This window comes from Spea bombifrons, chromosome 1, assembly GCF_027358695.1.
Source record: "Spea bombifrons isolate aSpeBom1 chromosome 1, aSpeBom1.2.pri, whole genome shotgun sequence".
NCBI classification, from domain to species: Eukaryota; Metazoa; Chordata; class Amphibia; order Anura; family Pelobatidae; genus Spea; species Spea bombifrons.
In genome coordinates, this window is record NC_071087.1 from 142,610,505 (window position 1) to 142,668,076 (window position 57,572).

Below are 57,572 nucleotides of genomic sequence, written 5' to 3' on the forward strand. Positions count from 1 at the left end.
GTAAAGAGCAATATACACACAGTATACCCGAATGGCTCCCAAATTCAGCTCTCCCTTTTTCCTCCCCTGTAATCCCTCATAAGAGCTCACAGTGTTTGCTGGGTAAGAGTGTCTCACAAGATTCTAGAGCCATGAAAGACACAACATCATTTCTATGGAATGCGCAGGATATAAATATCAATGAAATATCTGTTTTTTGGCGTTCATTATGTAGGATAGTTATACTATATTGGGGTACGCTCTTATCATGCAAGCCAAAAATGTCCCAAGCCGCAGCCACTACCGTATTCTATGCACACCACAGAAAAGACCCGTGTGGATTTGTTTAGACGGGTGCAAAGATCCCGAAGCATCTCAACACATTAAGCAATGTTTTATTTGCCAATATTGTCCTATGACATTAATGTCTGGCCCGTACATATTTGTCTTTACATGCGCAGCATCTCTGTACTGCATATTGAAACGCTGTATAAAATGATTATTGTCATGAATAGTGAGGCTGTTTTAAAGTGTCTCCCCCTTCTAACTTCTGACACTGGGGTCTATTGGATTAATTACAATATATTAAGAATATCAGGGATCACCGTTTGAGATTAGAGAAGAGCAATAACATTGTCACAGATGCAATGGGTCTTTAGTGTCCAGGTCACCTACTGGAATTTCTTTAAATGTGAGCAGATGGATTAATGCTCTAATTAAAGTTTAAATAGCTTATTAAAAATAATTTTGTATATGAGGCATCTTTGCCGAGCACCCCTACCTTAAATAAATGCGGAAGATCAAAGAGTGATAGAGCATTCTAAATACATTAATAAACATGGGGCCAAAATAAAGAAATTGATTCAGATTTACTAAGCATTGACAGGGGTAAATCCCTGTGGGAGATCATGCTGTCAAATCTCTACCAATTGTCAAGGGACATTCTAAGAATTGTTCCTCGCCCAATGTTTTATTCCTAATTTCTGTTTCAGTTAACGACTGTGTTTCAACCTACATATTAAATTGATGATCATTAGCACCTAATGTTTGTGCGAGTGTACCTAGATGACATTATTCTGTTTCGAAACACCAAATATTTATTTGATTGATGTTTTTCTTCAGTTCATTTTACATTTTGCTAAATGATAAAACATAAACTATTAACATGGCTAAAAACTTCTGCACCGTATGTAAATATTAACTCACATGTAAGCTATTTTTTCATATTTAATAAAAACTATGATTGAGAAAAATGCATTTCTTGTTTCTATTATCTTTTATTTGCTAACCTGCCCCAAGTTATGCCTTATAGCCCCCTATATGCCACTTTGCCCCTCAGACTCCCTGGTGTCTTGTGGGGCAGCTGGTGGACATATGCGTGATGCACGTAGATAACCTCTGCACATAGACAACTTCTAAGACCACCGGAAGGTCATGGCACACTGTCATAAAACCCCAGACGGAAGTGCTGGGCAGCAGCAGAGGTTGTCTACACGCATCGCACAGACGTTCACCGGCTGCAGCGCTGCGGGGGATCTGGATCTTAATCTTATAGCCAGACCTCTACTTGAGGTGTAATTATAAGACGACCTTGATGACCTTTTTTTTGCATTGCAGTTGTTCTGGAAAAAACATTGTCTTTTATTTGAGCAAATACGGTAATAAGCACTCATAAGTATAACAGGTTTGTTTTTTTAGATAATAGTGAGCAGTCTTTGGTCATTCTCAGGCTTTCGTGTATTACTAAACATATAAAAGTGGCCCTTTCAGAACCGGTGGGACTTCCAAGGATCAATGTATGTTGCCTGGCACTTAGCCCTGCAGCTCTCTCACACTGTGAAGCAGCTCATAGCTCCAATGCAACAAGGGATGTAAGCATGTTTCATTCTGCTTTCATCGCTGGTTATTATGCATGTACTCAGAATTGGCTCATAAACTATATGCATTATTCCACCCGTTGAGTAATCTCTATTCTTGAACCTGTTAACACCTGCGGGACGTTCAGTCGTAGGTTAAAATGTGGCAGACTTCGTGAGGCATTCTATGTCAGGAGCAAGTTGGAGGCGCTTTGTTCCCAGCATGATAGGGTTAATTAGTTGGAAGCCAGCCCTTTCACGGTTAAAGTAATGAACCTGTACTGCAATGTTTAAAAGATAGCCTCAGAAGGCCACTTATCAGGGAGAAAGGAAGATGTTTGGTCTGAGATCCCAGAAAAAGAACCCAGCCAACATGCTACAATATGTATACTGGCACCAACTGTATCCAAAATCAAATTGTATGTATCATCATAAGCACAATGAAACACAATGCACATTTTTGTTTTTTATTGAAAATGTAAATATATACAGCATGTTTGAGCACCAGTCTCTAGAAACAAATATTTTTATAAAATTGGCTAGAATGGTCCACTTTGCCTATCTTACAACCAACATATTACACAAAATGAAAAAGCAGATAATGACAGATTACACTATAGTCCTTATAGTGATGTGAACTAATGCAGATTCAGACACTTTGAGACTGGCAACAATCTCAACTACTCCTTTGCTGCATGGATTTCTTTTCGTCAGCTGCTTTCTGTTTCATCTGCATTATCTCCATGTCTCTGCGAAAGAACATTTTACAAGTTAACATCTCAGAAACAGGTCTCTAAACATTCCATTAGCAAATATTGAAGGGCTGGGAAGAAAAATCTAGCTATTCAACTCACCTTTGTTTTCTTTGTGCAGGCGTTAAGCTGTCATCTTTTCTCTTCCCTTTATTTAAATCTTGGTTTTTCTTGAGGTTTTTCTGGCGGGAAAGTTCACGTTGGTTTCCACCTGTTGATAGGAAAGAAAAAAAAACCTGTAAGGGGTAGTGTAAATGGAAAAAAAATAAGCTAATGTGCACATCTGCAGTAAATTGAAAACTCATTGTGGCTCACCCTCATTCACCTTCTCTGAATGTCTCTTTACCTTCTCCCCTGACCACTTTAGTGTTCTGGTGTCCTTTGCTGCACAGCTCTGTTTCTTCTACCTATTCTGTCTTATTTATTTGCCTGCTTCTCTGTGGATAACTGGACATGGCCTACCAGAGACCTTCCGAAAAAAGGGTGGAACGGGCAGGAATAAGCTGTCCTTGAGGCATAAGCAGTCCGCAGAGAAGGCAGGGAGACATTCAGAGACAGCATGCATGTAAGCATGAGAGTGAATGAGGGTGAGTGAAAAAACTCCGAAACAAATTAAAATTCAGAGCTCTTTGGTTACATTTCTTTTGTTGGGGGTCCCACCTCTTTTCAGATATTCATATGAATTGACAAACTTCATTAAAATTGAAATCCACACGAAGCCAAATGCACAATTCTAGCAGCTACATTACTGTGCATAACATATGTGTGGTCTTTCCACTTTCTGCATTTTAAAGCCCTGGTGTTCTAATATTTATTCTCACACTAGTCTTACAAACGCTACCCTTAATCCACAAAACACCTTACCAGGGGAGATGTAACGCTACTCAAGACAGGAAGTTAAGACAGCAAAACCTTTGGCACAGAACCAGATATATTAAATTGCAGTTTAAGAAAAACTATTTGTGCCAAACATTTCGTGCCACTGTGTAAAAAAAAAAAAATACACTTAAGGACCATTGAGAAGTCATACGTAACATGCCTATTTAAGAGGCAGCCCTCATGAATCTGATTGGGGGGGCAGTCATGTGATCGCCAGTCACTTCACACACATGCCCTTACATAAAGTGTCTGTCTTCTAAAACTTGTGTTGCATTTCACAGGTAGATGGTTTGTTGCAATAACAGGTGTGTTAACAGAGTTAGAGTTTGGAAATTAGCGCTGGGGTGCTTAGTACGTGGATAGTTTAATATATGGAATTTAGCGGGTTTTGTGTATGCTATGTTGACAGATGATAGATGCACACACTTTATTTCATGGGGTGCAGAATCTGATGGGGAAGAGTTAGGTGGGGAGAAACATTGTAAACCTTTGCACATCACTGTTTTGTCCCCCAAAGCAGCCATATCACTCTTGGCCCTGTGTATTTACAGTGAGAAACCTATCTATAAGGGATATTTCTGTGCTACAGGATGCCGCTAAATACAAACCTTTCCTCAAACATTTCGAGTAACTTTGACAGGGCAGTTTAGAGTCTCGCGGCTGTTAGTGTTATGGAGCTAGTATACCTAACCACGAGAACTTTGAAGGATAAACATATGATCGTAATATTAGCCTTCGCTGTAAAAATGATATTAAGTCTCCTTGCATAGGACTTCCAAGCTGGGACAAGTAAATGATTATTAAGCAATTTTATTCAGGTTTGTTGGCTGTTATGTATTCACAGAAAAGATGTCCTTTAATGTATCCGTGTGGTTACAGTAAGTTAGAGAGGGGTGATTTTCATTTGTACAAAACAGTCTTTGAGGTACAAAATAACCATGGGAGACCCGGTCATGAAGGGTGACGTAGTCCTGCAGCAGCTGGAGGGCCACAGGTTGGACGCCCCTGGTTTATAGGAACAGTCTGTAATGGTGATGTGAACATTTAGTATCATCCCAGCCTTCAGCAGATAAAGGAATTCTTCAACCACCATCTGCACTTTAATGCATACGATGGTGAGGTCTCTTTACCTTTTCGCTCTCTCCATATTACAAACGCAGGATCATCCCTGTAAGAATTTGACTTGTCTCTTACACGCAATGAGCTACCATTGATTCCAAGCAGCAAGTTGCTTGAAACAAAGCACTACAGGGGAGGTACTGTGCAGTAGCCTTTTTGTGTCATATACATTTAGGTAGACTGCATACAACATATGCATTCATTGCTCAGATGGCTGCCTGGGTCGCTGGAGTGTATAAGCACCATGGGCTTTAATGATTCTAGAATAAAGGCAACTATGAATAAAGCCCCGTCTACTTCATTGATACCATAAAGTGGTCACCAGAGCCCCTTTAATACGCTGGCCCCCAAAAGCCTAAGTACTCGGAGCTGCATTACCATGTGCAGCCAGTGGGGGAGCTAGTCCGCCTACACACCTCAGACTACATTATATCGTCAAGCGCAAGACCAACGGCAACCAGTTATATGCACTGCAACGCCCATAACCCTCAGCCTACCAGAGAGTCCATTAGGATATAGCGCATAAGCTAAAATACACACGCTAGCCGGCCCTATAGATACCGTCTCCAGCAACCGCAGCGAGCTCCGTAATGCACGTTTGTACAGCACATACCGAATGCTCCCCCCCTCGGTAACCCCGTGCCTATAGCCAGTATAACGATCAAACCATAAAGCTGACCGTATACCGGAAGCCCAGCCACGTACAATATCCACCCCATACGGGACCAATTACGCCGCAAACCCACTCAACTAGTTTTATTAGCTATACGTATAGAAAGACAAGATGCCGCCAGTTACACACAGGTAACAATAGGTGGCAGCATACGAGCCCCCAAGCACCCCACCTACCCATGAAAAGAGTAACAGGCCAGTACCCCCGTATATCACCCCAACCCCCGCAACGCAAGGAGATAATACGGACTCTAAAACAGTAGCGCGCAGCCCTGCCTCTGAACCCCGCACAGCGGACACTTACGAGCCATTCCAGGCAACAACCAAAGTGAGCAGATACCACCAAACCCCAGCAATCCGTCCGAAGGACAGAAAGTTCTAGCGAAAAGCGGGCGGGTGCGGCGAATTTATATAATTTACGTCACGAACACGCCCCTTGGGCGGGATTTATGCATGTTTTCGCAACAGCCGCTCCCTCATAGTTAACTCCTTCAATCCCAGGGGTTTTTGGTATCTCAAGTCCCGGAGCAATTTTGCCATTTTTGCGCTATGTCGGTTCAGCGATTATTCTCTTTTCCTGTGAATAGTGTACGCATGTAAACTATATATGGTTTTTTTTTTCAAGGAGAGATAGAGCTTTCTTTTGATACCATAGTTAGATGATTACATTTAGAATGAGAAATTTAGTAAGTTAGTAAGGTAAGGATATGATGGACTGAGCGTGTGAGTGCTAGTGTGTGTGTATATTAGTTACAGGGGTCATCAATCGGCTGTACTTGACCTCTGGGCTGCAAGGTATCAGCCTTCCACTGGCCTAGAAGAACAAACCACATATCCCACATTTGGTGGAATTCACCCTATACAATAATCTGATCCCCGTTTACACAAAAAGCCCTCCCCCCATAACTAAAAATAACACAAAAAAGACAATTATAGAGCCTTTTTTAATGGAATAAAATAGCATATAGGTGGATGTAAACCACAGCTCCCTGCTCCCATGACCCTCGGCTGGAAACACAATGGGCATCTGAGCCCTGACATGAGTGCATGTGAACGCGTATTTTATGCCTTGGCTGTATGCATAATAATTACGGTCTATAAAATTAACCCGTTTTATGTGTCTCCCCTGCACGGTATGTGTGCTGTTACTGCCGGGGTCCTAAATAAAGTAACATGACAATAACGTGAATTCCTTTGACACCAGCTGGCACTCAGTGCCACTATCTAAGAGAGCAGGGTCATTATAGGGAATACGTATATCGATCCCGGAACCAGGACTGTTTTCCCCGCCGGACCAGCCCTTTCACCCTCTCTTCGCCTACCCTTCTCAGTCGCTCTATAATGAATGTCGCTTCGTTTTATACACGCCTGTTGCGACGTCGCGGGAAGATGATGTCATCGTGAGATCCATTCCATTCGTCCTCGCTGCTTCTGTTTCCCATGTGATAGAACCACAGCTCGTGTTGTGCACGGGCTGAGTGAGAGCTCGTTTTTCGGTATGTAGACCGGGAGAGGCGGCTGATCTCACCGTACATTATGATCCGCAGACCGAGGCTCAACTTCAGGCCGAACATCAAGCCGGGAGGTCGAGCACCCGGCCCTTCCACCGGTACTGCGGGAGGAGCGGCACCGGAACGCAATGGACCCGCAGATGCCGCTCCCCTCCCTGACCCAGCAGACTCGGGGAAGGATAATAGTGCAGGAGGCCTGCCAGTTCCGGACACCCCAGCCGGGGAGGTGACAGCAGCTGCCGCGTCTGACAGGGGAGAGCCCCAGGCTCCGCAGGAGAAAGACCCGTAAGTGTCAGCTGCTGGGGCTGGGCCAATACACCCGCGTGTTTCAGGCTATTGCATGGATTTGGCAGGAATGTCATGCAGTCTGCCATGAGTGGAACGGCCTCCCATCAGAAGTGGTAGAGGATAATACATTGAGGGAATTGAAGACGGGCATAAATCCTGGATCAAAGACGAGACCTATGACTGATTAAGGTCTCTACATCAGGAAATAGGGCCAGACCAGGCGGGCCTAATGGTTCTTATCCGCTGTCAAGTTCTATCTTTCTACGTACGGCGGAATTACTCAAGCAGGCTTTGTAGTGACGGTAAATACCGGGTTGCCTTTAGCTGCAGTTTCTATTATCCTCTGAGAATGCAGGAAAATACGGGTTATGAAGTCATTTACTGTCGTATATCGTCTTTTAGTGTAACTTGTTCCACACGCGTTAATAGTGATTTTTTTTTTTCTTCTTCTCCAAATAATCTCTAGATCACGGAATAAAGGCAGTTACCAATAAAATGCAATTGTTTCCAATAAAATAATTGAAATCTAATTTCATCTTAAATGTTAGAGTGATTTATTAACGTGAGATACTGTTGGCGACTCGGCACATTATCCTCAGCCGATGGCATAGAGCTGTCGCTTGCTTTGGTTATGTATAAGTGTATAGCAAGCGCGCTTCCGTTAATCATTAAACTATAAAAAGGCGCTAGCTGGCCATGTTTCGAAAGAACACATCTGGGGCAAAAGGGCCAAAAGTCTGGCCTTGGCCTCTGTGTTGCCATTTCTTCCTTAATTACTATGAAGCTCCCCTTTAAATTGAATAACAGAGAAGGTGCAGAACTTATTCCCTTCCTTTAACTTCTAATACAGTAATGAAATATTTGAAAAAGTTACAAAATACCGTAATTGGGACAGTTGTTATATTTCTATTCCAAATGTTTTAGAATCTTTATCGATGTGTGTCCCGAATAAAATAACTTTTTAAGAGCATGTTAATAAAAAAAGATTAGATTGCCTGAGCAAGGCCCGGCAGACAAGCCATGTAGGTAATAAATAATAACTAATGATAATGATAACTAGTAATAATAATCTCCCGATGGGACTGCTTTTTAGTGCATGCTCTCGGAATTGACCAGATGGGCAGCTGAATAATTGATGGCACTCATTAAAGCTGGGAAAAGAAAAAATGTCGGTGAGCTAAATGTATAATACGAGGTCTACCAAACAGTGTGAGCACGCTGCAAATTCAGTGTATTGGCTGTACAATGTATACAAAAAAACAGAAGCGCAGACCGTTTTTGTTTTTTGTACTCATTGAAGCTGCTCAGATTGCAGAGACCATGAAGCAAACATGTGGTAGGGTCACACCCTTGCGTTGAGTGATTTCTAAATTAGAGGACTTGACTTTTTTTTTTAATTATTATTATTATTATTATTTATTGTAAGAAAGGGTGCAAAAACACGTGGCGGGGTCTCCTGAGCGTTGCATATTAGTGGTTGTAAAACGCCTTGCGTTGAGTGATTTCTAAATTAGAGGATTTGAATTTTTTGTTATTAAATTATTTATTATTATAAGAAAGGGTGCAAAAACATGTGGAAGGGTTTCCTGAGCGTTGCGTATTAGTGGTTGTAAAACGCCTTGCGTTGAGTGATTTATTTATTTATTTATTTATTTTTAAGTTAGAGGATTTGACTTTTTATTATTATAAGTAGGGGTACCGTGCAAACAGAGTTTCTTCTTTCTTTGTTCTCTTGTGGAGTGCTCTGAGTCTGGAGCATCACAAGAATAGAGAGCCGCTTATTTTTTATAGACAATATAAGTATTGACTTGAGTAATGTTACTCTTAATGGGTTTTCTTGAATGAAAACAGCAAAGGTTGAAAGTCTTGTTGTGCTGCCGATTAAGGGATTTTAGTAGATGATCATTAAGATTTAAAACCTCTTTTTGCGTAACACAACCAGTTATTAGATCATCTAATTAAAACCTGAAAAGCAGAAGGAAGAACCGGCACAACCCCAGCACAGTCTCTGTTTAAAACGTTAATGCAACAAATGGGTGAAGGCTGAGGCTGGACCTGGTCCGGAATGGGCCGTTAAGAGTCCCCATATGTGATATCTGTGTTAAAATAAGAGATGTCGGCAGAGACGTATTTGCCCAGCACGGCACCCTCTCCGTATAGTGTAAAATGCCCCTTGGGGGAGATCAGAGATCTCTCTTGTACCTGCAGCAGCGGACCAAGGGGTCTTGATCTCCCAATAGTGCCCCCCATTGGACCTGCCCCTTTAGACCTAGGCAGCCTAGGCCAGAATACTCCACTGGCTGTCACATAAACCAGCTCTATGGGAAAAGTATTAATTCATTTGTGCTTTTGGACAATTTTCCTATGTTTTTTATTTAATTTGTTCTTGATCACCAGGGCTAAAGAGATATCCAATTCCACTAATGAAACCTCATCGAGTAAAACTACCGTTACGCCATATCAGAGAAGAAAGAGAATCTCTACTTTGCCCAACTTGGCAAAACAAAGGGTTTCCAATGCTTCCTCCGTCCCTTCATCACAGAAGGCTTCACCAGTGGATGTCCCTCCATCTCAGCCTATTAATATTGTTCCTCCAAACACTGAGGTTTCTCCTCCAAGTGAAAAAACCAAATTACAGAGCCCTCCGAAATCACCCACTCCTCGAGGACAGCACCAGGCCCTGCCTGAAAAGAGGACTCCGGTACCTCAGGTACCACAGTTTTCCCCTTACAAGAAGCCTGTCCTTAAGCAGCCGGAGGCAACACCTGTTAAAATTATTGAGCCGCTAGCCAAAGAAGAGTTGTGTCCCCTTAAAGAGAGAGCCTCACAGGAGTCTAGTAAATGGGATGGATCTCTGAATACACCAAAGCCCACTCCTGTGAAAAAGAAATTTGGCGATTTGGAGAAAGAAAGAATTAGAAGAGCCCAGAAACTAAGGGAATTACTTCGGGAGGAGCTGAGGAGCGAGAGGGTAAGCAGCTGTCTATTGTGTCTGAGACCTTCTTTTTAACTTTTAAAGGGGACTCTAACTTGTATGTAGTACAATTAAAACCATAGAAAGTAATAAATGATTTAAAATGAGAACAATCTAGAATAAAAACTTTTCACTGTTATGAACATGTATTAATCAGATAAAAAAAAAAACTGTCAATTTTTCATTTATTTAAAATAATTTAATGAACAAACTGGGTGTTAAAAACGAACAGCAGAAGCGGAGTTTGTCTGCGCGCATTGCACAGACGTTTACCGGCTGCCAGAGAGGAGGATTCAGGTCCCCTGCAGCGCTGCGGGGCATCCTCCTCTCTGGCAGCTGGTGAACGTTGCACGATGCGCGCAGACAGGTACTTCCACCGGGGCTTCTATGGTGGAGCACCGGAAGGTCATGTCATGCCGGGGCTCCCTCATAGAAGCCCCGGCGGAAGTGGAGGGCGAAAATCTGTTGACAACAATTTTCATTATCGATTAGTTGTTGCAGTCCTAGTATCATCTCATAAGCAATTGCAGCTCACCCAGCCTGATTCTTTAAATGTTTAATGTTTTTTTTCTGCTTTTGTAGAGAGCATGGAGAGCAAAACATCCTATTCCAGACCCTAATGCAGAGCTGGAACGTTCTAAGATGACAATGAGAGATTTTGTACACATCATCCCGCTAAATAATCCAATGAAGTGAGTAAAAGTGTAGATTTTGTTTACATGCAAATGCATAGAGAGGTTGATCAGAAGCCACTCTGTGCATTTGGTCTGTTTGTCTGTTGTCCAGCTGTTTGCCTTTGTGGGAGATACACCAACAAGCATCTTATTATCCCTATTTGCTATAATCTATTTAGCTGCATGTGGACAGGCCCTAGTGCCGTGGGGCTGTTGCTAGAATTAACTGTTAACTATTTTATTTTAGATCTTCTATTGAAGAAACAAAAACCAGTGAAAAATCAATAACAGGAGAAAGTCAACTCCCCAGGTAAATTATTTCTTGTGTTCGTACTTGTATTTTTTTTTTATTGTTAATTTAAGCGGTGTTTGTATTTATTATAAATCTCCCAGACAATACAATGTTTTCCATAATAAAAAATAGAGCTGCTTCTTTCAGTTTTATTTTAGTGGTTTGCATTTCTATCTTACCAAAAAGCTGCGACAAAAACCCTTTCATTTATAAATAAATCTGTTATGTCTTTTTGTTGTTGTTCTTGTAGTTTGTGTGACCTGGTGTTAAGCATTAGTGAGAGGTTGGAGGTATAAATATATATATATATTATTATGCTTACATTACATTGTTTTTACACTGTTCCTCTTATAATATCATACGTCCTTTTTTTTGTGTGTAATATTTTAGACCAGAAACCAAAAGTGTTCCCAGTGATGAGGACGATGATGCAGACGAGGATGACAGTGGGTTAGTTCCTCGTGTAAAAGTGGCAGAAGATGGATCTATTATTCTTGATGAGGAAAGGTAAATAAATGCCAAAAGAAAAATAAAATAACAGTTTAAATGCTAAAAAAAAAGAAAAAGGTTAAGTAAAATGGAAATGGCTTGGTTGCCAGAGGCATGTATTTCATCCTTGATCATCTGCATGGATAACTTATGCCAGTGTTTGATGTTTCAGTAATTCCGTAGCATCTTCCTGATAATGCTTCATTTACAGCGAGCGTGGCTGCTTTGTACTGGTTATAGAACTATAGACAGAGACCAGTCTTTGGTGTCCACCTTTAACAATTTCTTATTTTCCAGTTTGACAGTGGAAGTGATCAGACCAAAAGCTGCAATCGTTGAAGATAACGACCCGGTTTTTGAGAGAGGTTCCACAACTACATACTCTAGTTTTAGAAAGAACAGTCACACTAAGCCGTGGTCCAACGCAGGTAATATATTTCTGTGTTTTTAATTATAAAATATTAGCGATGCTATTACACGATAATGCTTTTAACCCAACAATTGAGTGTTCTTGGAAAGTGAAAGCAGAAGACCACGTAAAGTCACAGAGGGGGGTCATTGAGTTCCTAACTTTCGCTGGCATTAATATCAGCACAAAAACTGTGCAGTGGGAGCTTCGTGGAATGGGTTTTCCATGGCCGAGCACATCACCAAGTACAATGCCAAGCGTTGGATGGGGGATCAACTACATATTAATGTATTTAGAATGTGATATCAGAAAAGTATAAAAAGTGTATATAATATATATAATCTCCACATGAAGCTGTGTTTTTTTTTTAATACATTGTGTAATGTTTTCTTGCGGATCTTTAACGTGCGACTTTCTTTACTTGTAGAAACAGAAATGTTCTATCTTGCCATTAGCATGGTTGGAACAGACTTTTCTCTGATTGGTCAGCTCTTCCCCCACAGGAAGCGGCTAGAGATCAAGGTACAAACCGCAGTGTCATTTTTAATGTCATTTACTTTAAAATCTGCATGTAGGATAACATGATGCCGCATATGAATAACTGATTGCCACAGCAAGAATAGTGATTTTTAAGCAGGTTTAATGTTAATTATGCAGAAGTTTAAAAAAACAAAACCCATTGTTCTCCCCAGCTATGTTCAACTTAAACTGTCTTAGTCCTCCTGGTAATTTTACTTCCTTCTCCCCCTCGCTTCATGGTAGCTATGCAACATTTTTCGTGGGTACAGATTTTCTTTTATTTCTAGCACGATATTATTAATATTAATAAATACTGCAGTACATTTATGCCTTGGGCATTGTCGCGTAAAGAAACCTTTCTCTAACAACTTGTCTCCCGTGCCCCCAGAACAAATTTAAACGGGAGGAGCGAGCGAATGGATGGCGGATCGACAAAGCGTTTAGTAAGTAACTCCGCTCGTGTTGGTGGGCAGTAGTGTATAGACAAACTGGGTTATTTGTATAAGAGTCTGTTAGTTTAAATGTAATACACATATTTACTGTACTGAGTTCTGCTTTGCAGGAGAAAAGAAAGCATTTGACTTTGAATTTTTTGCAACTCTCCTCAAAAAAGCTTTGGAGAAGAAAAATTCACCAAAAGTTGGAAAAAAGATTAAAAAACCTCGGAAAAGAAAAGGTAACACTACTTTTTCTGTTTTAGTGTTTAGTGTAAAAGATGGCCTGTTTTTTTTTTTTTTTTAATTTTATTTTATATTATTAAAAATAAAGAATACATTATTAAATACTCCAGGAAGCAAACTCTACTATTTCTGGTGAGTTCCCCTGTTTTATTGTAGATCGAAAAAGATATTGTTATCTCGAAAAATAATGTGGTCTCGAAATGTACCAACACCAAGAAGCATATATGTATATATATATATATAAAAACAAGTGGTTTTAACCACATGCAAGGAGGTGCCCAAGCTGGAATAAGTATTTACACTTTTGTCAAATCCTAAATCTTTGTAAGCGTCAACATGCTACTCTATGCTTGTTATGACTTTCATTTTTTGGTTTTGTTTTTGACGATTAATCTCAGAGAAACAGACTGGCGATCAGAGTAACGTCTGCAATGCCGAAACATCTGCTGTATCTGATGGCGAGGGAGCCGATTGCAGGACAGCCGAGAAGGAGAACGAGGAGTCGCAAACTGTCGCTGAAGTGTCGGTTTCTTCTGACTCGGCCCCGGTTAAAAAAAGACGACAGCGAAAAAAAAAGGACAGCGAAGCTTTGGGTTCTAATGAAGAAAAGGTTAAAAAACCCAGAAAAAAAGGTGAGATGGCTACAACTTTTTCCCATTTTGCGTGTATTTTCCAGTCTCTAAAACACACCAACCAATTGTCACAGGAAATAGTTATTGGATTTCTTTGCTACAGCCCACAGTTTTAAATATCTTAAAGGACAACGCTGTACGCTTTCTCTAATTTTGCATAGGTAAATCCAACCAAGGGGGTGAAGAGAAAAGCACGGAAATTGGTGAAGGGGCACAGAACGAAGATAGTTTGGCCACTGAGGAAAACCATGGCGCACACAGCAGTCAAGAGAAAAAGGGGCGAAGACGAAAAAAGAAAGGCGAGCTCAAGAAGCCCGAAGTGGAGCCTCTGTCAGATTCTGGATCTGATATAACACCGTTAACCAAGAAAGCCAAACGCAAGGGCAAAAAAGGTAAATATACATTTTCTTTGGAAAGGTTCAATGCCTAATGTCTAATCTCTCATCTGAATGCAGGAAAAATGCAATACAATATGACTCCTCTTCCTCCTTAGTTTTATTGTTGACCATATATATTTATTTTTTTTGCTTAACATCCCATTATAGCTCAACCAGATCACATGTCAGTTCTTATGTGCTTTTCCTGGAGTGTGTGTGCGTGTGTGTGTGTGTGTGTGTGTGTCCTAGTGTGCCTACTGTTCACATATGAACTGAAGGAGGTATACTTGTATTTAGGAAAAGCTTCCAACCAAGCCATGATACAACACCCTTAAGCTCAAAATAGGACTCGAACCTGACTAATTTACTAGCACTGACCTTTAGAGGCTGCCAGTGTCTGTTATGTCCATTGTAGTTTTCATTGTAAACATGTAATTTTCATTAAATGACTGATTAAAAACACTATTATAAAATGGACAATTTATCCGTCTGACCGCACTAAAATCAACATTATTAAGTCACTCTGAGTTGCAAGCAAAACGACAAAAGAAACTACATGTTTGAATGCATTCTCTACCACTTGATCTGGCATGTGTATGCCATGTTTTCTGTTGTAGCGGTTTCAGTCTGTGGGGAAGCAAGAGAGTTAGTATGCTTATAGACCTAAAGTAATGCTTAATAATGCCTCTCGTTTATGTTCTATGAAGAGGGAAAATACTGAGAAGTAATGCAAACTGCTCTTGTCTTGTTCTTTTTCATGTTCTCACGGATTTGCATTTTACCCTTAGTGATTTGCGAGGAACCAGAGGAGGATGAGTCCGTTGTCCATCATACAGAAGAGACTACTGATGTATGTGGTGCATCGGATGAGACCGCCAAGTCTGGGGATGTAACCATTGACCTCTTCCCTGAGGAAGGTGGGAATTGGTCAGGAAATGAATTTTTATCCAGGTAATAACTGGTTGTACTAAACATTCTTTGAAATAAACCAATTGCAGTCAGGTCCCTGTCCAGTGCGACCTCTGCGCTTGGGACAGAAGCATGGATATATTGGGGAAAACGGCTAATAATAACTAGCACATGGGTCCTGTGTTGGATGGTAACTTTTTTTTTTTTTTTTTTTAAACAAAACTATTTTTCAGCACGCAGAGGGATATCTCAAACGCCCAAAGCCATGATGTGCCTTCGGCTTCAGATGTTTCAGTCATTGATGAAGCCGTTTTGGTGGAAAATCAGAGGGAATCTACTAGTGAGAAAGGGGACCATGCGGTATGTTTTCGCTTTATGAACTTCGAAAGCTGCGTTGGGGACAAAATCTTTTTAAAAAAAAATCACCACTGTCTGCCTGGAATTCTTTAACTGTATAAAAATGTTTTCTCATAGCCCTGTAAGAGTATACTTTGCTTTCTTTTATGTAATTTTTTTATTTATGTAACGGTTTTTATTTGTAATTCCCAGATTTCGGCCAATGAGTTGCTAGATGAACGTGCTGTAAGCCAAGAAGAAGGGGCATTACCCAAGTAAGGATTTAATGTGTCAAACTGTAATCCACCGATGTCTAGGCGCTATTTGCTTATTGGGATTAAAAACACAGTGAAGTGTGTCAGGTTTAATACGTATTGTAGAATACATGTGACAACTTGATATACTGTTGTTATTTTGTGTGTATAAAGGGCGACCACTTCTTGGGTGTTTTTTTCACCCAATCTTTGTACCTTCTTAAAGAGCCAACCCTACAAAAATAAATCAGTTGGTTGTGTATAATGCACAGTTAATGTGGGAAGATTAAATGGTAAACCTGTGGTTTTCTCTGAGCAATAAGTACTGTGTTTAACATAGTGTGGCTAATAGCCAAACATTTACCTTTTGAAGTTGCCAAAAGATATGTTTTGGGAAAATTGGATTTTTTTGTTTGTTTCATGTTGAAATGTCCCAATTTCAATGCAGACCACCCCCCACTAAATCCACACCAGTGCCACGGGGAAGATTTGCAAAACTGAAGCCCGATTTAAGAAAAGCACCTTCTAGAAAGGAAAGCCAAGAAGAAATGGATGTTGAAGGGAAAGATGAGGCTACTATGGACACATCCAGTTTCTCACAATATTCTGAAGAAAACCCACCCATTCTTGGAAACGTGAGCACTTTAGCAAATGTAAGACCAAAAATAATTTAACAAATGCTTAAAAGCAGCTTTTCTTTTCTATCTGCCCAAAATACTGCATTTCATAATCTAGTTAAAATGAACAGGAATATATATAATATATATATATATATATATATATATATATACACACATTATATAATTTCACACACACTCACATGAAGCAGCAGTTTTGGTAAGAACCGAGTGATTGCAGATAGATGAGTTAACCAGCAAGATGAAATGCTAGTTAAAGGCTAGCACTGTTTACGGCATTGAACGCTTTAAAGCATTACTGAGTTAGTAACATCATTCCTAGTGCTGTTGAATGACCAAACCTCATCAGAGATAAATTTTAATTTTTCATACTTTATCAAGGATTGCTTGTCATGAGACACACTTATTGGTTTTTGCTAAAAAAAAATGGAAACACTTCTTAAAAGCATGTATTCTTATGTGTGTAAACTTTCAATCTAAAGAATAAAGTATTGATTTACTGGAGTGTTAAAAAATGAGGGTAAGACAATAAAATTAGCATCAACAGTATCTGTTCAAGTGCTCAATGTAATGCTTCTTTTTGCAGAATAAAGATGAACTAGTGGATGTAAACACGAGCCAAGACATTTCTGCTTCTGTCCCAGTTCTTAGTCCATCGCAGAAGGAATCCGACTCTGTGGTGGGACAGTCACATGATGGGGAACACAATTCTGCCGGAGTTGACTTTGGGCAAGAAGGCTGTCCAATGAAGGAGGCTTCTAAGTAAGTGTCTAAAGTTGTACGGTTATCTTTATAAAATGCCACATTAAGTTCCCTTGTTGTATTAACATTTTCTATCACTTATGGGTGTGATGGGAAAGCTGCTATCTTGTTGCTGCATAAAACATTAAAATGTTTCTCATGTGATAACATTGTTAACAAAAAGACAAACATGTTTTTACATTAGGGAGAAACCTGTAAGAGGACGCTTGGTGAGGCCCAAACCAAATATTGCTAAAGTACCGGTTAGGAGTAAGCCATTGGATCAGCCACATACTAAAGCTTCTGGAAAGGTATTATCGTTTTAAACCATTCCACCATACTGGTAAAATATTTAATGCAGTATTGTTTTATTGGGCTTTATTTGTTATTTATCTATGGTCTGCAACTCAATTCTTAAATATTAGATATTTTGTTCTCCTTTAAGAATTTCAAAGGTCCTTTTTTTTCATGAGCATACATGGTGGCTCTATTATGTTACAACCAGTATGTTGGAATACTATGACCACATGATTATTCAGCTCATTTAGGGCAGGCCTAAGACATTGTTATGCCTGAGACCAAGAATGAAATACTGCCTACCCAACCATCAAAACCAGACCCACGTCTGTTATATTATATCATGATTAACACATTTGCACTCACTCACTTGCGTGCACACACACTTATTAAAGCTCTTAATATCTTCCTACCTTCTCTGCAGACTGGTTCTGTGCCCGTTACCTTTCCTGTAGCTTCGTTTTTGGGGCTCTTGCCCTTTGTTCTTCTGGCAGCTTCTCCCTATGTCTTCTTTGTGAACTTGGCCTCCTGGATCCTATATTTTGGCACTCTTGTGCCCCCCCCAGTAACTCATACACACTGGCACATTTTTACACACTCTATTATGTTTGTACAGACTTAGAACAAAAACATACATGCTTACACTCTTCACATGCTTATGATGGCATATCCTCTTCCACAAATCCATGCTCACACACACTTACACAGATGCATCCGCGCACACACTCATATGAACGCACATTCATGCTTGCACATACACACATTCATTCATGTTCACGTGTGACACCCACACATGCATTCATACTCATGTAACTTGAGGTCGCGCGTTCCTGCCCCCCCCCCCACCAGATTACAGAAACGGGGCTGACAGGCTGTCCCCATGGCTCTGACTTTTTGCAGAACTGCACAAGAAGCCAGGTAGATAGATTCACAAAGAAAGAGATGGTAGGAACAAGTATCCTCCGTGATTCTATCCAGAAACAACTGGGGCCATGTAAGGGCTGGCTCTGTATTTCAGATTGTATTTTTTTCTTCATCTTTTTTTTTTTTTTTGAGCTCTGTAAACTTTGAAGAATACATTTATTTTGCACCATCCATCCTGCCAACACTTCCTGCTTCTTCTTATAACTTCAGTAACTAACAACTTCACACCGACTCCAACATCAATTTCGTTTGGCCTCATGTTTTCTTTTCATATCTGATCTGTTTTAAAGGCTTCTGGTGAACCCAAGGAATTATCTCAACTTGGCGAAGACGAGGAGGAGAAAGCAAAGTAAGACTTTGTGCAGTAAAAAACTGGCTCTGTTTTATTAAGTAAAACCCTTCTTTGTAGAATCCAATCTGCTAATGCTCTAAAAGTGTAAAGTCACCATATTGCTTTGAAGCTCATTTACATGAGTATAAGGAAGTTTGATTTGAAGTTTGATTAGGTTCTCTGCCACCAACCTTGGTGTTTGATGGACGATAACAGAGGGATGATCAATCTAGTGTTCCTACTTTGCTCCTGTCTTAGGACCTTAAATAAATACGTTTTCATAAACCCGCACGCAGTCCAAAATACCATTGCAGTACACCCAACCGCACCTTTTTATTTTCTGATATAAATGTTACAGAATATCTTTGTTTTCCACCTCATTTAGCTGTGAGACTCACATAATTCTGTTTGCATTTCCAGAGCTGAAGAGAAGCCTACACCTAAGGATGCATGCAGGGAACCTCCTATTAAACCAGCAGTGCTGGCAAGAGGCAGATTTCAAAAACCAAGACCTAATATTTTGAAGTCTACTACAGCTAGACGAGACAACAAGGAGGAATGTGATAATAAAACTGGGGTAAACGCCAGCAACGTCCCATTGGGTCCCAAAGACATGGCTGCTTTTGAAAAAGTAAGGCTTATACTTTTTGCTTTCTTGTAACATCTCAACTTTTCCTGGTGTGGAGCTGTCCCATGTGATGCTTTCCATTGAACCCTTCTCTTGCAAGGCAGATAGCTGCAGGGTGGAGCAAGAGACTGTTTTGATGAATCCTCTGCATTTGCATGCAAAAGTGAAAAAGATGACATATAATAAGTTTGAATTCTGTGACATACAGTACACACTGCATTATGCCTCTAAGAATTTAATGGAAACGCTATGTGATTCTTTCAAGAGTGGAAACCAGGCATCCAACATTTCCTGTACGGAGGAAAGCTATGCGCAGAACTCTGCTTCGGTCGTTAATGAGCAATCCCAAAGTGTTTGCTGCCCGGAGTCCGAACTGGCATTGGCAGGAGAGCCCACTGCTGCGAAAGTAGATGTGAAACAAGAACAACCTTCAGATCCTTTGTAAGTGCTAACATATCATTTTATATTGCTATTTAATGAAGTGTGTTAATACAAGAATCCTAATTAAGGATAAATAACTGAGATTTCATCTAAAATAGCTTTGTTAGAATTGTTTAAGAAAAAAAATATTCAAAATGTAACCTCTGATCATCGGTATAAAACTTACTGTGTATCTTGTAGCCGCAAGCTGACGTTGCCAGATCTTCAAACTTTTTATTAAGTTAGATAAAAGCTTATCGATGCTTCTGCATATTTCAAATGTACAATTTTTATCTGCTTTTATTTCTGTTTCTTTTCCATTGTGTCTTTGGAAAGGCAAGAAAAAATCTGTGTACCGCAGATTATTAATGTTCACTATTAATGTGCTTTTGTTTAGAGTGGATGAAGCCACTAAAGAACCCAGCAACATCCCAGCGGGACCCAAGGGACACTCATCAATTTCTGGAAAAGTAAGGCACTCCAACAATGTGTGTGTATTTTTTTTGTCTTTGAAGGTTTTTTTTTGTTTCAAATGTCAAATATTTTATTATGTGCCCCATTAGCATGAAGACCAAGGGAAGAAAACATCCGTGTTGAAAGAAATTTCTGCCCCTGAAAACTCTGATTCTGTTTGTTCCCCGTGTAAGTCTTCACAGCCATTGGAATCCTCGTTATCACAAGCACGGGAAGCTGATTCTGTCTCTGGAACCCTCGTTGAATCGGATGTTGCCTTAAAGGATTCTGTGTAAGATTTTAAATGTCTTTAAAATCAGGTGTCCGTGGCCTGGACTTTTGCTTGTTATCTGTTAATAGAGTAAATCTACACTACTGATGATAAAGAAACATGTAATCAAAATATTGAACACTAACAGGGGGGTACAGTGGGTTTTGCTTCAGGGTGATGTAAATGTCTTTTATTAAGAGCATTAATTAGTTTAAAATTATGACTTATTCACTCATTTTCAGTGCACTATTTTAATGCTGATAATAAAGATCTTGTAATGTTAAGATGTAATAAAATAATTTGGATAGTCCCACTGATGTATTCCCCAAAAAATGAGTTCTTCAATTTTTTATTTATTTTCTTTCCTCCACCCGTAGTGTAATAGGTGCCAAAACATTTGACGTATGCTTTTTTACATTACACCTACGTATTTTTAGGCCTGTCAGTGAAGAGAGACAACCAGACGTCCCGAAACCAGCAGTGTTACCAAGGGGCAGATTGCAAAGACCAAAACCGAACCTTGGCAGAGCAGCATTGCGAAAAAATAAGTGTGCTCCGCAAGAGAGTGCTGTACAAGAGAACACGGGACAAACAGAACAGAGCATGTCAAATGTATGTATTAAACGTACATGTGTATGTACAAAACAAATGTTGCATTACAAAAATATTCCAGTCCCCTTACCGGTTCTCTCAATACTGATTTACAAATAGTACATTGACAGCTTGGTCTGTAAATATTTTATTGGGAACACTGATAAACACTATTTGATAATTGCCGTCCACAAGCGGCAACCAACCTGAACTACCTGGAGCAAATCTGCTAAGAAGAAAAGGCCCCAAAAAACTAGAGCATCCATACCTGAAACACTTTGCTGATATTGCAGCAAAATACTGAATACTTATGAAAGCAATTCAGATTCTTCTTCTTAATATAAGTAAGGCTGTTCCCATCCTAAAATACTTTAGTTGTGCTACTTCTAAACAGCTTACAAAATAAAATTTCAGTGTACTATTTGTGATTTAGTAGTACGGAAGAATTTTTGGAGACGTTTGGAGACCTATGTTGTAGGTCCCTTTAAAATTATGCATTTTGGGGGAATTAAGTAAATGCTGTTTAAGATGTGAAAGTTAATACATTCAGAAAGGAAGCAATGTACTGTTTGGACTACATGTACTGTATTGTAACTCAAAACAAGATTGTTTCTTGTGCTTCACAGGCAACCATGGATGAAAAATCCGAGAGTTCATTAACAAGCATGTTGCGTGAGGCGTCCACAAACGGTACAGACATGTCCATGGGTCAGGAAGTTGATAAGTCGCATACCGAAGACGTCCAAGGGATCCAACAGGAGAATGGCTCCAAAGTCTCTGGCTTGGTCAAGGACCACAAAGAAGATTCTGTTATTGATACCGTGATGTAAGTCAATTTTGGTTGCGTTATTATTAATGCTTTATGTAGAGCTGCATTAGCTTTATAGCCGTGTGTATAAAAAATATCACTTGTAACAACATGAATAACTGCTTCAATATCACATAGGTGGTTGAATGGCAGACTTGGCATTACTTATAGTTCTGTTATCAAAAGCTTTTATGTATTTTTGTTTTCTTTATAATTGTCTAAATTATTTGTGTGTATGTATATGTATGTGTATATATATATATATATATATATATATATATATATATATATATATTATAATTTTAAATTTTTTTTGTAGTGGTAAAGAAACAGTTTCTGCTGCTGGACCCAGCACGCAACCTGCAGTAAAACTTGCAAGAGGTAGACTGAAGCCGAAGCCCAATCTAGCAGCAGCTGGAAGAAAACCAACTGGTATTCTAAACAAAGAAGCTGCTGGATTGCCCCATGACAGGGTAACCACTACATGCATGCTTATTGAGAAATTATTCCTTGCCCATAAGAGTTGTTTTTTGTTAAATCTCAATAATCCCAGGCGATGCAGATGTTCAGGATAACATCACAGCAGAACATTTTCACCGCTACACGTATGCAGTTCAAATATCCTCAAAACATATATACGTGGTATTTTGTTTTATTATTACAAACCAAATTTTTGTGTGTTAAAATTCTGTTTAAAGTAGTGTTTATTTTTTAATTGTATTTTTAGAAATAAACAGATTAAAAATTATTGCTCGTGGTGAGGAGAGAGAGACAAAGGCAGTCGCTCACAAGCACTACCCTTGTCACCTGACTGTATCTATGCATGTGCAAGAATGCAGTCAGCCACATCTGTGACCCTGCTATGGCGACTTTTTTTTTTTTTAACCCATTATTTATTAGGTGCTTCATTGATCCTCTAGGAACATCTTTTTATGATGTACCTTTTACGTCATTGGTCACAAACGGGTTCAAATCACTGCTCATATGTCCTTCCTTTATTTCTATAGGAAAATGAAAGACTTTTGTCCAGTAGTTCAGAGTCTCCTCCTGTCGGTAAAAGGAAAGCTGTCGAGTGTGGCGGGGATGTGTCTCCTAAACGAATACCACGCTGCAACCTTGTACAGGAACTAGAGTGTAGTTCAGGACATGTTTCCATGGGGCACAGAGAGCAGGAGAGTAGTGTAACTGCCATAGGACAACAGAGTAATTCAGACAAAGGAGAGCAAGAAAATAGCCAACGCACAGAGGCAGAGGTGGGTGACACGGAGGAGGACAGAGAGCAGAACACCACGCCCCAGCGGACAAGGTAAGTCTGTATAGAGGCTAAAACAATCATGGATTTTTTAGTGGATCTGTCACTTTTTTATTTATTTTTATTTTTTTTTACATTTTTTCAGCTCTGTACAATAAGGAAAGCAGTTAACTCCTTAAAGATTAAAAAAAGCATTATGTGCATTAAAACCTACCCATGACTTATATCATGGGAAAGATATTTTAACTTCCTTCTCTATTGTTCTGATTAATACTTATCCTTTATTTAGCATCACAAAAATTTGCAGAGCAGTACAATTTAAATGGCGTGGTTAAAAACATACATAACTATACATCTACGCATATGGACGACGGCGTTAAGAACCCGGTCTGTTAGCTTGCCATCCATCCTTGTTCATTGCAAGTTCCTGGCAAAAATGGTGGCTTGAGAGCCCTGTTTGTGAGCTAAAAATCTAAAGGAATTCTAATATAACCCTATCATAAGGGTGAGGAGATGTGAAAACAGGACTGAAAATTGGTTAGCCAAAGCTGGCCCTACCAGAGGTTACCCCTGAGTTTTATTTACACTGACTAACATACAAAACCACAGTCTATAGGCAGTTTTTAATTTAGTCGCATTAAAAGCCATCACATCAAGAGCTCTCCTTTAAATATGAGGGTATCTCGGAGGCTGTCTACGTACGCACAACACTATCTTCAGTTTTAAGATTTGTCTCTTTTGCCTTAAAAGCAGCCAAAATAGAAAAGTGTTAGAATTGGACATTCTAGAGCAAACAAAAATAAAAATCATATTTGTTTTGTATGGTTTTAGATCTGATAGGCTGTTGAAAAGGCCATCATCATCAATACCTGTTCCAGCTAAACTTTCTGATAACCGGGAGAAAGAGAATAACGCACGTAGTGCCAAGCCCAGCAAAAGCAAGCTCCCAAAATCCACACTTAAGCCAACCAAAAGAAAGACCATGTTGGTGAAACTTAGAGCTTCCCAAGAGGAGGAAGATGAAGAAGATGATGCAGATATGGTTTTTGAAGAGGAGGATTATGATCTGGCTCCTCATATGGTGAACCAAGCTCCAGTGTTTGTTCCCTTTAGCTTGAGGTCACCAAAACCTGTCCAAGCTGAGATTGAGGAGACCGTAGAAGAGGTAATGCGCCATGCCTTCTCTTCTAGAGCCTATACTAGGTGGACACCTATCTTTTTCGTCTCTAAACTTGTGTATATATTTTAAGAGATTATATCTGTTTTGTTTAACTTGTGTAAATAATCTCCTTGCTCTGAAACTGTATTTTGAAGAAAGAAAAAACTAATTGGTGTTAATTGGAGTCTTTGAGTTTGACATCTGCCATGTATTTGCATCTACAACCTTACCAGGATTAGTTGTGTATTTGTGTGTTTGGCCAACTGTTGCAGAATGAATACCTCTTGAATTTTATTATACATTTAAGGCAACTGTAACTTCATCCCAGCCCCAAACTGTTATAAGGAAGGGACACCTTAGTGCCAAATTTTGATTTATTTATTTTAAAGGGACAGTTGTAGTGGATTTTGTTAATAAAGTGTATTTTAATTATGTTGGTATAACAAATGCAGCTTGAAATCCCGCTGGATGCTGTAGATGTGGCGAGTATCACAGAGGATGTGTCTGTTCACTCAGATGAGGATGAGGAACCCATGGATTTGTCTTGCACAGGTTCCGGCGATGTATCACAACATGTAAGGACTCCGGAGATAATGGGCTGTGGGATTGGTTTCTGACGTTTATGTGGATAATTTTTACTTTGCCTGTCTTCAGTGTACATTTACATGAGAGGTGCTTTACTTTTTTAAATGATCCCTTCTGGGAACTTAACCTGAACATTCGAGTGTGTAAAATACTCTTTAGTGTGTGACTGATGATGGTTTGATATCTCTAGTAATGCACTGAAGGAAACCCTTAATTAAAGGAATCACTAGTGCTAGTTAAATATTTTTTTTATGGTTTACTGTATTATTTGTATTGGCTTCTGGAATTAGATACCAAAGTTTCTGCTGAAACAGTAAGACTGTCTGTGTATATACCAAAAGGTTACAACGTTCAAATTGAGAGAACATTTTAAAATACCAGCGCTTCTTTACTGAATTACCTCTTGACCTTAAAAGCAAATTTTCTTGTTTTTTTCAGGCATCAATTTCTCAGTCAGAGGTGGACAGTGGAGGTAATTAAAATAACAAAGAAAAAAAGTTTACAATTTCTGTAAAGATTTGGGGTTTTCTGCTTATGGTTATGTAATCCAGGGTAACTTTAATGTAGCTTACTGTCCAGCCTCGATATCTTCCTATCTACATATTTGGTCATTTATGGATCATAAACTTTTAAGCGTGCAGAAGTGTTTTGGAAAAAATATATCCTGATCACAATTTGAACTTGTATAGTGATCATTTTCTTATTTTTTGCTGTTGGTTGCTTTTAGGCACCTGGTCTGACAGTTTTACTACACAATTATTGATAAACATAAAAAATTATCATTTTAATCAACAGGTACGTCCCCAGTTTCTGATCCTGGTATGAAGGACCATCTAATTTCTGTCACCGAGAGTGACATAAAATCAGGCTGTGAAATTCAGTCGGACCGTAGCCATCGAGAGTTTCCCACTGACGGAGAAGCAAATGGATCCACGATACTCAGGTGATTAGCATTACTTTACTTTCTGGAACATACTGTCTATATAGGTGTGTCAACCTTACAATGTTGGTTTGCAGAAAAAAAATGGATTGGTGTCCAATTTTGTGTGGATGTGGAATTTTCAAATATAAATAATTTGTTTAATTAACTCATCTGAGATTCACAAAAGCAACTACATACGTGCATCTGCAAACAGTCTAACTTCCTTCGGTATAATATATATATATGTTTTAATGGTTGAAAATACAATCCCCTGTATCATTAAATTATAATACATATCATTATATAAAATCATCAGTGGTTTTATTTTTTGCTATCATGTTTTTATCATAAAAAAAAAAATAGAAAAAAACCTTATCAGTGCTCCTTAAGTTTAAGAAATATATAAATTATACTTGTTTTTGGTTCAGTGTAGTATCAGAAAAAAACCATTTAGATCCAAAACACATGAGAAGACCACAATACATGTTGTAGGGATCCACAGGATTTTGTGTTGAGCGCCTGTAGTTATAAACTGTAGGGACCGGTATATTATTGGTAAGCATGCGTGTGTTCAATTGCCCTAATTTAGTTATCTTATTCATTTTTAAGTTCTATACCCTGCTCAGTGGATCTGTCAGAAGACAGTGTTTCTATACCCGAGGGTCTAAGTGTATTTGAAGCAACCCAAGAGGATTTTGGTCAGGTGTCCTCTGTTTCTAAACCAGGTGAGCATTGATTAACTTAAATGTGATGAAACAGTGACATTGTCATTTTTGTTGTGACCAAATTAATGTAGTTTATGTTTACACTTTCATTATCTTGTTGACTTTGGAAGGGTTATTTAAAATCTTCTTTGTGGCCACCTAATTAAGATGTGTGTACCCCTAATTAAGCTACTTTGAATTCTGCCATCAGGGGAAAAAATTCCTTCTTGACTCCAAGAGGCAATTGGATTACTCCTTGGATCAAGAAGCTCTAAAATATTAATATTATTCTATTTATATCCCTGTATATCGTGCCTTTCTAAGAAAATATCGAGGCCCCTTTTGAAGGTATCTAATGTATTGGATAACACTACCTCCCTTGGAAGTGAATTCCATACCTTAATTGTCCTCACTGTGAAGAATCCCTTCCTTTGTCGTCTATGAAACCTGCGCTCTTCCAGTCTCAGATGGTGACCTCTTGTTCTTTGTATATTTCTGTGAATGAACAGGTCACTGAAGAGCTCTTTATATTGGCCCTGCATATATTTATATAATGTTATCATATCCCCTCTGAGACGCCGTTTTTCCAGTGTATATAATTTTAACTTTTTTAGTCTCTCTTCATAACTAGTATCTCCCAATCCCCTTATTAATTTCGTAGCCCTCCTTTGCACTTTTTCTAATTCCATAATGTCCTTTTTAAGGACCGGTGCTCAGAATTGTACCGCATATTCAAGGTGAGGTCTTACCAATGACCTGTAAAGAGGCAAGATGACATCCTCCTCCCTTGAATCAATACCTCTTTTTATGCATGCCAAAACCTTATTGGCCCTCGCAGCTGCTTGCTGGCATTGCGCACTGTTGTCGAGTCTGTTGTCAACCGTTATTCCTAAATCCTTCTCATATCCTTCTCATAAACTGTTCTAGTTGGAAAAATGTCATTCCTGGTTTAAAAATTGTCACCTGCCCCATTAAAGCTAGAAAAGTATAAAAATGAAAATGAGTCCCTTTGTGTGTCTAGCATTTCTTACAAGGGAAAAGGTTACCATAGACATCCTCAAGTGTATCTTATAGACTGAAAGAAGAGTCATGCAACGTTTTCCTTTTACATTGAAATATAAATTCTGGATTTTCGTGTGATACTTAAGATGCCACTATGAGTTGTAATGTCTGTGTTTTGCTCTTGACAGACTTTAAAGTAGAAAATGTGTCCCCTGCTGAGGAAACCACCTTTATTTTGACACTGGTGGAAATACCGATAAACCCTGAATACCCATATTCATGCGAAACAAGTCCTACCGAGTCTCTTCCAGCTCCTGTGGTGATCAGCACAGGACCTTCACAATCCACCCCACCACTGAAAAGTGAAAGGTGAGAAGGACGCACTACACTTCACCTTGATGCACACGGCCATTCTGCAATCTGGCAATATTAACAAATAATCCAAGCAAATGTTAAAGCACTTGGTTGTCAAAGTGAAGGAACAAGCTGAGTATAATACACTAATCTCATTTTTGTAGAATGTACCATGCAGTTTAGTTATGCGATCCATTGCTTGTGAGAGCAACAATTAGGAAATCAATGATATGTGTTCTGCTGAGGTGTATGTGCATGTGTAATATTCATTATACACCCATAACCTGGTCTGTTTTGTGTACAATTCACAGCATAGAGGTTCCTGTGTCTTCAGTTCCTGTGTCATGTGACCCATGTTTCACCCCAGATGTTGAGAATCCAGAGTTCCTCCAAGGTCAGACTTCAAGGAAAAGAACCACAAGTAACTCGAATGGAAATGAGGTGGCACCTCCTGCAAAGAAACCGCTGCTGAAGGAGAGGGTCCAGGTAAGAAGCAATTATTAAATGCTATTTTTGTTGATCTCTTGCCTCCTTTCGCACCACATCCACTTACATTACGTTGTACATTATAACTTTAGACCATGGGCTAGCCTTTATTTATTTAGTAGTGAGACTACTTTCTAATGTTGTTTTTTTACTTGTAGAATGAAAAGGAACTGAAATTTAAAGAAACCGCAGGTAAGTTATGTTCTAGTGTGTCCTGGTATGTTGTCTGGCCAATTGGCCACATTTAGTGTTGTCATTAGCCATTGGAACCAGTTAAAGTAGATCTTTAATGATGAAGGGCAGCTTTTCCTCCAGTGTCTGTGTGCAAAAAAATAAATAAAAAGCAACCATATGTATTTATTTATTACCAGAATCCTCTGGAGAAGGCAAAATAAAATCGCTCGTGGACTCTCCTCCGAGACGAGGAGGGGAAACGCTGCCTGATGCACAGCAATCTGATGTGCCTGTCGCCCTCACAGCCCAACAACCCAGTGGAAACCTGGCTCCTAGAACATCTTTAAAGAGGTAATGTAATAATCCACTCAGGAAACAATGATTTAAATCTAACTGCAGCACTGTGTCAGTATTTAGGAGCCCATCATAGCGATCATAACCCCCCCCCAAAAAAAAACCCCACTATGTAATAAACCCACTTTGATTACTTCAAGGCTAAAGTTGTCATCTTGTTCTCAAAGACATGCTCTCCTAGCTTACATTTGCATATAAGATAATCAACAAAAGTGCCTTTAGCCCTGAGCATATAGATTTATAAGAGTTACCATAAAAATCACTGACGTTTCCTCCTTGTCTGCAGATTTTCTGATCCAACATAATGTTTTGTTATGGTGTCACCAACCAAACTCTAGAGAGAACACAATTCGAAATATTTGCAACTCAAAAGGAAGACTAGTAATGGTTTAACATTTGAGGCTTCAGGTCTGTGAGGCCAATAATAATAATATATTATGTATTCAGTAACCTTAAATGCTGGAATCGAGAAGCAGTATGACCAATGTAACTGCCTACCAAGTGTAGTGACACATCGTTATCTGTTCGGTTAAATGGTGGAGTAGTTCTCTTTTTGTTATTGGCAGCTTTCAATTTTGTGCGACTTCTTTTGGTGAGGCAGAAGATGCTTATAAGCCAGCATCTGATCGCTCTACAGGAGGTAATATCAGTGGCGTATTCTGGCCTAGTGCATCAGGTTTTGAGGGTAGCCCTGGACAAAGCCTAGGGCACCACCGAATATTAATACTACCTAAGTTGACAACAGCTGCAGACCTATGTGTTAAATACATATGTTGACCCTTCTTTAGATGGTTTACTGGAAACAACAGTAATACCTTGATGTTACGTTTCTCTAGTGCTTGTGTGATAGGTGCAAACACCTTTCATCTTTGTTGGAAAAGTGTTGGAAAAGAAAGGTCATTAAAAATAAAATTACATTTCTCTTGTATTGTTTTCTTCCTAACATTGGGACACCCTTGAAACAGCCCCTGAGTGTACTCCTTGGGGATTGAACAAATCCTGACTATTTTTTCAATCCTGAGGGTCCATCATCTTAGCTTTTAAAACTTCCAACTCTTTGGATCTCCTCTTGGTGATCAGCCAATGAATTCCATGCTGTATGAATGCCATTTTGGATTTAGTATGTGATGTGCATGTTCCTAGGTCATGCAGATCTCTAGTTATTGTAGATATTTCCTGAATATCAAGAAATCCACGTCGACTGCTGTGGGGTTAGTAGTGAGTCTTCTCGACTCTTATAGGGCTGTGTTATCTAAATTGGGGCTTCTTTTTCTGATTCATCATAATCTCAGTCTTCCTCCTCTACTTATTCTGGCGCCATGGCTTGGCGGACATGAGCTTGGCTTCATTAAGCTGGAAGATCTATTTTTGCAGTCAGATAATGCAATTAACCGCAGAGCTCTCCACATAAGCAGCCATTTCACTCTGCGTGCAGAACATACCCCACAAGGGTAATATTTGCAAGGGTATTTATATGTAGTTAATGGTAATTTTATTTTTCCAGACCTGGAAGAAGACCATTGGGGTTTTTAGGTTTGGTTTGTACAGAAAAGCAGAAAACTGCTGTTAAGAACAAGAAGAAAATCCTGCCCAAACCACCAAGTAAAAAGCCATCCACACGTGCACAGAAATCCCAGACACCAGCCCCTGTTCCAAGCCAGGACAGTGCCGCAGATAACAAAGTGCCTTCAATTGCTAGTAGCCCTGTGACTACTGTTAGTGTGGCTCCCAAGTGTGAAGAGGACAGCATGCGGGTTTCTCAAGTAAGTGGTTAAAGCTCTTTAAAACTAAGTCAAGATTAAGTGTGCAAGCTTAAGGCTTTAGGAGCCTCTTGAGGGAGTACTAAAATATGGGGTTAGAATCCTCTAGCCATGCTTTGGAATTTGGCTACCCACCAGTCAAGACATCGCAACTTATCTGCACTTTAAGGCTTCGTAATTTTATGTATAATCAGCATTTTATTCACCCCTCCATGTTTCTATCATTTAGGACTCTGATAACGACGACGAGCAACAAGCAGTATTGTCCACTTCCCATGACGTGGTTTTTGAAGAAGAGGCATCAACAGTGTCTGAATATTTCTTCGATGATATCTTTATGCCAGTTGACGATGAGTGAAGTCCAGAAAGAATAGAACAAATCACAAGGAATGACTTTCCTTACTTTGCTAAGAGATTAGAAAAAAAAAATCTTTAAAACAAAATGTTGCCTTGGTACCCTCTTCTAGAGTGCTTACGTCTTCTGTGCCTTGTCCTAAAGTGTATATTTTTTCCATAATGAGGCATGCTTTGTATATGCTTTATAAATAGATTTATTTAGAGCCCGCCTTATATCCGTTGTGTACAGTCAACTAATACAGATTGGTATATTTATTTATTTAAAGTTAATTTATTGGCTCCTGCAGAACAGGACAGGAAGGCAGCTGCGTTATTACTGTGCACTTTAAAGTAGAAACCTGACCGTTGGTGTGTAAATACTGTATTAAGATAGCATTTCATAACTCAATGATGGATCTGTATTTTTTTTTTCTTTCCAACATGTTCCTCTAAATCAGACTGTTGTTTCTTTAATGAATTTTATTTTCTTCAGAAATGTGACATTTCCTCATATTCTTACCAGCCGCTCACATTACCAGTTGGGAAAATAAGATCGCAGAATGAAAATACAATGAACTGTTAAAAAAAATGAAAAAATGCTTTTTTTCTTTTCTTCATGTGACTATAACATTTAGCGCTGTAGGATGGCGTTCCATTTTTTATTTTAAATTATGAGGTAGAATATTTTTTATAGGCTACCAAGCCTTTTCTAGATCTTAACCTGGATGAGTCTATAGATAAACTCTTAGTATGTCACATGTTGAGTTGAATTTTAAAGAATCAGGAGAAAACTGTACGATAGAAAAATTGTGAAAGTCAGTCTAATCCTCTTAAAACAAATATATATAGAATGCAATTTGAAAGATTTAAATAAGCGTTAAATATATATTTAAACAGATGGACAGGAACTAACTTTTAACAGATAGAAAAATAGCAGAGGGAAGAAACCAGAATTCAGAAGTTACCAGATGACCAGTATGGAACCAATTCAAACAGATGCTCTACCAAATCCAGATGTAACCACTCTCCTCCACTTTCATGTCGTCCCCTCCTTTTCCTTTATATACCACTTTCTTCTTCTGTATGTGTTCGTGTTTTCCCCTGTTTTTTTCCTAAATCCACAGGTATTTCAGTATTCATATTAGGACCTTAAGCTTATCTGCATCTTGTTATCTTTTGTGTATATATAAAAAATAGTTAAAAAAATATAGGTAAGGTTAGAGGCAATTTCCTTTGAATTTGTAATTTATTTTGTGTGATTTATACATGTAAAAATAAAAGTTTTTTTTTGTCATTTAACACACATATCCTTCATTACAACAATAAATGTAACAATAGGGTGGTTTAAAATATTACCAATGAGTGTCATGTGTCCTCCTCCTTTCAGGTAAATCCTCGTTCTCTCTTGCAATTTCCAATTGTGTCTTAGTTTGTTCTTAGTAGTATGACCTCCACCCATTTGGAGGCTGGCAGAGAGGAAGGTTAATGTGGCAATAAGTTGTTTCAATGTTACGTATTCGTTTAACTTGGGGTCAGATTTGAGGGTGTTTTAAGGCCAATGGCGATAGAGATTCTTCCATGATTGTTTGGACCAGCTGGTCCTCACCAACGCTAGCCAGATACCACCTGAGGATTGAGTGTTTATCTTTCCTAATCTGTGGGCTCCATTTGCTATGTTGGTGGGGTTCCTGATGGAGAGGCAATGAATGGTGGACTTGTTGATCATGGATTTAGTTATGGGTATTATTATCTTCTTTATATTGAATCCTGGGCTGAATAGGGACAAAGGAGCTTGGTGAATAAGCAAAATTTGTAGGAGACCACAGACAACTTTTGTAACGCCTCCTGTATCCTTACAGCAAATTTTTCTGTCAAATGGAAGCCTTGTAGCCAAGCCTCCTGGTCTAGCTTTTTTCAGAAAGATAAATAAGGCTCCAGGCACTCAAGGGTTCCAGCATCAGGCATTTATCTTTTTGATTTACTGGGGAGCTGGCCCTTCCTGGCACAGTTAAGCACCCGAGTTCCTTTGGAGTGTGCAGATTCCTTATTCTAGCTTTTTTCAGAGACATATCTCATGTCTTTCTTCCAACAGCTAGTGTGCTTCTTCAGAGTCCAATTGTTGATTCAGAGAAGCACCTGTTTCCCCAGCTTGTAACTTGTTGGTGGCAAAAAAAAAAATAAAAAAAAATTGCAGAATGAATTAACATTTCCTTACTTGCCCTAACATAAACACGTGCTTTCTCCCCATACTCATTAAAACTCCCCTTTCTCTTAATCTATCTTATCTCTCCCCTTTCTCACTATTATCTCTTTTTCTTCCTTCTTCAATCCTGTGGTGATAGTGCAAGTTCTGTTTCTTCAGACTTCTGCTTCAGTGCTTCCTTCTGGTGAGCGTGGCTTCAGTGCTGAGTGCCCAGATATGATGCCGTGTCCCAGAGGTCTCAAGGGACAGACCTGGTGCTCCCTTAAGTTTTCCCTTAGTGCTCCCTTAAGGAAGATCCGTGATCTCCCCAACCAGGCCTGCGCCCCGGCCAGTGGGCACCATCTTAGTTAAGGCACCCTAGGTGCCTGATATTGAGACCAACCCTTGTGGTGCCTGGGTGCAGTGCACCCTTTTCCATCCCCCTTAGGACGGCCCTGCTGACACCCGCAACTGCCGATTTCCCAGGACACAAAGTACTGAGACAAGCTCCCAAATCCTGGTGATGACACAGGAAAGTTGGCAACTATGCATTCAGATTGCTTCTGCTCCAAACACCCGCTGAGCTGTTTGGCCCTGTACTTACTGGCTTACAGTCACTAGGCGGCTGTTTCGTAAATATGGCCAAATATCACTAAGTATTGGAGGATACAGGCAATGTGGCAGAGGAGAGGGAGAGCAAGGGAGTGTGAGTGTATGATGTAAGCATGTGTTTATAGATAAGGTGCATAACGTTACCTTGAGTGTGTGTTTGACCATTTGGTGTTAGAAAGCATATGTGGATGGGTGTAATGTATTGTTTTTAAAGATTCTACTGCTGGTTCTAGAGCAACAAATAAGACCAAGACAAGACTATAGCAAAGTGAGGAAATACCAACAAATTGATTTCTGTCCCCAAGAAGAGTTGTACTCTGCTTGTTCCCGCAATAATTTGGTTAGTGTGTCGAAAGGTAAATTGTCCACTCGGTATGCCTATCCACATGTGTACGGGGTTAGAATAAATGTGTGTGGGGACAACAGTGTACATTATCTGTCCGACTGTGTGTCAGCATGTAGAGGGTAGAGGGAAGAGCAAATATGTTATATTCTTCACTGTTCCATCTTGCTAGGCTTTAGAAATATTGCCACCTATGTAAAAGAAGGGGGGGTCTTGCCTGGGGTGCCACTTATGTTTAGAATTGTTATTGCAAGTGTTTGAGTGTGTGCATGTTAGTGTGTTTGGATATGTAGGTGTTGGTATGTGTGTGTGTTAGTGATTGGATATGAGTGTGTGTGTTGTAGTGTGAGTGTTTGGGTGTGTGTGGTAGTGTGAGTGCTCCTACCCAGGTCAGGCTCTGGATCTGTCCATGTCTGCGTCACGTAATGTCTTGTGACTGCAAGCTTGGCGTGTCAGGCGTCTTAGACGGTGCATTCGATACCTTGTAGTAGGATCTGTAGTTCCTCTGTGTCTGTAGGCTGATGTTGCTGATGGAATTATTTAAGTTACTTATTTTTTTCTTTAGGATAGAGCCATTCTTATTGTAATATTTAATGTATTACTTTAATTTGTGATGTGCTGGGATTTAATGTTCTGGTAATGCCCCTAACTAATTTCCAGGTAATTCTAGGTTATTATTTGGAAGTGCCCTCGCACATTGCGTTTATATGGTTCATTTATTGTCATTTATGTTTTTTTCTAGCTTATCAGAAACCATTTTTAATGTATTATGTTAATATAGATATTGGGTATATAAGGAAGAGAGCTAGCCTAGGAAAATGAATCTATTTAAACGTTTCCCATGGAGTGCCTTGAAAAGTCAGTCGGTCACAAAATATCCCTGGAATGCTGTATTCCCGGAGATGTTCAACAGCTAAAGGGAAGAAGCTGAGTTTCTGAATATGTTTACATCAAAGAAGGGCATGAGTAAAGGGAAATGGTTTGCTTCCCTCAGGGAAGAGTTTGGATTACTCCCCCTTTAATATGATCTGAATCAATCTCTGTCATCAACCCATTTCAAACCATCCCAATACAAATAAGTGGTTTCTACCTTATTAATGCGTGGGGCAAATCACATGTTTCTCCAGCCCATGCCATCCTTATATGTGGTAATGTCTTACACAGATCTGGGGCCCCTCTACTCTCTCCTCTTTCTTTCCATCTCCATCCTCCATCTTTGTTCTGTCCTTTTATCTTTAAGCATTGCGATCCCATAATGATTTTAGGATTGTTAGCATACCTGTATACACCCTGTATTACTACAATCAGCAATGGGCAAATCAGGGTGTGGGGCACAGTCTGTATAACACGTTTGTGTCCCCTGTCACCATGATTTAATGTACAGGAGGTCCAGGTGTGACTGCTCCCATTTTATATGACCACACACAGTATACAGTGTGACTGCTCCTATTCTATCTGCCCACACACCGCATATAATGTGACTGCTCCTATTCTATGTGACCACACAGTATACAGTGTGACTGCTCCTATTCTATCTGCCCACACACCGCATATAATGTGACTGCTCCTATTCTATGTGACCACACAGTATACAGTATGACTGCTCCTATTTTATCTGCCCACACACCACATACAATGCGACTGCTCCTATTTTATCTGCCCACACACTGCATACAATGTGACTGCTCCTATTCTATATGACCACACACTGCATACAATGTGACTGCTCCTATTCTATCTGCCCACATCCAGTATACAGTGTGACTGCTTTTATTGTATCTGCCCACAGAGTATACAGTGTGACTGCTCCTAATTCTATCTGCCCACATCCAGTATACAGTGTGACTGCTCCTATTCTATATGCCCACATCCAGTATACAGTGTGACTGCTCCTATTCCATATGCCCACATCCAGTATACAGTGTGACTGCTCCTATTCCATATGCCCACATCCAGTATACAGTGTGACTGCTCCTATTCTATCTGCCCACATCCAGTATACAGTTTTACGGGACATACTAAAACGAATGACAAAATGGAATGCCCATAGACTTTAATGGGGAGGAATGCCCATAGACTATAATGGGGAGGAATGCCCATAGACTATAATGGGGAGGAATGCCCATAGACTATAATGGAAGGTAAAAGAATAATTGATTTTGAATTTAAAACATATCATTTAGATCTTTGGCACACATTCTCCCCTAGCACAGACACAGGATCTAAAACTCATATTTTGTGGGATTATAGCTACTTTCTATGGAATGACAGGTGAATGACAGTTTTGAGTGAATGCCCATAGGATATAATGGGAGAAAAATTAAACTTGTTTTTTAGAGAAAACCATCTTAAATATCATATAGAACTTTGTCATGTATACTCCCCTAGTACAGTTATAGGTTCTAAACCTCATATTAAGTGGAATTATAGCTGTGTTCTATGGAATGACAGGTGAATGACAGTATTGATGGAATGCCCATAGGATAATGTTATCTCTATGTTTAATGCTGTGACGGAACCCTCCATCACTGGGACCACTGGAGAAGCCTGACTGCCAGCCTCCTCCCTATTGACTATGGGCCCTGTGTTTGTAAAGACTTTTGTGGCTACCCCCAGCAGTATCATCTCATCACTTGCTGAGGGGATTATCTCCAGCAGACAGCCAGGATCTGCAACCAGGGAGTGACTGCCATTGTTTCAGTTTAATGTTGTATAAATCAGTCTCCCCCCCATTGTATTGTTAATCTCGTTACTGCCCCTGTTGTCTCTGGGAGGCAGATTAAGGGGGGCGGTTTGTGTCCCAATATCTTATTTTATGTAAATGTGTGTTTTGATGGATATATCCAGCCCTGTGTGTCCAAAATAAATCAGTCTTCGTTTGGTTTTACCCTACACTGAGTCTCGGCTAGTGACTGGGGAACTGGGGAAAGTGTTGTCCCAGGCTAAGGCAGCGGAGGCAGTCGGTCGGACTAGCCAGCCCCGTGACATTGGTGGCAAGCGGCGGGATTGCTTCTTAGTCTGAGGGACACTTACTTTCTACCGGGATTAACCGACAGGACAACAGACTTCGGTCGCCTTGACGAACACATGGATGTGGTATCAGAATTCCAGGGGCTGCTGCGGGTCATCCTCTCCTGCTACACCACTACTCTGCCTACAGAACAATACCAGAATCTGAGGCAACTGGTTCGACGGTCACTATGGCAGAGGGCTGTTATATGCCGGGGTCAGTGTCTTCCAAGCTCCGAACAAAAGATTAGAGACCAGCGGGAACTACGGATGTCATTCCCTTAGTGCAGAGAATTACATCACATGCCGTTTCCAGTATCTTAAATTCTATTAAGGTTTGGGGACCAGGGCATTTTTATTTTTTTAACGGTTATAAGTTGCACCTGCAACCTGTAGCTTTCCTATCAACTGCTCGCAATAATATATTTCTTTCCCCAGGTAACTAGAGTTAATAAATAATAGTTCCTTTTTTACACTTGAAGTATAACATTGCATAGCCTATATTGGTGTTAATACAGGTATTTTATTTTTGTATCTCTCATGTGGTACATAGTTGGAATTAAAATTAATACTACTAAAATAGACTGTCCCAAACATGACATGTCGGAATGGAAATGTAGGTGTATTTTGGCTTTTATGAAATGTTTTGTGCATCTTGCTATAAACTTGTGCACCGAAAAATGCACCTGCCCCTTATGCCCGCCGCAACTGCGACCGGGTCCGCCACTCAAAGGGGCCGGGAAGCCCCCGCCAGGGCCGGCCTTACAGGTGTGCGTCCGCACAGGGTTTAAATTAAAACATCGGGGGGGGGGTTGTTTTTTTTTTTTTACTTTATTTAACATCCTTCATGTTAAATAAAGTTTTTTTCTTAAGAGGATGTTAAATAAAGTTAAAACAAAAAAAAACGGTGTTTTAATTTAAGTCCCGGGTCGCTCGTGAAGTTTTCAGCGACCGCTTGGCGCCCTTCACTCTCCGAGACTCCGTCGGGGTGCCGGCGTTTCATGCTGAGCGCTGGAATTATGCCACACCGCGGCAGAGCGGGAAGACGGCTCCCATCGCAGGACTCCGGCAACAAGTTAAGTAAGGATAGGGAGAGGGGGGTAGATAGTGAAAAGGGGCAGAGGGGGGAAGGCAGTGAGAAGGGGCAGAGGGGGGAGATTTTTTTCCTTTCTTTTTTTGGGAATGGGGGGCGCCAGAGGAGTAGTCCGCACAGGGCGCCAGAACACTTAAGGCCGGCTCTGTCTCTGTGTGTAGTGCTATGTCCGTGTGTAATGTTATCTCCTTGCGTAATGCTGTGTCCATGTGCAATGCTATGCCCATGTGTAATGCTATGCCCATGCTTAATGCTATTTCCATTTTTAACGCTATCTCCATGTGTAATGCTATCTCCATGTTTAATGCTATGTCCATGATTAATGCTATCAACATGTTTAATGCTATCTGCTATACACAAAACAAAGCAAGAATTCAGCGCATACCCAGTAAATATCATTCAAATAACCTAAAGAATATATATTGGGGATTTCTTTATACTATATGGCTATATCTAAGGCTGGTTAGACAGACACGTCCAACTCAGGGTATTTTGATGTAGTGGCAACTGAGCGTTATATAGCCATATAGTGTGATGCAACCCCCAATACTTACTCCTCAGATCAGTGATTGATATATTCAGTGATATTCGCTGAATATGCGCGGAATTCTTCTATTGTTTTATGTTAGTGTGTGTGCAGGCATGTTATGACTGTGTGTGCAGGCATGTTATTACTGTGTGTGTCTGGGTATGATAGCATGCATTTGTGCTAGTTTAAGTGTCTGTGCATGTGTGTTAATGTATGGGCCTTGTTGTGTTAGTGTGAGTGTCTGTGTGTGTATTAGTGCTGATTGTCTGGTTGTGTTAGTGTCAGGGTGTGTGTTAATGTATGGGTCTGGTTGTGTTAGTGTGAGTGTCTGTGTGTGTATTAGTGCTGATTGTCTGGTTGTGTTAGTGTCAGGGTGTCAGGACCCTGGTAAGCAGGTCGGGTAGGAGCCCAGTAGCAGGGGATACAAGGGGTTCTGTTTGTACCCCACGATGCATGATGGTAAGTGGTGTGGTACAGACAGGCGCAATAACACACAGCACGACAGAATATGAGGAAAGGTACTGTATTGGTATAGGTGATATCACAGCAAGTAAAAGGCAGTAGTCTCTATGCAGGATGCCCACTGGCAGGGCTGACGGTTATGGAGGCCCACTGGGTGGGCTGACGGGTACGGAGGCCCACTGGGTGAGCTGACGGCAGGAAGCCCACTGGCAGGGCTGACGGGTACGGAGGCCCACTGGGTGGGCTGACGGCAGGAAGCCCACTGGCAGGGCTGACTGGTCCGGAGGCCCACTGGGTGGGCTGACGGCAGGAAGCCACTGGCAGGGCTGACTGGTCCGGAGGCCCACTGGGTGGGCTGACGGCAGGAAGCCCACTGGCAGGGCTGACTGGTACGCAGGCCCACTGGGTGGGCTGACTGCAGGAAGCCACTGGCAGGGCTGACTGGTCCGGAGGCCCACTGGGTGGGCTGACGGCAGGAAGCCCACTGGCAGGGCTGACTGGTACGCAGGCCCACTGGGTGGGCTGACTGCAGGAAGCCACTATCAGGGCTGACTGGTCCGGAGGCCCACTGGGTGGGCTGACGGCAGGAAGCCCACTGGCAGGGCTGACTGGTACGCAGGCCCACTGGGTGGGCTGACTGCAGGAAGCCACTATCAGGGCTGACTGGTCCGGAGGCCCACTGGGTGGGCTGACGGCAGGAAGCCCACTGGCAGGGCTGACTGGTACGCAGGCCCACTGGGTGGGCTGACTGCAGGAAGCCACTGGCAGGGCTGACAGGTCCGGAGGCCCACTGGGTGGGCTGACGGCAGGAAGCCCACTGGCAGGGCTGACTGGTCCGGAGGCCCACTGGGTGGGCTGGCGGTTAGCTCAGGTACAGGCAGGTAGCTCAGGAACAAGACACGGGTAGCTCACAGTACAGGGCCAAAGCAGAGCGGTCCATGCACTTCAATGCAAAGGCCCTGACTACAGGGCAGGTTAATAAAGACAGGGCTTCACTCAGGTGATCAGACTCAGCTGACCTGGTAATCTGACCCTGAGCACTCCAGAGGGAGGGGAGGGTGGCCACTAGTGGAAGCAGCAGGACATTACAGCAAAATAAATTATCCATGGTCCGGGCTAGTAGGGTGGAACCCTGACATATCCCCACCGCTAGGAGCAACCTCTGGGTGCTCGTAGAACTGCATATGGCAGTAGTGTCAACGTCTGTGGCGGGACAACCTAGTTCTGGCACGTAGCGCTTCCTCAAACACATGCTGATCTTCACGGCGTATGACAGTTCCATTGGAAGCCACTACACGGTCTGGTGGCAGCGCCTCAGGTGTGCTGGCCTGGGTGTTCCGGACCTTAGCCACTGGTGGCACAGATGCGAACGTCGTGGTAAGTACAGTAGTCGGACCAGGCAAGCATTCGCCAGGGGATAGGAATACCCCCTGTACACTGTATCCCTCTGAGTGGTGTTGACTAATACCGGGACTGGACTGTGTGGAGGCAGGAATGGAGGAACGCCTACCAGCTGTTTGATCACGAAGATGTTGCTCATAATATTTCAGCTCCTTTCTGTGCACAATTGTCCCATTGGTTGCTAGGACATAACCAGGAGCCCCAAGGGAGTGTCTTGCGGTTTGGAGTCTCCCGTTCTTACTCCTGTGAGTGATGGGAGTTGTGGTCCCAACCGCACCAACAGCCATGGTGTTCTCGTTCTCAGGTTTGTCCGCTATAGCAGCCTCAGAAGAAGCATCGTCCATGTCAGACCAGTCAGGGTCGTCAGACATGGTCTGGAGGTCATCTGACATGACTTCAGACGACGTAGGTAGTTCAGGTTCCGGGAGTTGGTTAACTCTTGGATCGCCATTCTGGGGAAGCGACAGGGTGTGCTCCAGCTTTGCTGCATTCTCTCTACAGGCAGGTTCCCGGGCACGGGGTTTGTCTGAATGGGTTGCAGATGGTTTGGCTGGTTTCAACGGACAATACGTAATCCTATGACCAGCCTCTCCACAATAATAGCATAGGTTGTCCTCTCGTCTTTTCTGTTTTTCCTCCTTGGTAAGTGGCTCACGCTTGAAGCTCTTTTTTGGAGCTTTCTTACCTGTGGTCACAGTCTTTGGCTTTGGTTTGGTGCTATCACATTCTAACACAGTCCGTACAGATTTACAGATCTGGAGAAGACACTCCGCCAGTACTTCCAGAACTGCGGTAATCCCCGCGGACTCCTTGGTATGGCCTTTTGCATTCTGTCAGGACCCTGGTAAGCAGGTCGGGTAGGAGCCCAGTAGCAGGGGATACAAGGGGTTCTGTTTGTACCCCACGATGCATGATGGTAAGTGGTGTGGTACAGACAGGCGCAATAACACACAGCACGACAGAATATGAGGAAAGGTACTGTATTGGTATAGGTGATATCACAGCAAGTAAAAGGCAGTAGTCTCTATGCAGGATGCCCACTGGCAGGGCTGACGGTTATGGAGGCCCACTGGGTGGGCTGACGGGTACGGAGGCCCACTGGGTGAGCTGACGGCAGGAAGCCCACTGGCAGGGCTGACGGGTACGGAGGCCCACTGGGTGGGCTGACGGCAGGAAGCCCACTGGCAGGGCTGACTGGTCCGGAGGCCCACTGGGTGGGCTGACGGCAGGAAGCCACTGGCAGGGCTGACTGGTCCGGAGGCCCACTGGGTGGGCTGACGGCAGGAAGCCCACTGGCAGGGCTGACTGGTACGCAGGCCCACTGGGTGGGCTGACTGCAGGAAGCCACTGGCAGGGCTGACTGGTCCGGAGGCCCACTGGGTGGGCTGACGGCAGGAAGCCCACTGGCAGGGCTGACTGGTACGCAGGCCCACTGGGTGGGCTGACTGCAGGAAGCCACTATCAGGGCTGACTGGTCCGGAGGCCCACTGGGTGGGCTGACGGCAGGAAGCCCACTGGCAGGGCTGACTGGTACGCAGGCCCACTGGGTGGGCTGACTGCAGGAAGCCACTGGCAGGGCTGACAGGTCCGGAGGCCCACTGGGTGGGCTGACGGCAGGAAGCCCACTGGCAGGGCTGACTGGTCCGGAGGCCCACTGGGTGGGCTGGCGGTTAGCTCAGGTACAGGCAGGTAGCTCAGGAACAAGACACGGGTAGCTCACAGTACAGGGCCAAAGCAGAGCGGTCCATGCACTTCAATGCAAAGGCCCTGACTACAGGGCAGGTTAATAAAGACAGGGCTTCACTCAGGTGATCAGACTCAGCTGACCTGGTAATCTAACCCTGAGCACTCCAGAGGGAGGGGAGGGTGGCCACTAGTGGAAGCAGCAGGACATTACAGCAAAATAAATTATCCATGGTCCGGGCTAGTAGGGTGGAACCCTGACACAGGGTGTGTGTTAATGTATGGGTCTGGTTGTGTTAGTGTGAATGTCTGGGTGTGTGTATTAGTGCTGATTGTCTGGTTGTGTTAGTGTCTGGGTGTGTGTTAATGTATGGGTCTGGTTGTGTTAGTGTGAATGTCTGGGTGTGTGTATTAGTGCTGATTGTCTGGTTGTGTTTGTGTCTGGGTGTGTGTTAATGTATAGGTCTGGTTGTGTTAGTGTGAATGTCTGGGTGTGTGTATTAGTGCTGATTGTCTGGTTGTGTTAGTGTCAGGGTGTGTGTTAATGTATGGGTCTGGTTGTGTTAGTGTGAGTGTCTGTGTGTATTAGTGCTGATTGGTTGTGTTAGTGTCAGGGTGTGTGTTAATGTATGGGTCTTGTTGTGTTAGTGTGAATGTCTGGGTGTGTGTATTAGTGCTGATTGTCTGGTTGTGTTAGTGTCTGGGTGTGTGTTAATGTATGGGTCTGGTTGTGTTAGTGTGAATGTCTGGGTGTGTGTATTAGTGCTGATTGTCTGGTTGTGTTAGTGTCTGGGTGTGTGTTAATGTATGGGTCTGGTTGTGTTAGTGTGAATGTCTGGGTGTGTGTGTATTAGTGGTGATTGTCTGGTTGTGTTAGTGTGAGTCCCTGGGTGTGTGTGCTTTAGTAAAAAGATTGTGAGGAGAACCGGTGTGCCCCAAAAATAGTGTGTGCTAAATAAGTAAATCTCTTAAAAATACTTCCCTTTTGTTTACTCACAGCTGCCTCCTTAAAAACAACTCTCTCCAGGTGTTGTAAAGTATAGGTTCAATTTCAATAGGGGGCGCTCATGTAAGAAAAACAAACAAAACAACAATAGTGTAGACTGTTCAGACGATACGGTGTTAATTATATTGCGTTAGTTGCACTCACAATAGTGCTGAAGATTTGTGTCTGTTTCTCATTCCCCTCTCATAGCAGCTTGTGAAAAAGGTAGTAAATGGTTGCACTCACGGGATCCAATGCACATAAAATTATGTGCAAGGTGCGCTCAGGGAGGGGGGTAGGGGAAGCCCACGGTGTCCAGGATCTCTTCTCCAAATGTCGTGGAATTTCAGGTCCAATCCCCCGAACGCTGTGATACAGTGTGGCAACTTCTTCCAGCCAGGGAGCGGGAAAACCACCCCCAGAGAATAAACAACTGCTGCTTATATTTAAAAATATAGGTTTATTATGGGAATATGCCTTTAAAATAATTTTATTTAAATTTAAAAAAAAAGTAATTTAAGATATATAAAATATAAATATGTAAAAGTCAAACGATTAAGTGAAATAAAAAGTCTTTCCTCAACGCGTTTCGGCTTTAATGGCTTCCTCAGGAAAAAAGTATTTGATCGCTTCTTCCACTCTTTTTGTGTGTTAATTCGTTGTACTTTCTTCTATATACGCTAGATGGCGGTGTAACGTTGTTTCCCAGAACATGAGGACGTGTTGTACGCACATGTACACTAGGTGGCGCTGTTACGTCATTCCACAATACGTGAGGACGTATTGGAGGCTGGATGTGCGTACTGCCGTCATTCTGTTTATACGCGTCCCCATAGAAACGGCTTCTCCTTCTCCGTAGGGCTGTCTCTTTTCTTGGTGTTGCATCAGGTCCTACTGTCCTGCTGTGCTGTGAAGTGCAGATGTTAAGAAATGACATTTGAAGACGGATTAACATGAACGCTAAGTATAAACGCTATAGGATGTAAACGTTCAAGGATGTGATTGCATTAAACGTGGATATATGAACTATAACTAAACATACTATGGGTTTTGTTTATACATAAATGTCTATATGAATCCACAGAAAAGAGAGCAATAAGGGTGGAAAAGTGCCAAACAATAATACAAAATATGAAATATTGGAATTGTGTATAGTAAAAAGTAATATTGAAGAACCCATGAATGAATAAGTAGTCTGTGTCTATTTATTTCAAATGGGGGTTAGGATCCCTTAGGTGAAAGCGTGAATATCCAAGTTTATGTTCAAGGCTCCTTTTTTTATATGTTCCTAATTTAAAGATCCACTTAGTTTCCTTTCTTGAAATGTTTTCTGCACTATTCCCTCCTCTCCAATTTGGGGGTACAATGTCTATTCCCATGATTCAAAATTGATTAATTGAGAAAACAGGACATGAATTACATTATTGTGGGACACCGTGTTTAATGCTTGAATTCATAATGTTCCCAAGATGTTCCTAAATTCTTCCTTTAAGTGGTCTGGTTGTTCTTCCCCCATACTGTGCACCACATGGACATTGTAATAAATAAATTACAGATTTGGTGGTGCAGGTGATGAATTTCTTAATTTCGTATGTAGTCCCTGTCCTATTACTGATAAAACTGTTTGTTTTCCTTGGTAGGTAGGTGCACATCTTGCACCTACCGCATGGGCAAAAAACAATGGGTTTCTTGCCCAGAAAGGTATTAAAATTAATTTCTGTTTTCTTTGTTGGGAGGAAAATGTTTTTCAAATTATTTGTTTTTTTTGTATATGATTTGAGGTTTTTCCGGTAAGAGGGGACCTAAAATGTCATCGCTTTTCAGGACATGCCAGTGTTTCCGCAATATCTTTTTAATGTGGTGAGCCTTAGTATTATATTCCTTAATGAATGAAAAACTGAAATCTTTCTTGTTCATATTATGTTTGGGCTTTCCTTTTAGTAGATGAGATCTGTCCATTTGTTCCACTTTCTGTTGACTTCTCGCTAATAACTCTATTGGATAGTGTTTCTCCCTAAATTTACTTTTAATATCTGTGGTGTGTTTAATAAAGTCCTGGTCCCGTGTACAGTTCCTCCTTATTCTCATCATCTGTCCCGTGGGGATGTTATCTAACCATGCTGGGTGATGACAGCTTGTGTAATCAATGAAACCATTGGCATCGGTAGCATTTTTATAATTTCTGGAGCATTGCCTTCTGTGAATAGTTCCACATCCAAGAATTCAACACTTTGCTTTAGTATGTTGAAAGTAAATTTTAGGTTGTATTGGTTCTGGTTGATGTATTCTATAAATTGATGTAATTTATCCAGTGTTCCCCTCCATATAATTAACACATCATCGATATTTCGGCTACGAAAAGGTTGGCGTAACTCGGCACGAACCTGGCACCCATGGCTGTCCCACATAGATGACGGTAAAACTGGTGTTCAAACAAGAAATAGTTATATTTCAAAATAAAATCCTTCCGATGTGTTGCATGTTATCTCCATGTTTAATGCTATCTCAATGAGTAGTGTTATGTCCATGTTTAATGCTATGTCCATATTTAATGTTATCTCTATGTGTAATGTGTGACAGTGTAAACCCCAGGGAGATGCTTAGTGTTGCATTTGGGTACAGGTGCTATCCAGATCGTAAATATGGGTCCCTAGGATGGAGCAATTGGAGAGCAGGGTGGGCTAATGCTCCGTTTCCCCATGCTGTGGAAATTCCATGCAGAGTTTTCCAGGAGGCAAGAAATCTGCAGGATCCGGTCCGGGATGCCAATGGGGCCGGCGTCAGGCACAGGTGCTGGACATTAAAAACCCCTGGAGCTTGATACTCAGAGAGACTGTTGGGGGAAGAGGAAGTTCCCTGTGCTCCCAGGGCAAGGAGAGGCCCTGAAGAAGACAATCCCTGAGCCAACTGAGCTGGACGTTTTGTGTGTTGTCTGGGGGAGGTTTTCCAGAGCCTGGCGTAGCTGGGTCTGGCTGGGAGGTTGAGGTAGTTGGTGATTAGGCTGGTCAGTCTGCACCAGCATAGTTCAGTTAGAGAGGGCTCCAATTGGGAGCTAGATTTTCTTTTGCAGGTTTCACAGATATGCAATACTTTTATCCAGCAAAAAGAAACTTCACGTCCGGATCATCAATAAGTCGTCACAAACACATCAAGGCCATCCTCCATAAGCATATGTATTTCAGCCAGCAATACACAAGGGCACATACCATGCAACAGTCAAACAGTGGTTTTTGGGGTTTAAGCGGTTAAAATAAGGAGGAAAAAAAAAAGAAAAAAAAATGAGCTGCTGTTCCTGGCTCTAATTGCCCTGGAGGACTTAGGTGCTTAGGACCCCTAAAAGTGACATGTATGGCCCTCATGCTATAGGGTTTGTCACATATGGTGGAGAATGCGGGCAAAGCACTGCTATGGTCTGTGGGCAGAAAGCAGGAACCAAAAAAAAAAAAAAAAAAAAATGAGCTGCTGTTCCTGGCTCTAATTGCCCTAGAGGACTTAGGTGCTTAGGACCCCTAAAAGTGACATGTATGGCCCTCATGCTATAGGGTTTGTCACATATGGTGGAGGATGCGGGCAAAGCACTGCTATGGTCTGTGGGCAGAAAGCAGGAACCAAAAAAAAAAAAAAAAAAAAAAAAAAAAGAGAAAAAAATAAATTCGCTTTATTTTAACCGCTTAAACCCCAAAAACCACTGTTTGACTGTTGCATGGTATGTGCCCTTGTGTATTGCTGGCTGAAATACATATGCTTATGGAGGATGGCCTTGATGTGTTTGTGACGACTTATTGATGATCCGGACGTGAAGTTTCTTTTTGCTGGATAAAAGTATTGCATATCTGTGAAACCTGCAAAAGAAAACCTAGCTCCCAATTGGAGCCCTCTCTAACTGAACTATGCTGGTGCAGACTGACCAGCCTAATCACCCACTACCTCAACCTCCCAGCCAGACCCAGCTACGCCAGGCTCTGGAAAACCTCCCCCAGACAACACACAAAACGTCCAGGCAGGTATTGCCTCACTTGGCTCAGGGATTGTCTTCTTCAGGGCCTCTCCTTGCCCTAGGAGCACAGGGAACTTCCTCTTCCCCCAACAGTCTCTCTGAGTATCAAGCTCCAGGGGCTTTTAATGTCCAGCACCTGTGCCTGATGCCGGCCCCATAGGAATCCCGGACCGGATCCTGCAGATTTCTTGCCTCCTGGAAAACTCGGCATGGAATTTCCACAGCATGGGGAAACTGAGCATTGGCCCACCCTGCTCTCCAATTGCTCCACCCCAGGGACCCATATTTACGATCTGGATAGCACCTGTACCCAAATGCCACACTAAGCATCTCCCTGGGGTTTACACTGTCACAAATACTATGTCCATGTTTAATGCTTTATCCATGTGTAAGGCAGTGTCAGTGTTTAATGCTATCTCCATGTTTAATGTTATCTCTATGTGCAATGCTATGTCCATGTTTAATGCTATTGTCAGGAACCACTTTTTCGCTGCCTGAACCATGGCTTTTTTTATACCTGTGGTGTTTAAATCTGCTACCACTAGTGGCCGCCCTCTGGAGCACTCAGAACTCAGGTGTGCCTTGTTACCTGGGTTGAGCCCTAGCCAATACATCCAGCTGGCCCTTGTTACCTGTGATTACCCTGCCTTTATGAACCTGCCCTGCCCTTCAGTCAGGGCCTTTGTATTGAAGTCTATGGATCTTCCTGCTGTGGTTCGGCACCTGTACTGTTCCTGGTTCCCTGCTTTGTGTCCTGATCAAGCGGACTCCCTGCTTTGTGTCCTGATCAATTGGACTCGCTGCTTTGTGTCCTGATCAAGCGGACTCGCTGCTTTGTGTCCTGATCAAGCGGACTCGCTGCTTTGTGTCCTGATCAAGCGGACTCCCTGCTTTGTGTCCTGATCTTCCCCCATACTGTGCACCACATGGACATTGTAATAAATAAATTACAGATTTGGTGGTGCAGGTGATGAATTTCTTAATTTCGTATGTAGTCCCTGTCCTATTACTGATAAAACTGTTTGTTTTCCTTGGTAGGTAGGTGCACATCTTGCACCTACCGCATGGGCAAAAAACAATGGGTTTCTTGCCCAGAAAGGTATTAAAATTAATTTCTGTTTTCTTTGTTGGGAGGAAAATGTTTTTCAAATTATTTGTTTTTTTTTGTATATGATTTGAGGTTTTTCCGGTAAGAGGGGACCTAAAATGTCATCGCTTTTCAGGACATGCCAGTGTTTCCGCAATATCTTTTTAATGTGGTGAGCCTTAGTATTATATTCCTTAATGAATGAAAAACTGAAATCTTTCTTGTTCATATTATGTTTGGGCTTTCCTTTTAGTAGATGAGATCTGTCCATTTGTTCCACTTTCTGTTGACTTCTCGCTAATAACTCTATTGGATAGTGTTTCTCCCTAAATTTACTTTTAATATCTGTGGTGTGTTTAATAAAGTCCTGGTCCCGTGTACAGTTCCTCCTTATTCTCATCATCTGTCCCGTGGGGATGTTATCTAACCATGCTGGGTGATGACAGCTTGTGTAATCAATGAAACCATTGGCATCGGTAGCATTTTTATAATTTCTGGAGCATTGCCTTCTGTGAATAGTTCCACATCCAAGAATTCAACACTTTGCTTTAGTATGTTGAAAGTAAATTTTAGGTTGTATTGGTTCTGGTTGATGTATTCTATAAATTGATGTAATTTATCCAGTGTTCCCCTCCATATAATTAACACATCATCGATATTTCGGCTACGAAAAGGTTGGCGTAACTCGGCACGAACCTGGCACCCATGGCTGTCCCACATAGATGACGGTAAAACTGGTGTTCAAACAAGAAATAGTTATATTTCAAAATAAAATCCTTCCGATGTGTTGCATGTTATCTCCATGTTTAATGCTATCTCAATGAGTAGTGTTATGTACATGTTTAATGCTATGTCCATATTTAATGTTATCTCTATGTGTAATGTGTGACAGTGTAAATCCCAGGGAGATGCTTAGTGTTGCATTTGGGTACAGGTACTATCCAGATCGTAAATATGGGTCCCTAGGATGGAGCAATTGGAGAGCAGGGTGGGCTAATGCTCCGTTTCCCCATGCTGTGGAAATTCCATGCAGAGTTTTCCAGGAGGCAAGAAATCTGCAGGATCCGGTCCGGGATGCCAATGGGGCCGGCGTCAGGCACAGGTGCTGGACATTAAAAACCCCTGGAGCTTGATACTCAGAGAGACTGTTGGGGGAAGAGGAAGTTCCCTGTGCTCCCAGGGCAAGGAGAGGCCCTGAAGAAGACAATCCCTGAGCCAACTGAGCTGGACGTTTTGTGTGTTGTCTGGGGGAGGTTTTCCAGAGCCTGGCGTAGCTGGGTCTGGCTGGGAGGTTGAGGTAGTGGGTGATTAGGCTGGTCAGTCTGCACCAGCATAGTTCAGTTAGAGAGGGCTCCAATTGGGAGCTAGGTTTTCTTTTGCAGGTTTCACAGATATGCAATACTTTTATCCAGCAAAAAGAAACTTCACGTCCGGATCATCAATAAGTCGTCACAAACACATCAAGGCCATCCTCCATAAGCATATGTATTTCAGCCAGCAATACACAAGGGCACATACCATGCAACAGTCAAACAGTGGTTTTTGGGGTTTAAGCGGTTAAAATAAGGAGGAAAAAAAAAAGAAAAAAAAACAAACAAAAAAATGAGCTGTTGTTCCTGGCTCTAATTGCCCTAGAGGACTTAGGTGCTTAGGACCCCTAAAAGTGACATGTATGGCCCTCATGCTATAGGGTTTGTCACATATGGTGGAGAATGCGGGCAAAGCACTGCTATGGTCTGTGGGCAGAAAGCAGGAACCAAAAAAAAAAAATAAAAAATAAAAAAAATGAGCTGCTGTTCCTGGCTCTAATTGCCCTAGAGGACTTAGGTGCTTAGGACCCCTAAAAGTGACATGTATGGCCCTCATGCTATAGGGTTTGTCACATATGGTGGAGGATGCGGGCAAAGCACTGCTATGGTCTGTGGGCAGAAAGCAGGAACCAAAAAAAAAAAGAGAAAAAAATAAATTCGCTTTATTTTAACCGCTTAAACCCCAAAAACCACTGTTTGACTGTTGCATGGTATGTGCCCTTGTGTATTGCTGGCTGAAATACATATGCTTATGGAGGATGGCCTTGATGTGTTTGTGACGACTTATTGATGATCCGGACGTGAAGTTTCTTTTTGCTGGATAAAAGTATTGCATATCTGTGAAACCTGCAAAAGAAAACCTAGCTCCCAATTGGAGCCCTCTCTAACTGAACTATGCTGGTGCAGACTGACCAGCCTAATCACCCACTACCTCAACCTCCCAGCCAGACCCAGCTACGCCAGGCTCTGGAAAACCTCCCCCAGACAACACACAAAACGTCCAGGCAGGTATTGCCTCACTTGGCTCAGGGATTGTCTTCTTCAGGGCCTCTCCTTGCCCTACGAGCACAGGGAACTTCCTCTTCCCCCAACAGTCTCTCTGAGTATCAAGCTCCAGGGGCTTTTAATGTCCAGCACCTGTGCCTGATGCCGGCCCCATAGGAATCCCGGACCGGATCCTGCAGATTTCTTGCCTCCTGGAAAACTCGGCATGGAATTTCCACAGCATGGGGAAGCTGAGCATTGGCCCACCCTGCTCTCCAATTGCTCCACCCCAGGGACCCATATTTATGATCTGGATAGCACCTGTACCCAAATGCCACACTAAGCATCTCCCTGGGGTTTACACTGTCACAAATACTATGTCCATGTTTAATGCTTTATCCATGTGTAAGGCAGTGTCAGTGTTTAATGCTATCTCCATGTTTAATGTTATCTCTATGTGCAATGCTATCTCCATGTTTAATGCTATTGTCAGGAACCACTTTTTCGCTGCCTGAACCATGGCTTTTTTTATACCTGTGGTGTTTAAATCTGCTACCACTAGTGGCCGCCCTCTGGAGCACTCAGAACTCAGGTGTGCCTTGTTACCTGGGTTGAGCCCTAGCCAATACATCCAGCTGGCCCTTGTCACCTGTGATTACCCTGCCTTTATGAACCTGCCCTGCCCTGCCCTTCAGTCAGGGCTTTTGTATTGAAGTCTATGGATCTTCCTGCTGTGGTTCGGTACCTGTACTGTTCCTGGTTCCCTGCTTTGTGTCCTGATCAAGCGGACTCCCTGCTTTGTGTCCTGATCAATTGGACTCGCTGCTTTGTGTCCTGATCAAGCGGACTCGCTGCTTTGTGTCCTGATCAAGCGGACTCGCTGCTTTGTGTCCTGACCTTCCATCAGTGCTTCCCATACCAAGTCTGCTTCTCCTGTTTTGAACCAGTGCAGTTCTGGTACTTAATGTTATCTCTATGTGTAATGTGTGACAGTGTAAATCCCAGGGAGATGCTTAGTGTTGCATTTGGGTACAGGTACTATCCAGATCGTAAATATGGGTCCCTAGGATGGAGCAATTGGAGAGCAGGGTGGGCTAATGCTCCGTTTCCCCATGCTGTGGAAATTCCATGCAGAGTTTTCCAGGAGGCAAGAAATCTGCAGGATCCGGTCCGGGATGCCAATGGGGCCGGCGTCAGGCACAGGTGCTGGACATTAAAAACCCCTGGAGCTTGATACTCAGAGAGACTGTTGGGGGAAGAGGAAGTTCCCTGTGCTCCCAGGGCAAGGAGAGGCCCTGAAGAAGACAATCCCTGAGCCAACTGAGCTGGACGTTTTGTGTGTTGTCTGGGGGAGGTTTTCCAGAGCCTGGCGTAGCTGGGTCTGGCTGGGAGGTTGAGGTAGTGGGTGATTAGGCTGGTCAGTCTGCACCAGCATAGTTCAGTTAGAGAGGGCTCCAATTGGGAGCTAGGTTTTCTTTTGCAGGTTTCACAGATATGCAATACTTTTATCCAGCAAAAAGAAACTTCACGTCCGGATCATCAATAAGTCGTCACAAACACATCAAGGCCATCCTCCATAAGCATATGTATTTCAGCCAGCAATACACAAGGGCACATACCATGCAACAGTCAAACAGTGGTTTTTGGGGTTTAAGCGGTTAAAATAAGGAGGGAAAAAAAAACAAACAAAAAAATGAGCTGTTGTTCCTGGCTCTAATTGCCCTAGAGGACTTAGGTGCTTAGGACCCCTAAAAGTGACATGTATGGCCCTCATGCTATAGGGTTTGTCACATATGGTGGAGAATGCGGGCAAAGCACTGCTATGGTCTGTGGGCAGAAAGCAGGAACCAACAAAAAAAAATTAAAAATAAAAAAAATGAGCTGCTGTTCCTGGCTCTAATTGCCCTAGAGGACTTAGGTGCTTAGGACCCCTAAAAGTGACATGTATGGCCCTCATGCTATAGGGTTTGTCACATATGGTGGAGGATGCGGGCAAAGCACTGCTATGGTCTGTGGGCAGAAAGCAGGAACCAAAAAAAAAAAGAGAGAAAAAAAAAATTCGCTTTATTTTAACCGCTTAAACCCCAAAAACCACTGTTTGACTGTTGCATGGTATGTGCCCTTGTGTATTGCTGGCTGAAATACATATGCTTATGGAGGATGGCCTTGATGTGTTTGTGACGACTTATTGATGATCCGGACGTGAAGTTTCTTTTTGCTGGATAAAAGTATTGCATATCTGTGAAACCTGCAAAAGAAAACCTAGCTCCCAATTGGAGCCCTCTCTAACTGAACTATGCTGGTGCAGACTGACCAGCCTAATCACCCACTACCTCAACCTCCCAGCCAGACCCAGCTACGCCAGGCTCTGGAAAACCTCCCCCAGACAACACACAAAACGTCCAGGCAGGTATTGCCTCACTTGGCTCAGGGATTGTCTTCTTCAGGGCCTCTCCTTGCCCTAGGAGCACAGGGAACTTCCTCTTCCCCCAACAGTCTCTCTGAGTATCAAGCTCCAGGGGCTTTTAATGTCCAGCACCTGTGCCTGATGCCGGCCCCATAGGAATCCCGGACCGGATCCTGCAGATTTCTTGCCTCCTGGAAAACTCGGCATGGAATTTCCACAGCATGGGGAAGCTGAGCATTGGCCCACCCTGCTCTCCAATTGCTCCACCCCAGGGACCCATATTTATGATCTGGATAGCACCTGTACCCAAATGCCACACTAAGCATCTCCCTAGGGTTTACACTGTCACAAATACTATGTCCATGTTTAATGCTTTATCCATGTGTAAGGCAGTGTCAGTGTTTAATGCTATCTCCATGTTTAATGTTATCTCTATGTGCAATGCTATGTCCATGTTTAATGCTATTGTCAGGAACCACTTTTTCGCTGCCTGAACCATGGCTTTTTTTATACCTGTGGTGTTTAAATCTGCTACCACTAGTGGCCGCCCTCTGGAGCACTCAGAACTCAGGTGTGCCTTGTTACCTGGGTTGAGCCCTAGCCAATACATCCAGCTGGCCCTTGTCACCTGTGATTACCCTGCCTTTATGAACCTGCCCTGCCCTTCAGTCAGGGCTTTTGTATTGAAGTCTATGGATCTTCCTGCTGTGGTTCGGTACCTGTACTGTTCCTGGTTCCCTGCTTTGTGTCCTGATCAAGCGGACTCCCTGCTTTGTGTCCTGATCAATTGGACTCCCTGCTTTGTGTCCTGATCAATTGGACTCCCTGCTTTGTGTCCTGATCAAGCGGACTCGCTGCTTTGTGTCCTGATCAAGCGGACTCGCTGCTTTGTGTCCTGATCAAGCGGACTCGCTGCTTTGTGTCCTGATCAAGCGGACTCGCTGCTTTGTGTCCTGATCAAGCGGACTCGCTGCTTTGTGTCCTGATCAAGCGGACTCGCTGCTTTGTGTCCTGATCAAGCGGACTCGCTGCTTTGTGTCCTGATCAAGCGGACTCGCTGCTTTGTGTCCTGATCAAGCGGACTCGCTGCTTTGTGTCCTGATCAAGCGGACTCGCTGCTTTGTGTCCTGATCAAGCGGACTCGCTGCTTTGTGTCCTGATCAAGCGGACTCGCTGCTTTGTGTCCTGATCAAGCGGACTCGCTGCTTTGCGTCCTGATCAAGCGGACTCGCTGCTTTGCGTCCTGATCAAGCGGACTCGCTGCTTTGCGTCCTGATCAAGCGGACTCGCTGCTTTGCGTCCTGATCAAGCGGACTCGCTGCTTTGCGTCCTGATCAAGCGGACTCGCTGCTTTGCGTCCTGATCAAGCGGACTCGCTGCTTTGCGTCCTGATCAAGCGGACTCGCTGCTTTGCGTCCTGATCAAGCGGACGCGCTGCTTTGCGTCCTGATCAAGCGGACTCGCTGCTTTGCGTCCTGATCAAGCGGACTCGCTGCTTTGCGTCCTGATCAAGCGGACTCGCTGCTTTGCGTCCTGATCAAGCGGACTCGCTGCTTTGCGTCCTGATCAAGCGGACTCGCTGCTTTGCGTCCTGATCAAGCGGACTCGCTGCTTTGCGTCCTGATCAAGCGGACTCGCTGCTTTGCGTCCTGATCAAGCGGACTCGCTGCTTTGCGTCCTTCCAAGCGGACTCGCTGCTTTGCGTCCTTCCAAGCGGACTCGCTGCTTTGCGTCCTTCCAAGCGGACTCGCTGCTTTGCGTCCTTCCAAGCGGACTCGCTGCTTTGTAGGGCTGCAACTAACGATTATTTTAATAATCGATTAGTTGGCCGATTATTTTTTCGATTAATCGATTAATCGGATAAAAAAAAACAATATGCAAATTTTTCGTTTATTTAAAATAATTTAATGAACTGGATGTTAAAAAACAACTTAAAATTTACATTAACATTCTTATTTTGTTATGATGTAATAAAAAACAATATTTTCAAAGTACAAGAACCCAAACACAATATTTATGAAACAAAATAACCCCAAACATTCTGAAAAGAGGTGGACTATTACTGTTCAAGAAACTTTGCCCCAGCCCTGGCACTTTGCACCCAGCACTTTGCCCCAGAAATTTGCACCCAGCACTTTGCACCCAGCACTTTGCCCCAGCCCTGGCACTTTGCACCCAGCACTTTGCCCCAGAAATTTGCACCCAGCACTTTGCACCCAGCACTTTGCCCCAGCCCTGGCACTTTGCACCCAGCAAGCACTTTGCACCCAGCACTCAGCACTTTGCACCCAGCCCTGGCACTTTGCACCCAGCACTTTGTACCCAGCACTCAGCACTTTGCACCCAGCACTTTGCCCCAGCCCTGGCACTTTGCACCCAGCACTTTGCCCCAGCCCTGGCACTTTGCACCCAGCAAGCACTTTGCACCCAGCAAGCACTTTGCACCCAGCAAGCACTTTGCACCCAGCACTCAGCACTTTGCACCAGCACTTTGCACTTTGCAGCCAGCCCTGGCACTTTGCAGCCAGCCCTGGCACTTTGCAGCCAGCCCTGGCACTTTGTACCCAGCACTGGCACTTTGCACCCAGCACTTTGCACTGTGCCCCTGCACCCAGTCTCCAACTCTGCCCTGCACCCAGCCCTGCCCCCACATTCTGCCCTGCCCCCACACTTACACTCTGCCCTGCACCCACTCTGCCCTGCACCCACACTCACACCCTGCCCTGCATCCCCACCCCCACTCTGCCCTGCACCCAGTCTCCCACTCTGCCCTGCACCCACACTCACACCCTGCATCCCCACCCCCACTCTGCCCTGCACCCAGTCTCCTGCCCTGCACCCCCCACCCCCACTCTTCCCTGCACCCCCCACCCCCACTCTGCCCTGCACCCACACCCCCACTCTGCCCTGCACCCACACTCACACCCTGCATCCCCTGAAACCCCACCCCCACCCCACCGTGGACCCCCACCCCCGCGAATCGCTCTGTGCGAATGGAGCCACTCGCACAGAGCGAACCGCTTTACCGAAAAAGAAAAAGAAGAAATCACGTTAAGTACACCCTTCTGCTCAGTTTATTAAAGGTGTACAGATTTTGTTCAGACTGTTCGCATTCAGTGACCGCTCCTTGGGGAGGGGGTACTGTCAGGAACCACTTTTTCGCTGCCTGAACCATGGCTTTTTTTTTTTTATACCTGTGGTGTTTAAATCTGCTACCACTAGTGGCTGCCCTCCGCCCTCTGGAGCACTCAGAACTCAGGTGTGCCTTGTTACCTGGGTTGAGCCCTAGCCAATACATCCAGCTGGGCCTTGTTACCTGTGATTACCCTGCCTTTATGAACCTGCCCTGCCCTTCAGTCAAATGGGTGTTTTGATGGATATATCCAGCCCTGTGTGTCCAAAATAAATCAGTCTTCGTTTGGTTTTACCCTACACCTGACCTCCCTCCTCAACGGCAACAGGAGCACCAGGGAGGGGATCCAGGAGACATCACTCCCCAGCGGTACCCGGAAGATGGCGCAGCCGGCCCATCTCCCCAGCAGCAGCAGGAGCAACAATTTTGGGAGGGCATTGATGGGCCAAATTTACTGACTGACTACGGAGTCAACCCGTTTGGGGTTTCCTCCTGTGTCAGTCCAATTTGGAGGGGGGAGAATTGTGACGGAACCCTCAATCACTGGGACCACTGGAGAGGCCTAACTGCTAGCCTCCTCCCTATTGACTATGGGCCCTGGGTTTGTAAAGACTTTTGTGGCTACCCCCAGCAGTACCATCTCATCACTGGCTGAGGGGATTATCTCCAGCATACAGCCAGGATCTGCAACCAGGGAGTGACTGCCATTGTTTCAGTTTAATGTTGTATAAATCAGCCCCCCCATTGTATTGTTAATCTAGTTATTGCCCCTGTTGTCTCTGGGAGGCAGATTAAGGGGGGCAGTTTGTGTCTCAATATCTTATTTTATGTAAATGTGTGTTTTGATGGATATATCCAGCCCTGTGTGTCCAAAATAAATCAGTCTTCGTTTGGTTTTACCCTACACTGAGTCTCGGCTAGTGACTGGGGAACTGGGGAAAGTGTGTTGTCCCAGGCTAAGGGAGCACAAGACAGCGGAGGTAGTCGGTCGGACTAGCCAGTTCCGTGACAAATGCTATGTCCATGTTTAATGCTATATCCATGTTTAATGCTATGTCATTGTGTAATGCAATGTCCATGTTTAATGTTAACTCTATGTGTAATGCTATGTCCATGTGTATCATTATCTCCATGTGTAATGCTCTGTCCATGTTTAATGCTATGTCCATGTTTAATGCTATGTCTGTGAGTAGGTCTACATCCATGTTTAATGCTATCTCCATGTATAATGCGATGTCTATTTTTAATGCGATGTCTATTTTTAATGCGATGTCTATTTTTAATGCGATGTCCGTTTATATTGAACTGATGATGTTAAGGCAGTCTATTAAAGGGAAAGAGCTTGCGGTGGAGGCATAATCATCCACAGAAGCTTTGTGCTTCCGTGTTGTCAATTACGTTTTGCCTTTTCTTTTCTACAGGTATAAATACACAGTTAACCTCTTAGTGTCCAGAGGGAAGGACAATCTTTCAAGCCCCCCAGAGGTTTCCACCCTTAGGGTGGTTTTTCCTCTCCTGCGTGCTGAAAGGTGACTCTTCGTGAGTCTTGAGGTAGCTGTCACCA

General features: G+C 42.6%; 2 protein-coding genes and 1 long non-coding RNA gene across 3 annotated transcripts; 2 read left to right on the forward strand and 1 right to left on the reverse strand.

Annotated features, from left to right (window-relative positions):
- Positions 1-2,286: 2,286 nt before the first annotated feature.
- SERF1B (small EDRK-rich factor 1B) lies at positions 2,287-5,655 on the reverse strand. The gene is made up of 3 exons (XM_053475459.1): positions 5,562-5,655; positions 2,690-2,798; positions 2,287-2,584 (listed from the first exon to the last, which is right to left on the reverse strand). Exons 1-3 carry the CDS (start codon positions 5,566-5,568, stop codon positions 2,512-2,514), a joined length of 189 nt encoding a protein of 62 aa, XP_053331434.1. The 5' UTR covers positions 5,569-5,655; the 3' UTR covers positions 2,287-2,511.
- Positions 5,656-6,661: 1,006 nt separating this feature from the next.
- BDP1 (B double prime 1, subunit of RNA polymerase III transcription initiation factor IIIB) lies at positions 6,662-31,025 on the forward strand. The gene is made up of 37 exons (XM_053454419.1): positions 6,662-7,053; positions 9,454-10,027; positions 10,613-10,722; positions 10,952-11,014; positions 11,387-11,503; positions 11,783-11,913; positions 12,322-12,416; positions 12,802-12,856; positions 12,976-13,089; positions 13,492-13,725; positions 13,887-14,117; positions 14,891-15,053; positions 15,245-15,371; positions 15,561-15,622; positions 16,050-16,236; positions 16,826-17,001; positions 17,186-17,291; positions 18,492-18,550; positions 18,953-19,163; positions 19,426-19,601; positions 19,978-20,050; positions 20,144-20,325; positions 20,742-20,916; positions 21,522-21,721; positions 22,023-22,176; positions 22,711-23,009; positions 23,787-24,120; positions 24,567-24,689; positions 25,138-25,171; positions 25,495-25,642; positions 26,231-26,346; positions 27,516-27,696; positions 27,993-28,167; positions 28,326-28,359; positions 28,539-28,692; positions 30,200-30,458; positions 30,685-31,025. The coding sequence occupies exons 1-37, from the start codon at positions 6,794-6,796 to the stop codon at positions 30,811-30,813; spliced, it is 6,021 nt and encodes a 2,006-aa protein (XP_053310394.1). The 5' UTR covers positions 6,662-6,793; the 3' UTR covers positions 30,814-31,025.
- LOC128505164 (uncharacterized) lies at positions 25,085-26,478 on the forward strand. The gene is made up of 3 exons (XR_008355541.1): positions 25,085-25,171; positions 25,495-25,642; positions 26,231-26,478. It is a non-coding gene; the product is annotated as an uncharacterized LOC128505164 (long non-coding RNA).
- Positions 31,026-57,572: the final 26,547 nt, after the last annotated feature.

Bases quoted from the DNA above. Each gene is read 5' to 3' on its own strand.
- BDP1 (XM_053454419.1), top strand. From the start codon at position 6,794: ATGATCCGCAGACCGAGGCTCAACTTCAGGCCGAACATCAAGCCGGGA. The intron at 15,372-15,560 runs GTATGTTTTCGC...TGTAATTCCCAG, and splicing joins GTGAGAAAGGGGACCATGCG to ATTTCGGCCAATGAGTTGCT. The intron at 26,347-27,515 runs GTGAGCATTGAT...TGCTCTTGACAG, and splicing joins GTCCTCTGTTTCTAAACCAG to ACTTTAAAGTAGAAAATGTG.
- SERF1B (XM_053475459.1), bottom strand. The intron at 2,585-2,689 runs GTGAGTTGAATA...GTTCTTTCGCAG, and splicing joins CCTGCACAAAGAAAACAAAG to AGACATGGAGATAATGCAGA.